Source organism: Dermacentor albipictus, unplaced genomic scaffold, assembly GCF_038994185.2.
Source record: "Dermacentor albipictus isolate Rhodes 1998 colony unplaced genomic scaffold, USDA_Dalb.pri_finalv2 scaffold_68, whole genome shotgun sequence".
Lineage (NCBI taxonomy): Eukaryota > Metazoa > Arthropoda > Arachnida > Ixodida > Ixodidae > Dermacentor > Dermacentor albipictus.
In genome coordinates, this window is record NW_027225622.1 from 335,075 (window position 1) to 405,326 (window position 70,252).

Here is a 70,252-nt window from a genome sequence, read left to right on the forward strand (position 1 = left end):
AAAGAATTAACAGATTATTCAGGAGGTTAGTCAAACAATTTGTCAGCCCTAATATAGCGTCTTTTAAAGGCACAGCAGCAAATATCAGGAACTCAGCTGTCGAAATATGAGGTGTCCAAAAGGTTTGCAGCTATGCCAGTAGTCATGACCATACACATGAGGTGCTGTGGAACAGCCTTGTAGAAATACTTTGAAATGCTTTTTCATGCATATACCGAGACTTTGCAGAAAAGGTTTGCAACTGTGGTGCAAAAGGCTTTGCATCCTAGTCATTGATCACTCCATTTCTATATCAGTCTGCTTACGTTCACTGGTCACTTGTGCAAACTATGGCATGCTTTACTTACCCATTTGTCTTAAGAGTTATAGCACAATGTTCAGGTACAACTGCTCTGTCTAACGTGATGGTGGCATTTTGATCACTGCATCCAGTGGCCTTAAATGTTTAAAAAAAATTTACTACTGTTACAGACACTGAAATTTCTATGCATACATGCGGGAAGTCACAAAAGCAAATCTGTTATCTGAACACACTTATTGGGCTCTATCTATGCCTGTCGACTTATGCAGTAATCTCCACGATGCCACAAACATAATTTTGGCAAATAAGTTCTGCATTCATCCGCAAAGTGGAGGAATTGTATCTCGAAAGAAGGGATGTGTGAATATTCGAAACTTCAAAATACTACAAATCGACCAGTCCTTGCTATTGTGAAAACTATGGCATGCTTATTGCACATTTAGCTTCAGATTTATAGGACTTCCAATTCTATTCAATATACAGGGTTAACAATGGTTAATGGAGTCTACGGGAAGCAAGACAGATGCAGGTGGCAAGTGTCTTGAACAATTCTGCTACAGGAGCACCGTGGTTGTTGCATGGAGGCACCAGTTTGATGCATGGAGGAACTCCATGAAGGAGCTCATCAATTTTCAGCCATTCATGCCCTTCCTTTTGGCAGGTTGACAAATTCTGTTTCATGGACATAGGCAAAGCAATTTATTATGTGGACAATCTCTCAGTGGGTTACACTGCTGAGCACAGGAATGTGGGTGTCTGGAGGTACCTAAAGGAAAACTTGAGGTGTTTTGAGCACACGCATCCCATTGTGCACAAAAATTGTAGGACGTTTAAGCTTCGCCTTCAAGAGTGGAACGCGAGAGCGTTCCCGTCGACCCGCCAAGGGGTGTAAGACAATGCGCTACAGCGCAGCGATCACTTATGAGGTGCCCCGCATCGGACTTTGCACCCACCAATCACGCGGTGAGCGCCGAGCAACGCAGAGTTCGGCATGGCAACGAAATGTGTGTCTGAGCAAGCGGAACGAACCAAAGAACTCGGTGTCTCGGAGGGTGAAACGATCTACGCGAGCCAAACGCCGCGATCAGCACGGACAGCCGGGCCGCAACGCGCCATGAAGGCCGACGCGATCATGGGGCTGACGCCTTGGTGGGATCATTGTCTATCTCACTTGGGAGCACCACGCAGACGCATGACTCCTCGGAAGCAGCTCGGCACACATCGCAGGGGACGCCTTCCCACCAGAGGCGCTACGGCATCACTAAGAGGCGTCCCGCATGGAACGCTGCACATAGGAATCGTGCTGTAAGCGGAAGGAGGAGCCGCGTCGCCTAAACAGAGGGTTCGAGTGACGCACGCTGGAAGTTGAAAGGGGAGAGAGCGAGAAAACTTATTAAACGCAAGGGTGGTGGGGCATCCTCGCACCGATCCCCGCACGGCCCAAAGGGGAGAAGCGGGCGAGTGGCGCGCCACGTGTTGGGGCAGTGCCGCGCATACCGAGGAGGGGGTCTTTTGTGTTTGCCGCAAGATGGCTCTGCGTGTGCGCAGAACAAATGTAGCGGATACGTACTTTGCTACTCGTGTAACTGCGACTTCTGCAAGTTACACGCTCATAATTACCGATATACACCGCAGTATAACTTTCTACGACACGTTTCTAAGGCAACAACGCATTCACTTGAGGCGCTTTTGTACCGCTTTGAACCATCGAACTCGTGGTTGAGTGGTAGCGTCTCCGTGTCGCACTCCGGAGACCCTGGTTCGATTCCCACCCAGCCTATCTTTCAAGTTGTTTTTTATTTATGAAGTGCCTCCCGGGATTTATCGCTCACGGCCAACGCCGCCGACACCAGGTTTTCTGCAACACGAGCTCCTTAACGCTGTCGCATTAAAATCTGTTTCGTCAAAGACACGGAGTACTATATAAAAGTCACTGCAATGAATGAGCATACAAGCTCGCCTGCGATGCACGTACGCTTGGCTGTCGAGACGTCACAATTGTCACATTCCAAGTATGCAATTGCAGACTCTAGAGAGCTGGCAGTGCTAAGCTGGGGCTAGTTTTTTTTTCTTGCTGTGTAGCTCATTTCTGCAAATTTTGTTACCTCTGAATCTCACGGAAATACCAGTGTTCCTTGTGCTATTGCTGGCTACCTGTACGCTGCAGGTGACGTCGTCTGTGAAGGTAGCGAGGCTGGCTTCCTGAAAAGAAGGGTGCATGGGATTTTCTTCGAATTTTCAGCTGTTCTCAGTTTACAGCTGCATAATACTTTGGTGATGAAGACATCACCATGTGGTCTGAACACCGCACTTGTCTCTTTGCAACATCCATACCTGGTGTGGGGCCCTTTCCAGGGATATATGCAAGCTGAACAACACAGAATGTAACAGACCACCTTTATTGCAGTACAAAATGCGTTCCTAGTCACAATGTAAATGTTTGAAAATACGTCCAGGTAAAATTGAGGTTAAAAGCAGCAACAAATAAAGGTGTGCAAAGGTAAAAATTGTAAAAGATGCAACTAGTGAACAATAAAACGTTGGCACTGGCCAGACAAGATTAAGTGCCCATAAAAAAAGAAAGAAAAATAAATGCCAAACATACTGTGGCTAAATGTTGATAAGCCCAACTCCGTCGGAAGATCCCCTGGACCTGAAAATACGTATCCTACGTTTAAGCCACAACAGCCCTACGATGACAATTGGCATGGCACACATGATGCATATGAAGACGATGATGTAGACAAAGACGGTCCAAGTCTTGGGACCCATTGTCGGGAGCTCCCAGACGCATGAGTGGCCTGGAAAAGATGGAGCAATACATTGTCTATTTGCATGTTCATCATCATCATCACCAGCCTATTTTACGTCCACTGCAGGACGAAGGCCTCTCCCCGCGATCTCCAAGTACCCCTGTCGTGCACCAACCTATTCCAACTAGCACCCGCAAATTTCCTAATTTCGTCGCACCACCTAATCTTCTGTCGTCCTCTAGTGCGCTTCCCTTCTCTTGGTACCCATTCTGTCACTATAATGGTCCAACGGTTATCTACTCTACACATTACATGACGTGCCCAGCGCCATTTCTTTCTCTTCATGTCAATTAGAATGTTGTCGATACCCGTTTGCTCTCCGATTCCAACCGCTCTCTTTCTGTCTCTTAAAGTTATGCCTAGCATTCTTCGTTCCATCACTCTTTGCGCAGTCCTTAACTTGTTCTCAAGCTTCTTTGTCCGTCTCCAAGTCTACCCCATATGTCAGGACCGGTAAAATGCACTGATTGTATACCTTCCTTTTCAATGATAATGGTAAGCTTCCAGTCAGGAGCTCACAATGTCTGCGGTATGCGATACAACTCATTTTTATTCTGTGAATTTCCTTCTCCTGGTCAGGGTTTCCTGTGATTAGTTGACCTAGGTAAACGCACTCCTTCACAGACTCTAGAGGCCGATTGGAAATCCTGAATTCTTGTTCCCTTGCCTGGTTATTCAACATTATCTTTGTCTTCTGCATATTAATCTTCAGCCCTACTCTTACACTCTCGCTTTTAAGGTCCTCAATCATTTGTTGCAACTCATCTGCAGTGTTGCTGAATGGAACAATGTTGTCGGCAAACCGAAGGTTGCTGAGGTATTCGCCATCAATCCTTACTCCTAAACTTTCTCAGTATAATAGCTTGAGTATTTCTTTCAAGCACAGAGTGAATAGCATTTGCGATTGTGTCCCCTTGTCCAACTCCTTTCTTTATAAGTATCTTCCTACTTTTCTTGTGTAGAATTAAGGTGGCTGTGAAATCTCTGTAGATATTTTCCAAGATATTTACGTAAGCAGTCTGTACTCCTTGATTACACAATGCCTCTGTGAGTGCTGGTATCTCTACTGAATCCCGCCTGATGAAGCCCGTTCTCTACTGAATCCCGCCTACTGAATCCCGAATTCTCTACTGAATCCCGCCTAATGAAGCCCGCCTGTTCCCTTGGTTGACTGAAGTCCAGTATTGCCCTTATTCTATTGGAGATAATTTTGGTAAATACTGTATATAACACTGGGAGTAAGCTAATAGGCCTATAAAGCTGTAGTGGTCGCCACATATCAGCTGACCAGTGCTGCCCTCTGGGCACGAGCTGTGGAGCGCGTGAAGAATAAAACACTTGACATTTGGTTGTCAAAGAGGTGTGCTTGTCGTCTCGCATGCTCCACACCTTCGTCGACTGCCAGCACGGCCTGACAGTAACGCCACGTGATATGGAATCAGGAGTGGGATTATTATTATTATTAGCACTGTTGGATTGTTGTCATTGCCCTTACTTCACTACGAAAGTAATTGTGCTGACCTTCTGTTTCTTCTCAAACTCCTTCATGGCATCCTCAACAGCCCTGAACTCCTCAGTTGTATCGTTTCGTACGCCGCGCAAGATCACCTGAGAACATAGACCTTTCCACGTTCCTGCCTGTCGTCACCAACACTCAACCAGCTACAGAATACAGGGCCCTTATAATTCTTATTTTCATGATCTTGATAGTTTTGACAACTCACTGTCACTGGTCTTTTCCGAGCTTTGAGTTATTCTGTCATAGTTTTACATACTTGTCAAATGCCTTTCTCCTCCTTTTTCTTTTATATTGACTTTGTGCCTTCCTTTATGCACATTTTTCAAGAGTGTTCTTTTTACTCATTTTTTTAAATTTATATTCCCCTGCTGTTTATTCCCGCCCCCCTTTTTTAATATATGATTCTCATGGTTGTTCCTGGGCATGGTAAATAAATGATTGATTGATTATTACTATGATTATATGTGCTCCACTTCAAGTGCTTTGCACACATCACAGTCTGGTGAGCCCACGCGTTGGATGCGATGCAAACATTGTCACATTAAACACCGACGCAATGCTGTATACTGAAAATCATACTAACGGTGCTGCTACTTTTAAAATCACAGGATGATAGAGTTTGTATTTACAAATGAGGTAAGCATAGTTGAGCCACAAGTGCAGGCAATGCATGGATTGAAAGTCCAGAAGGGGCGGCCATCCTGAACCGAAAACTGTTTTATTTTCCTTTAAGTTTCACTCCGGAGTGAAATAAATTGAAACGTTCTGGTTTTCACTTCTGGTTCAGTACCCTGTTCTGTAGTGCATAAAAAAAATATATTGACTTTGACAAATGTCTCCTTCGATGTTCAACGCGTCGAACATGCAGTCACCTTTGCGATGTAATTTTTTACAACTTTTTCTTTGGAATTTCTTGCCAGTAGAATTTGTCATCAACATTTCCTTTTTTTTTCCCCTTTTCCAATTCAATCTCTACAACCTGTGTCAGTACTTTTGATTTCATAATTAAAAAGTAAAGTTCCTACAGAATTTTGTTTGTATGCGCTTACTGACAAAGCATGATCCAGCAGGACTGTTCTAAGAAGCTGTAGAGTAACTTTGCTGCCAGGACGTAGAAACCTCAATTTAATGAAATTGCAATTTAACAAAGTTCCTTGTTGTAGGAATCCTACAGTTCTACCCAGATTCAACTGTACTTGGTTTCTTAAACCTATCTGGTGCAATTTTTCTCATTAAAGTAACAATTCTATGTTACATACATCTTAATGATAAAAGCTGCTGGAGTTCTCGGCAATGAATCGAAGTTTTTTTTTTCTTTTTTTGTCATGACCTGCCAAAAACTTGAATTGTGTTGTAAGCAGCACGTGGTTCTTCAAATTTCTCAATTCACAATAGTAATGGTGTGAAATGTCACCAGAGATTACTTGGAGACTCCAAAAACAAAAGACATAGGCCTAACCTTTGCATGATGCAACACATACACTCGTGAAAGTTCAATGAGAGCATATTCATCAGCACAAAGTCGAGAAATTCTGTAAATGGCATTGCTGAATCTTACATTTTTTAAAATAGTTTTGTTTGTTCTTCTCGATGCCAAATATTTCACGCAACACATTACAATTCCTACAGGAATAACTGGACTAGAAAAGAGTTCAAAGATTCATGCATGGCTGATATCTCCGTGGTTCGATTCCTGTTGGGCGTTCATCATCACTCTTTTTATCACAATTATCACTCCCACAAATGTGTGCACAAATCATGCACTTTGCATCGTACAGATTTTAGCGCATTGTGATTAGAAATGTAAAGACTGGGAATAAATAAAGAAAGATTGGGAAAAAAACTTTTTCTTGTTCTTTTTTTTTTTCTTTCTTTAGCACAGAAAAAGTTGAAAAGAAAAAAAACATTCATAATTTTCACATTCCTTTATACTTCCCATTCTCTGCCGTGCAGTCTACAATCCTAAAAGCGACAACAACAATGACAGGAAAACGGCAGCACAGTTTTTGAGCGTCTTCGTTATATGCTTTCGGTTTTGTTTTGAAAACGCAGAACAGCTTTCAAACGTAGCAGAATACAAGACGCCCTCTGGGTTTTCGTCCAGGACTAGCGTCTGGGACTCTGTAAAACGTGCGGAACCATCACCCTAGTGGCAAGGCCCTTGAACTGATCAGCCGCTGATGCCTATTCCTTTAAGGCTGCCGCAGATACCTTCGCCATCTGCCATTTTTGAACGACACTGGTTTTTGTTTGAAAATGTTCACCGAAAGCTTCTCCACAGACTCCCAAGCAAACATGCTTGAAAACTCACCTACGTACTGTTACGTTTCGCCTACGACACGCGGTAAAGCCAGCGCGGATGCAACGTACGCCGGAGCTTCGTTCCAAGCGGCGGACATTTTGGCCCGTTCGGAGCGGCCGCGAGCGCGCCCCGCCGAGCGCGTCCCGGCATGTTCAGTGCCACGTGTCTTTGTGTGTGCGTGTGTGTGTGCCCACGCTTGTCAAAGCGCGGCAGCCGGGGAGAGGAGCTCCCCCAGTGTGAAGCGAGGAGGTCTGTCCGGCGCCGGCCCGGCTGATGCGTCACCTCCTTGTCCCAACGTGTCTATCAGTCCGTCCGTCGCCGCTGTCACGTGGTGTCGTCCCATGACCTTCCCTCTTGCTCTCAACTCCGAGAGTATAAGAGCAGCTGCCCCCGGACGCCAGGAGAGAGGCTCCGATTTCTGCTGTTGAGTAACGTGCTCTCCTGTCTCTCTACTTCGGTCGACCTGACCGCCCGCTCTTTGCGATGCTAGAATAAACAAGTTGTTCTGTTAGCAGTCGCCTCATGCTTTGCTGGGACCTTCGGATGCTTCCAGTGTGCCCCAGGCCGCCAGGCCTACGCTACCCTTGGGGCTTGCGACCCAGTTGCAATAACGGGCGTCAGCACTGAGGTTCCAACAGCCGGTGCCATCGGTGCGGATCAAACATCTGGTTGCCAGCGGTGAGATCGCGACAACGGAGGCCAGCAGCGAAGAAATGCGGTTGACTGTATGCTGAGCAGCACAACGACCATCCGGGAGCAGTGCAACGAGCCCTGTGTGATGACTGGTTGCCTGCAGCGGAACGACTGCGCTGAAATCTTGGCTGCGAGGTTTGGTGAGTGCGGGACTTTCTTCTTCTGAGTTTTGCCAGGCTTTTGTTAGTGTCAGAAACAGAGCTGGTAATTGTGGTTGTCGTTGCTGCCGGGTTAGTTGCGGCAAGACAATAGTAGGCAGTAGAGAAAGCAGCATTCAGAGCAGCCATGGATTTGAAGTCGTTGCGCAAACCGAAATTGTTGGAGCTTGCAAGAGAGTTGGGTCTGGATGTCTCAGACAAACTCAGAAAACCAGAACTGCTAAGGGTTATTCTTGAGTTAGGAGCTGAGGATGACGAGCTGTCGGAATGCCTTGAGACCATTGAGGAGAGGGAGACTGCAAAAAGACAGGAGCGCGTCGCGAACTTAAAGAGCAAAAAGATGAGCTTGAACGTAAAGAACAGAGAGAGAGAGATGAGCTTGAACGAAAAGAACGAAACAAGAAAGAAAAAGAAGAGCGTGACCGTCAACACGCTTTGGAAATGAAGCGTCTCGAGGTGGAGATGGAACGCGCTCGTAATGGAAGTCAGGCACACGGTGCAGGAGAACGAGTATTGTTTAAAATGACTGACCTGATGCGGCCGTTTAAGCTTGGAGAGGACATTGGTTTGTTCCTGGTTAACTTTGAGCGAACGTGCGAGAAGCAGGGGTTCTCTCGGGAAACGTGGCCACAGCGCTTGCTCACTTTGTTACCCGGCGAGGCGGCCGACGTAGTCGCTCGCTTGGAGAGAGAGGAGGCAGAGGATTTCGACAAAGTGAAATCGAGTCTGCTAAAAAAGTACAGGCTGTCCGCGGAGGCGTTCCGACGGAAGTTTCGAGAAAATGAGAAAGGCAAAAGTGAGTCGTATACAGAGTTTGCCTACAGGCTTATGTCAAACATGCAGGAGTGGCTCAAAGAAGAGAAAGCGTTTGGTGACCACGAGAAAGTTCTGCAGTGTTTCGGGCTGGAACAGTTTTATAGTCGGTTACCTGAGAACGTGCGGTACTGGGTCTTGGATAGGCCAGACCTTAGTACGGTGGCTAGAGCCGCTGAGCTAGCCGAAGAGTTTGTGACGCGTCGGGCTCGCGGAGCTAAGGACGGTCAAAAGGGTGAATTTGGCTCTAAGTTCGAGAGGCCGAAGTTCACGCCCATGAGAGCAAAGGGGGACACACGTACTGCGGATGCGAGTGAAAGCAGTCCGACCGAACGTAAGGAGACGGCGGCAGCCGAAGCCGAACGCAGAAAGCGGTTCGAGACGAGGCAAGCGCGCGTGTGTTATACGTGCCAGAAGCCGGGTCACTTTTCGGCGCAGTGTCCGGAAACAAAAGCAAAAGTAGTGTTTTTGTCATTATGCAGCACTGACGAGAACATGAAGCTTCTCGAGCCTTACATGCGAGACCTCCTCGTGAACGGGAAGGAGTGCCGAGTGCTTCGCGATTCCGCAGCTACGATGGATGTAGTTCACCCTTCTTACGTAGAACCCGATATGTTCACGGGCGAGTGCGCATGGATCAAGCAAGCCATGGAAGCTCATAGCGTGTGTCTGCCCGTAGCAAAAGTGCTTATTGAAGGACCTTTCGGAGCACTTGAGACGGAGGCGGCAGTGTCATCTATGCTGCCCCCCCAGTACCCGTACCTATTTTCGAACAGGTCCGATCACCTCCTGCGCGAGAAGGGGCTTTTGTTTGGTGAGGCTAGCGTTCAGGCCTTAACCAGATCGAAGGTTCGGGAGCTCGCTGCAAAGGCGGTAGTTGCGGGGCCGACGTTGTCGAACGATGAGAAAGGGTCAGAGGCGCAGCAAGGTGATATTCAGAGCACGCCCGAACTGAATAAAATTTAGCCTGTAGCGTTAAAGGCACCAGATACTGGAGAGGAAATTCCCGATGCGGGAAAGTTAGAAGAGCTATCTGCAGATTTGCTCATTGCGCCTACGTCAGACGGACTTAATAGGTTGCTAAAAGTCAGCCGGTCGGCTTTGATAGCCGAGCAAAAGAAGGATGGCAGCCTAGAAAACATACGCTGCATTGTCAAGGAAGGTATCGCCAAGAAAAATGCTCGCTTTGTGGAAAGAGGTGGGGTCCTGTACCGGAAGTATGTAGACCGCAGGGGAGTGGAGTTCAATCAGCTGATCGTGCCTCAGTGCTATCGTCAGGATCTGTTGCGCTTGTCGCATGGGGGTTCGTGGTCCGGACACCTAGGAGTTAAGAAAACTAAGGACCGTCTCTTGCAAGAGTACTATTGGCCAGGGTGTTTTCGGGACGCAGACCACTTTGTGAAGACATGCGACACCTGTCAGCGGGTGGGCAAACCAGGGGACAAATCGAGGGCGCCGTTGAAGTTGGTACCTATCATTACGGAGCCTTTTAGACGGCTCGTTATTGATACAGTGGGACCTCTGCCGGTAACAGCCACGGGGTACAGACACATTTTGACTGTGATCTGCCCAGCGACAAAGTTCCCTGAAGCAGTGCCGCTTAAAGAACTCAGCTCAGTTGAGATAGTCAATGCACTACTGTCCATATTTGCGCGAGTTGGTTTTCCTGCGGAAATCCAATCAGATCAGGGCACAGTGTTTACTAGCACTTTGACGACGGCCTTTCTCGAAAGGTGCGGGGTAAAGCTGCTACACAGCTCAGTGCACCACCCCCAGTCGAATTCCGTTGAGAAGCTCCACTCCGTCATGAAGCGCATGTTGAGAGCATTGTGTTTTGAACATCAAACTGACTGGGAGCTGTGTCTGCCCGGGGCAATGTTTGCATTACGGACCGCGCCGCATGCGGCTACGGGGTTTTCGCCAGCTGAGCTGGTGTACGGTCGCTCGCTTCGGTCTCCGCTTCGCATGCTTCGAGAATCGTGGGAAGGCAGGGGCGACGACCCAGTCGTGGTGGAGTACGTGCTTAAGCTCCTCGAACGCTTAAGAAGGGCACAGGAGTTGTCAGGTGAAGCAATGGCAAAGGCCCAGCAGAAGGCCAAAGTTTATTATGATCGGACAGCCCGGGCCCGTCGTTTTGAGGTGGGCGATGAGGTCATGATATTGCGCACATCGCTAAAAAACAAACTCGACGTGCAGTGGGAGGGCCCAGCACAAATTGTTCAAAAACTGTCGGACGTTAACTACGTGGTGAGTCTGCCAGGAAAACGGAAAGCACAGCAAGTTTACCACTGTAATCTGCTCAAACCCTATAAGCAACGGGAAGCAGTAGTGTGTATGATGGTAAACGCTCCCGAAGAGCTTCCGGGACTAGGCTCAGTGACGAACAGGGAAGACACCGATCAAGTCATTAGTGACTTAATCAGTAAAGCACCGCTGTCGCCTGAGCAGAAAACCGAACTGCGCCAGCTCTTACAAGAGTTTCAAGGTCAGTTCTCTGAGAGGCCTGGTAGGACTTCTGTCCTTACCCATGATATAGAACTTACCTCCCCAGAGCCAGTACGATCCAAGGCGTACCGGGAGTCACCCCGCCAGCACGATATTATGGAGGCTGAGGTAAAGAAGATGCTACAGCTCGGTGTTATTGAGGCGGGTGAGAGTGATTATACCTCCCCTTTGATTTTAGTTGAGGTACCGGGCAAGGAACCTCGTCCTTGTGTCGACTACCGCAGGCTAAATTCCATAACTAAAGATCAAATTTATCCGATCCCTAACATCGAGGAGCGCCTTGAGAAAGTTAGTAGCGCTCAGTGTATTTCCACCCTAGATCTTGTCAGGGGTTATTGGCAGGTTCCACTTACAGAAGAGGCTAGTAGGTATGCGGCGTTCATTTCACCAATGGGAACATTCCGTCCTAAAGTGTTGAGTTTTGGTTTGAAGAACGCGCCATACTGTTTTTCAAGCCTCATGGATAAAGTGTTGCGGGGACAGCAAGAATTCGCTTTACCGTATTTAGACGACGTAGTGATATTCTCCGCATCCTGGTCTGAGCATATGGCACACTTGCGGGCAGTGCTAACCCGCCTGCGCGAAGCGGGCTTGACAGTCAAGGCTCCCAAGTGCCAGTTAGCACAGGCCGAGGTTGTCTACCTTGGTCACGTGATTGGTCGGGGTCGTCGCCGCCCGTCTGAAATAAAGGTGGCCGCTGTGTGAGACTTTCCGCAACCGCGCACGAAGACCGATATTCGGTCGTTCTTAGGTGTCGCCGGCTACTATCAGAGGTACATCCCCAGGTACTCTGATATCGCGGCTCCCCTGACGGATGCTCTAAGAAAGACAGAGCCGCAAACAGTCGTCTGGGACGAGACCAAGGAAAGAGCTTTTAACGCCCTAAAGAGCGCCCTAACAAGCCAGCCTGTGCTACGATGGCCCGACTACACCAAAGGGTTCGTTGTTCAGTGCGATGCTAGTGAGCGAGGCATGGGCGTTGTACTGTGCCAACGGGAAAATGGAGAAGTAGAACACCTCATCCTGTATGCTAGTCGTAAGCTGACCAGTCGTGAGCAGGCGTACAGCGCCACCGAGAAAGAGTATGCGGGTCTCGTGTGGCCCGTTCAGAAATTGTCATGCTACCTAGCCGGCTCGAGGTTTATCATTGAGACGGATCACTGCCCTCTCCAATGGCTGCAGACCATCTCTCCCAAAAATGGCCGCCTCCTGCGCTGGAGCCTCGCTTTGCAACAATATTCCTTTGAGGTGCGTTACAAAAAGGGGAGTCTCAACGGTAACGCCGATGGCTTAAGTCGAAGCCCCTAACGTGGGAATCAGCCTCAAAATTGTTTGTTATTGATGTTTTTCTTCCTGAGGCAGGATTTTTAACATATTGCTTTTGTGTAGTGTTTCAAAGTGATGATGTGCTTTCTAGTGCAATTTTCCAATTTGTGGACGCGTTCTGAGTGCTGCTAGACTACTGTAAGGAACTAGGCAGTAGTATTAAAGGGGAAAGAGCCTGGCATGGCTTAGTGAGGGTTGTGCCGTGCTTGCTGACTGAGCGGCTGAGTTTCGGCGTAGTTCTAACGCTTGCTGGGAACGAGAGAAAAATGAGAACTCTCCCGAAGTCACTTTGCAGTGTCCTCTGTGAACCTGAACGTGAGAACGAGGCCTTCTCGGTGCGCTGCGCTCAAGAAACGCCGAGGGACGACCGACTTCGGTTATGAGCATCATCGAGCGACATCCCTCCGGACAGCGGATGCAGTCCCCTGACCATCGGGATCTCCCTCCCCCGGCGGGGCGGTCTGTTATGTTTCGCCTACGACGCGCGGTAAAGCCAGCGCGGATGCAACGTACGCCGGAGCTTCGTTCCAAGCGGCGGACATTTTGGCCCGTTCGGAGCGGCCGCGAGCGCGCCCCGCCGAGCGCGTCCCGGCATGTTCAGTGCCACGTGTCTTTGTGTGTGCGTGTGTGTGTGTGTGCCCACGCTTGTCAAAGCGCGGCAGCCGGGGAGAGGAGCTCCCCCAGTGTGAAGCGAGGAGGTCTGTCCGGCGCCGGCCCGGCTGATGCGTCACCTCCTTGTCCCAACGTGTCTATCAGTCCGTCCGTCGCCGCTGTCACGTGGTGTCGTCCCATGACCTTCCCTCTTGCTCTCAACTCCGAGAGTATAAGAGCAGCTGCCCCCGGACGCCAGGAGAGAGGCTCCGATTTCTGCTGTTGAGTAACGTGCTCTCCCGTCTCTCTACTTCGGTCGACCTGACCGCCCGCTCTTTGCGATGCTAGAATAAACAAGTTGTTCTGTTAGCAGTCGCCTCATGCTTTGCTGGGACCTTCGGATGCTTCCAGTGTGCCCCAGGCCGCCAGGCCTACGCTACCCTTGGGGCTTGCGACCCAGTTGCAATAACGGGCGTCAGCACTGAGGTTCCAACAGCCGGTGCCATCGGTGCGGATCAAACAGTACAATCAAATTTGAATTATGAGTGTGCGAATATTAGAAACTTTCGAATAACAAATCAAATAGTCAGTATTCGTAAGCGTGAATATTTTTCGGATATCTCAAAACGTCAACTGTGCTCCATTAAACATAAAATTGGAACAAAATTACGGTGAATTTTCAGCCGCACAGAATAGACATAAAACATGAGAACTTGCGTAGTGGAGCAGGCTGCGCCGCTTAGGTAGCCATACTTTACAAGCAATCATTTGCACTCTCTGAAGAGTCCTGTGCATGAGAAGGAACTGCATGCGTGCTCCTAATGCTCGATTTGTGCTTTTAATAACAATGCCTTCATAATGTACTATCAGGGTGTCTACCAAGTTGACATTTCCAAATTCCCTGAATGAGTCAGATCTTTGCTTTATGTCAAGACAGGCTGACACCACGTTGCCCGATGCTGTCACTCTCTAGTAAGCATGCTGAAACAAAAAAAAATGACTTAATCCAGTTTGAATAGTAAGGAGTAATATATATTTTATTTAAAAAGAAAACAGAAGGAAGGTGTTAGTAAAATGCACAGCGAAAGAAATGGCAAAGCCCATTCCAAATTGAGTCGAACATTTTCAAATACGAATCAAAAGGAGATGCATACATAAGTAAATATTTTTTTAATATCAGCTATTTCTATCAACTGATAGCAAGCTCATCTGTATGAGGTCCTGAACTTTGTCACAACTAAGGTTCTTTCTCAGCAGCTGGGTAGTCAACCTCAACTGTCCTGACATACTCTCAGCCCGTACACAACATCTCAGTGTTGGGTTTCACAGCATAAACAATTTATTTTGGTTTGGATGAGGGACACCTGTGTCTCAGCATCAGCCATCACTTAGTTTTTTAAGCTCAAGCTCCTTCAAAAAGGTGGCGGCACCCTTCCTTTCCCGTTAATTCCTCAGTGCGTCGGTCCTTTCTGTTCTCATCCTCCTTCTACCACGCTTTCACCACATGGATCATCTGAAGCATCCTCTTGGTCAGTTGTACAGTCAACATTTGATTTCTTGGACTTCCGAGGGGCCGCAAATAAAAAATTGAAAAAAAACGGGCAGTCTGAAAAAAATGAATGCATGTCTTTAACTGCCTTTAAGGGCTAAAATTACCACAGGCACGTCTCAAAAAGCTCTGAAGGCCTGCCAGTACGCGTTTTAGGCATATCAGGGCTTGTACGGTGACAGAAGACGACGTGCACGCATGTGTAATTAAGTAATGTATACTGTGTCCCGCGACAATTGCCCCCTTCCCACGCTTGTTATGCTTCACCGCCTAACACTAGTGTACCGAGGCGAAGCTAACTTTCGCAGACTGGCATTACGCAACGCGCTGTGCTCTGCGAGCTTCCAAGCCAATCGCTAGGATTACAAAGGCGGAGTCGGTGCCATTGGTGATAACGGCGAATTCTTTCAATGAAAAACACGGCACCGCACGGCAAGAAGCTTAATAGCGAACATAGAAGCAGCTAGACCTGACGTTGCCGCGGTGGTGGTTACGGATTTGCGGATTTGCCTGCGAGAGTGCCGGTTCGAGGCGGCGAGATAATCAAAATAGCGGCGGTGGCGGCTTTGATTAATGCCATTTCAGACCTGCAGTCGGGGCAATATACATTGACTATATGGAGTACGTGGTGGTGCCGCAAAACCGTGCAAATTATCGGGCATGTCCGAAAAATCGGGCGTCTAGAAAATCGGTCGTTAACTACTCTGGCAATACATCGTGCCGATGACACGGCGTCAATGACGATTCGTTGCGATTCCTCTGTTACTGCAGCCAGCATTAACACGACTTTCGTTCCCTTTCAATAAAGTTACAGCTAATTTTCCCTGATAGAAGCACAAATTCCCTGAGTTTTCCCTGAGTTTTTCCAGACTGTTCAAATTCCCTGAGAATTCCCGGTTTTCCCGGTTTTCCCGGTTGGTAGACGCCCTGGACATCCACTTGTTATCCACGTTACGTTGTTTGATATGTATTGTTCGGGTAGCACTATCTTTTAAGTTTTTGAACACTTCCACGAGTTTATCACATATGGCAGCAGGAGAGACTATTGCTAAAAAAGATTGCCAGTCATATTGAGCCACCAGATTATCAAATATTTTCGGATCAAGCACTGAAATTAGTTTTTTAGAATATGTGGGCGCTGTCGCAGTATCTGGATAACTCATTGAGGCGCAAACGAAATAGTGGTCAGCAAGCTTAATTTCTACAATAGCGGATTTTATGGCTAGATTTTGAGCACGAACGATAACGTGATCAATGCAGGACACAGTGAGCTTACCAGCCAGAAATTCCTCACGAGTCGCTTCATAAATGACGCATTCCAAGCCCCATTTGGAAAGGCTATCGAGGTAATCTGCGACCAAGCCTACAGTAGGACGCAGAAGGTCAATATTGATATCACCTGTGATACACACGTGTTCCTCGAGCGATAAGGTTGACAATGTGGAATCGAGTTCGGATAAGAAAAGCCGCGCATTAAAACTAGGAGGTCGGTACACCGATAACAGAATCACCGAAAAAACAGGTGTGCTCAAGCGCAGCGATATCACTTCAGCTTGGGAAAAGGAAAACGTAAACTGTGAAGCTGCCCATCTGTTACTTATAAAAACTGCAATGCCTCCTCCTTTTCTGCTTGGACGCGTGTACGAGAAGCCTTGGAAACCCGGCAATGAATACTGTGGAATGCTCTCGGCAGGAATATTAATTTCAGTAAGTACAAAAGCATCGAACGTTAGGCGAGATGATGAAATGATGGCATAAAACTGATTCCAGTGTTTCCGAAGGCTGCGAATGTTTACATGCGCAACTTTGAAACTGCTGGTGGAGGCATCAGAAAAGAAACTATTTACATCCGCAAAATCAGTGTATTTCATACTCTCTATGCCAGCCATGTCTAGGCAATCCTATCCAAATCCGAGAATTTCTCAACTCGAATGAAAGGTGCTCCCTCAGATTTTCTTGCTAGAACTTTTCCGTTCCTCGTCCACACGAACTTATATCCATTTTCCTTTCCTTTTGAGCAGGCCAACCGGGAAAGCTCCCGGTTCAACCACGCCAAGTTTTCGTTGAAGAACAGACGAGGAAACTTCTCCGGCTGAGCAAGATCCGAGAGACACTTCCGAGCACGAAACCATTTTTCTTTCACTGAAGCGTTCTGTACTTGCACAAGGATAGGAGGGCTAGAGCTAGATTTATTCCCGGTCGGTAAACGGTGTATCCTGCAAATTTCATCTTCCTGGAAGTTACTTAGGCGCAGTTGTCCAGCTAAGTCGCACATGAAGGACTTCAAGTCTTCACCAGGCTTCAAAGGGAGGCCATGGATTTTGAAATTGCAATGTCTGCCATATTGATCAAGTTCATTTAATTGCATCGTTGTTTGGTCTAGGATTTCAGCCTGACGGGCGACTGTACCGGAAAGTGACTCCACTTGAGCCCGTAGCTGAGACACTTCGGTTTGATAAGTTGTCACAGTGGAGAGCATAGAATCATACTTTTCAGAAAGGAAAGCGATAGAGGCTTGAATGCCGGTCACCGTATCAGCCATACTTTCACAAGTTGCCTTGAAAGAGAGCAGTTCCTGAACCTTTACCATGAGCGTCTGAACAGTGCTGGTTAATTGGTCAAGTTTGGTATTAATAGACAAAAAGTGGGGGGCGAGTGAGCCATCTCTATTACTGGAACCAGCACCAGAGCTACATGTCTGACACGTCCATGTTTCACATTTAACAGTGGACATTTTGGTGTAAACACTGTCTGTTATCCCGGAACAGTGTTTCCCTAAATGGAAACTTGCTTTGCAACCGGAACATACAGGAAACTTGCCCTCTACCGGCTTGTCGCATACCGAACACACAGAAGACATTGCAGAACACACAGAAGGCAATGCGGTGCAGTCAGCGGCAAAACAGCCAAATGTGTACGTACTAAAGGCAGTTTAAGAAACCTACCTGCCAAGAAACGAAGTAACGTCTTAGTGACACCGGTCGGTTTTGCCGCTGACTGCAGGGAAGCACCGGGGAGGCAGGCCTTATGTACGCTGCAACTGACACCAGGTGGACCGGGTTGAGCTGTCTTGCACCAGGGGATGCTGCGGAGCCGTACACGGATAGGACCGTGAAATGCAGAGGCCGCATGCGCCGCAGAGCGTCCGTCATGCCAGCGACCGACGACAGGGATGATAAGATCCGGGAGGTGCCGCCACGTCCAGCCTGTGAAATCTGCCAAGAAACGAAGTAACTTCTTAGTGACACCGGCCTGTTTTGCCGCTGACTGCCTCATTCATAGCATCATATTATCACAAGAAGTGATAATATGATAACTTTTAGCTTGAAACTACCAAATCTCAGCAAAGAAGAAGTGATAGTTTCAATGTAAACAATGCAGAAATGAAAGATGGCATGTCTTCCTGATGCAGACGTCAAAATCAGTATAATGAAAATAAAACCCAAGGACACTAGTCCAATAAATCTGCCTTGTGTTCATTTTCTTGAGTAATTTTGTTGACAGGCAATTCTATCTGTACAAGTGCAAGGGAGATGAAGCACACCAATACATGTCACTGTAACTTGCAGATACAACTTGCAAAGTATACTGCCTAGCCTCACATGCTTCCTTAAGACCGTCATTACCTGCTTTTTGAGTTTAAGCTGTAAATATGGCAGGGCATAAGAGACAAGGTAATGCCATGCAGGCTTACCTTGGCCAGTCTCGGCTAGAAGGAACTTTTACTGAAAAAAAAAGTTGAGAACTGCCAACTGTAGCACACATTTTACAGAAAGTAGGTCATCTATATTCACCCTTCTTTTAGTGCTAATAGCACATGTTATAAAAAGCAAGGCAATTAAACAAGCTAATAAAGTTTATCTATCGCGATACATAGCTGGGTTCCATGTTAGCTCTGTGGAATACCCACTACCTGCTGTGTTCGAATAATTTATCAATTCCTCAAACATCTCTGTCAGAGTATTACATGACGAGCGGACTTCTGCTCGATAAAGAAAATTTTCTTCCATAGTGGCCTCGAAATGGTAGTTTGATCAGCGGCCGTCTGAACGAAGGATTTCGGGTACAAAGAAGTATGTGCAGGCAGCAGATACAATCAACGACTGAATTTTCGGAAGCCCCAATTTTCAGACATGCCTGATATGTCGAACGTCTTCGCGGCACCGCCACGAACCCCATAAAACCAATGTATAAGGAGATCTGAAGTTTCGGACGCTCGAACCCTCCATCGTCCAGTTTTCTAGACTTTTTGACGCGACGGAAGGTCCTTTAGCTTCTCGCGCAGCGCCCTTGCGAAGGAAGTCGACTTGCAGCCGAAGCATCATCATCATCATCATCATCATCAGCCTGGTTACGCCCACTGCAGAGCAAAGGCCTCTCCCATACTCCTCCAACAACCCCAGTCATGTACTAATTGTGGCCATGCCGTCCCTGCAAACTTCTTAATCTCATCCGCCCACCTAACTTTCTGCCGCCCCCTGCTTCGCTTCCCTTCCCTTGGAATCCAGTCCGTAACCCTTAATGACCATCGGTTATCTTCCCTCCTCATTACATGTCCTGCCCATGCCCATTTCTTTTTCTTGATTTCAACTAAGATGTCATTAACTCGCGTTTGTTCCCTCACCCAATCTGCTCTTTTCTTATCCCTTAAAGTTATACCTATCATTCTTCTTTCCATAGCTCGTTGCGTTGTCCTCAATTTGAGTAGAACCCTTTTCGTAAGCCTCCACGTTTCTGCCCCGTAGGTGAGTACTGGTAAGACACAGCTATTATATACTTTTCTCTTGAGGGATAATGGCAACCTTCTGTTCATGATCTGAGAACACGCCTGCCAAACGCACCCCAGCCCATTCTTATTCTTCCGATTATTTCCGTCTCACGATCCGGATCCGCCGTCACTACCTGCCCTAAGTAGATGTATTCCCTTACGACTTCCAGTGCCTCACTGCCTATTGTAAATTGCTGTTCTCTTCCGAGACTGTTAAACATTACTTTAGTTTTCTGCAGATTAATTTTTAGACCCACTCTTCTGCTTTGCCTCCCCAGGTCAGTGAGCATGCATTGCAATTGGTCCCCTGAGTTACTAAGCAAGGCAATATCATCAGCGAATCGCAAATTACTAAGGTCATCATCATCATCATCATCATCATCATCATCATCAGCCTCGTTACGCCCACTGCAGGGCAAAAGCCTCTCCCATACTTCTCCAACAATTCCATTGATTACTAAGGTATTCTCCATTAACTTTTATCCCCAATTCTTCCCAATCCAGGTCTCTAAATACCTCCTGTAAACACGCTGTGAATAGCATTGGAGAGATTGTATCTCCCTGCCTGACGCCTTTCTTTATAGGGATTTTGTTGCTTGCTTTATGGAGGTCTACGATGCCTGTGGAGCCGCTATAGATATCTTTCAGTATTTTTACATACGGCTCGTCTACACCCTGATTCCGTAATGCCTCCATGACTGCTGAGGCTTCGACAGAATCAAACGCTTTCTCGTAATCAATGAAAGCTATATATAGGGGTTGGTTATATTCCGCACATTTCTCTATCACCTGATTGATAGTGTGAATATGATCTATTGTTGAGTAGCCTTTACAGAATCCTGCCTGGTCCTTTGCTTGACAGAAGTCTAGGGTGTTCCTGATTCTATTTGCGATTACCTTAGTAAATAGTTTGTAGGCAACGGACAGTAAGCTGATCGGTCCATAATTTTTCAAGTCTTTGGCGTCCCCTTTCTTATGGATTAGGATTATGTTAGCGTTCTTCCAAGATTCCGGTACGCTCGAGGTCGTGAGGCATTGCGTATACAGGGTGGCCAGTTTCTCTAGAACGATCTGTCCCCCATCCCTCAGCAAATCTGCTGTTACCTGATCCTCCCCAGCTGCCTTCCCCCTTTGCATATCTCCCAAGGCTTTCTTTACTTCTTCCGGGGTTACCTTTGGGACCCTAGATAGGTAGCGCCAGAATTTTTGTGGTTCATTCGTCATGTAAGAAGGCAGAGTAACAGTGAAAAAAAAATTGGCTGAAGGCTTAGCTTGGTTAAGCCTGGAAGATTGCGAAAGCAATACCCTTGGCTGCGCCTTGGTTCGGCTGATGGTGTGGACATGGTTGCCCTTTGTTAAACTTACGGCTATACATCATCCGACATAGCAGCCAGGCAGCGCTCCGACCACTGCGAGGAGCCGAATTGTAGCCCCATTTATCCTCCTAGCGTGACGTCACACCAGCGAGCGCCCTCTCTCGGTAGCGCCGCAGCAGCGGCGCGCAAGGCTTCGCATCCACCATCGATGTCGCGAGCTGGGGCCCCGTCTCTCGGTGTGGCGTGACGTCACACGGTCACGTGACGCGCAGCTGTGTAAGGAGGCGCCACGACCACCGATGGGCCGAAAGTGCGAGCAGTATTGCTTTCGCAATAAAACGCTCCTTGGCCGTTTGGATGTTTTCTTGTAGCAAGCCTACGAGATCTTGCAGGTCACGTGTGCTAGGGTTTCTTTCTGCGCTTCCTTTTAATGTTTCGTTTTAAATGTATTATTTCGCGCGATACCCAAGGATGTGCTCTGTTCACTGGTTTTTTTCTGGAGGGAATATAGCTTTCTTCACAAAAATTTACAATATTCTCACGTAGTAGTGACGGTGAAGAAGGCAGCCAAACTGTGATTATAGAAACTGGCCTTATATTGAGCGAACCTGTGCCCAGAAATACAGGCTACTCTCAGTGCTCAACGAAAACGGCGAACACAGCCGGCGATCGTTGAAAATGTGATCAGCGGGTCAAGCGCGTCGGCTTTTATACACCAGTCGTCGAATGTTCCAGAGTAATCGCTGGGACCCGCGTGCCTTCCACAAAATTCTACAGCATTCGCGTCGCGCATACATGCATGCAATCCTCCATTCTCGATCGACAACCTCCATCGCTAAAAAGCGCGAAAGCACAAAGTCGACATAGCGACTTGCGCCTCCAAAGGCTATAATCTTCTTGAGCCCAATCACCTGACCATATGGGGTTTACGGATGGTATTACATAAATTGTAAGGCCGTGAAAGTTTCGAGTCACTTTCATACTGTACCTAAAGGTTCTAAAGAACCAGAAAGTCGTTATGCGCTGGAAAGTCGTATGAAGCGGCAAGGAATCTCATGCGCATTTTTCAGAGAATTGTTCGCAATTTCACGAAAAACTTGTCCTGGTACGCGGGCCGAAGCCGGGATCAAAGCCTTTCCGCTGTCATAGCTAACCGAGAGTCTAGCTGTAGATCGCAGGACGATGGCGAATCAATCGGCAACTCGAAGAACATGGAGTCGTGTGGATTTCAGCGTCCATTTTATAAGCATTCCTCCACCTTGCGCGCTTCGGCAGGACTGACTTTCTCTGTTCAGTGTCGATGTGCTCGAGTTGTCGAAGAATTCACCGTTTTGCTGCAATCTGCTTGCTTACTGGTCACCTCAGATTCCGGAAAGACCAGCCTGGAAAGCTGCTGGTGCAGAGGTCGATCTTCCCTGACCAGGGAAGCTTTCTTACTGAGAAGCCTTTAGGGTTGCCTATATAGCTTTGCGCAAAAGTCGGGTGGACGGCAATTTCCTTTCGAAAACACACCTCCACCTTGCCTACTTACGCAAACCCGAGTTTCCATTTCCGAAAAGCTCTGCAAGACCTAATGTTCATACATTACAAATGGGTATTCAGATCGCCGAAAGGATGAGACAAAGCTTTTTATCTCACCGTGCACGATTAGATGAGCTTTTGTTGGAAGTAAGTGGAAGAGTATACGCACTTATCCATGTCCACATATGCTGCAATTGGGCATAGCAAGCCCCTTCTCTTCTTGTACAATTACGTTCTCTAAAGCTGGTTCATCATCATCATCATCAGCCTGGTTACGCCCACTGCAGGGCAAAGGCCTCTCCCATATTTCTCCAACTACCCCGCTCATGTACTAATTGTGGCCATGCCGTCCCTGCAAACTTCTTAATCTCATCCACCCACCTAACTTTCTGCCGCCCCCTGCTTCGCTTCCCTTCCCTTGGAATCCAGTCCGTGACCCTTAATGACCATCGGTTATCTTCCCTCCTCATTACATGTCCTGCCCATGCCCATTTCTTCTTGATTTCAACTAAGATGTCATTAACTCGCGTTTGTTCCCTCACCCAATCTGCTCTTTTCTTATCCCTTAACGTTACACCTATCCTTCTTCTTTCCATAGCTCGTTGCGTCGTCCTCAATTTGAGTAGAACCCTTTTCGTAAGCCTCCAGGTTTCTGCCCCGTAGGTGAGCACTGGTAACACACAGCTATTATACACTTTTCTCTTGAGGGATAATGGCAACCTGCTGTTCATGATCTGAGAATGCCTGCCAAACGTACCCCAGCCCATTCTTATTCGTCTGATTATTTCCGTCTCATGATCCGGATCCGCAGTCACTACCTGCCCTAAGTAGATCTATTCCCTTACGACTTCCAGTGCCTCGCTGCCTATTGTAAATTGCTGTTCTCTTCCGAGACTGTTAAGCATTACTTTAGTTTTCTGCAGATTAATTTTTAGACCCACTCTTCTGCTTTGCCTTTCCAGGTCAGTGAGAATGCTTTGTAGTTGGTCCCCTGAGCTACTAAGCAAGGCAATATCATCAGCGAATCGCAAGTTACTAAGGTATTCTCCATTAACTTTTATCCCCAATTAATCCCAATCCAGGTCTCTGAATACCTCCTGTAAACAAGCTGTGAATAGCATTGGAGAGATCGTATCTCCCTGCCTGACGCCTTTCTTTATTGGGATTTTGTTGCTTTCTTTATGGAGGACTACGGTGGCTGTGGAGCCGCTATAGATATCTTTCAGTATATTTACATACGGCTCGTCTACACCCTGATTCCGCAATGCCTCCATGACTGCTGAGGTTGCGACAGAATCAAACGCTTTCTCGTAATCAATGAAAGCTATATATAAGGGTTGGTTATATTCCGCACATTTCTCTATCACCTGATTGATAGTGTGAATATGGTCTATGGCTGAGTAGCCTTTACGGAATCCTGCCTGGTCCTTTGCTTGACAGAAGTCTAAGTCGTTCCTGATTCTATTTGCGATTACCTTAGTAAATAGTTTGTAGGCAACTGACAGTAAGCTGATCGGTCTATAATTTTTCAAGTCTTTGGCGTCCCGTTTCTTATGGATCAGGATTATGTTAGCGTTCTTCCAAGATTCCGGTACGCTCGAGGTCATGAGGCATTGTGTATACAGGGTGGCCAGTTTCTCTAGAACAATCTGTCCGCCATCCTTCAACAAATCAACTGTTACCTGATCCTCTCCAGCTGCCTTCCCCCTTTGCATATCTCCCAAGGCTTTCTTTACTTCTCCCGGCATTACCTTTGGTATTTCGAATTCCTCTAGACTATTTTCTCTTCCAATATCGTCGTGGGTGCCACTGGTACTGTATAAATCTTTATAGAACTCCTCGGCCACTTCTATCTATCTATCTCATCCATATTAGTAATGATACTGCCGGCTTTGTCTCTTAACGCATACATCTGATTCTTGCCAATTCCTAGTTTCTTCTTCACTGTTTTTAGGCTTCGTCCGTTCCAGAGAGCCTGTTCAATTCTATCCATATTATAGTTCCTGATGTCCGCTGTCTTACGCTTGTTGATTAGCTTAGAAAGTTCTGCCAGTTCTATTCTAGCTGCAGGGTTAGAAGCTTTCAGACATTGACGTTTCTTGATCAGATCTTTCGTCTCCTGCGATAGTTTACGCAGTTACCACCGACTTCCATTGCACACTCCTTAATGATGCCAACAAGATTCTCGTTCATTGCTACAACACTAAGGCCCTCCTCCTGAATTAAAGCCAAATACCAGTTCTGTAGCTTGATCTGGAAATTCCTCTATTTTTCCTTTTACTGCAAACTCATTAATCGGCTTCTTATGTACCAGTTTCTTCCGTTCCCTCCTCAGGACTAGGCTAATTCGAGTTCTTACCATCCTGTGGTCACTGCAGCGCACCTTGTCGAGCACGTCCACATCTTGTATGATGCCAGGGTTAGCGCAGAGTATGAAGTCTATTTCATTTCTAGTCTCGCCGTTCGGGCTCCTCCACGTCCACTTTCGGCTATCCCGCTTGCGGAAGAAAGTATTCATTATCCTCATATTATTCTGTTCCGCAAACTCTACTAATAACTCTCCCCTGCTATTCCTAGTGCCTATGCCATATTCCCCCACTGCCTTGTCTCCAACCTGCTTCTTGCCTACCTTGGCATTAAAGTCGCCCATTAGTATAGGGTATTTAGTTTTCACTCTACCCATCACTGACTCCACGTCTTCATAGAAGCTTTCGACTTCCTGGTCATCATGACTGGATGTAGGGGCGTAGACCTGTACAATCTTCATTTTGTACCTCTTATTAAGTTTCACAACAACACCTGCCACCCTCTCGTTAATGCTATAGAATTCCTGTATGTTACCAGCTATATTCTTATTAATCAGGAATCCGACTCCCAGTTCTCTTTTCTCCGCTAAGCCCCGGTAGCACAGGACGTGTCCGCTTTTTAGCACTGTATATGCTACTTTTGGCCTCCTAACTTCACTGAGCCCTATTATATTCCATTTACTGCTCTCTAATTCCTCCAACAGCACTGCTAGACTCGCCTCACTAGATAACGTTCTAGCGTTAAACATTGCCAGGTTCATATTCCAATTGCGGCCTGTCCGCAGCCGAAGCATAGCACCGCTTTGAACCACAACTAGCCAAATCTAGCCGTCGCACACCGATTTGGTCTGGCCACGCTGGCTATGTTCATTGCCACACTTCCGCCTCCAGCGAGTTTCCGGAGCGGCGCCATTTCGTTTGTTTCCGCAGGCCACGTTTTGGCTAGCGTGGTGTGTGCTTGGGCTATTGTGTCAAGTGTGCTCTGCGACACTAGGCCTAGGTGCTTCGACTCTCGTAAGCGAACTCCACTGTTCGCAACTTGAGGATTTCGCTTGCCTTCGATGGCCCCCACTCCGTCTTCGTCGAGTTTCCATACCCACGGAAATAACTTTTGAACAGTTTGTTGACGCCGACGAGCTCGACTTCTGCGCAGAACTGACTGACAAGGAAATAGTCAGTCAGGTTGTGGGGGCTTCAGAAGACTCCGATGTTGAAAATGAGGAGCCAATGCCTGCGCCGCCTACAAGCACCGAGTTGACGCGAGCACTGTAGACTATTTCATCGCTGTACAGTGCTGACGTGACCTTGCTCAGATCGAGGCGAATATGGTCGCATGCAACCGGAAAGCCGTCCAAACAACAATCAACAAGTTCTTCAAGCCACTGCAGCAATAACACCGGCTGCCTGACGATGCACATGTACATAATAAACCGGCAGTCAGCTGCATACAGAGTTTTTGAACGCATCTTTTTATAGCCACTTCACTGATGCTTTGGCAGGGTTTCGGAAGTCTGGTACTTCGCCCTTTACCCTCTAGATCCAAGAAAAAGAGAAAAAAGGTGAGTTTTTTTGCATGCATTCATTTTTTCAGAATGCCTGAATTTTCGGACATTTTTACGTTCCCTAGAGGGTCTGAAAAATCGGTCGCTGACTGTACATGGTTTTATGCGGGATATGTAATGGCACAGTTGCAATGTACAGGTGATCTTGCAGTTAAGAGAGGAAGAACTCTAAATACGAAAAAATGAACATTTTGTGTCTTATTTTTAAGTCGGGAAAGTTAGCCTGTAAGGACATGCTACAGTAGTAGAAATACTCGTAATAAGCAAATTATCAACACCAACAGCCGGTTTTATACCCGATTACAAATATTTGGAGTGCTTAAAATTCACTTTTCACTAATTGCACTGAACTCTGCTGATTTTGACTACCATACAATCCAAAGCAGATGCACATCTTTTTTTTTTTTTTTTTCAATAGGCTCAGCTCTAATTTATGTGTAGCAGTTTATACCACTCCTAAAGTGTTTTGCCTTGTTGAATGATAATGTCTTTAGTGCTTTTCTAGACTAAGGTTGTGTGGTGTCTTGAAGAGAATTGCTTTGTTACTGAAACATTTTTTCTCCGAATGTATCAAGAAATTACCTTTGAAGAAATCATAGTAGATGTTCAAGCAGTAGCGGACACCAAACAGGTACTCAATAGCCAGATTGAAGCCGATGTTTGGTATTATGAGCTCCCTATCCACAAACACATGGCAGGTGCAATGAAAGATGGACTGACCTGGAAGAAAGCCGACAGTGAGAAACATTTTTATGTTAATACACGTTGAGCAGTATTATTCATTTATTCTCCAGTGGTTAATAAGAAAGGAGTTGACCTGAACCAGGCTATTTCAGTAAAATCTGGCTGTATTATATTACAGGCAAATCAGAAATTAGTCAATCTCGAAGTGGGGGTGTGCAAATAAAAAAAATGCAATACCACTGTTCAGCCAGAAGGGCTCAGAACATTTAAAATCTCTCCAAGTTCCCAGTTATCTGCCCTCATCAACACTGCCACTCAGCTACCGGCCAAGAACGATAACCGTAACAGTCAGTTGAGAAAAGCGCTCATGCCTGTTGTACAGTGCACCACACGAGCCACAGATGAAAGTATGCCTATGGTAGAATGTGCACCACTACTGTCAGTAACAGTGTTCATGAAGATACTGTTTCATTTGTCGCTCTTAAGCAGTGTCCTCATGATGTGATGCTTGGACAGGACTTCTTGTCTGTCCCCTCTGCACTTTTCAACCGTGCGAACGGTGTTCTTCAACTGCAGCTCACGTCTGAACCTAACATCCCCTGAAACACCTGCGCCACATTGATTTCGTTTGCTCACTGTCCCAAGCTGCAACCAAAGTCTCTTTGACGCCTTCTATTCGTGTAACAATATCCTGTTAGTTTGAAGACATTTCACGTTTCCTTTGATAAACGTTTATGGCAGTTGAGTGCTTGAGCAGTGCACCGGCGACATCAGGGCCAAGAAACTAAACGAGAAACCACATTATATCATATCTATAAAGGTTCCATTGTGTGAGGCAAATCCTCAAACTTCATATACTTGTCTCATTCACTCCTTGATTTAACATAAGTGGTTGCATGAAGATTACCAGGGCTTCCACTGAAAAACTAGTTTGGAGAAATCTTTGGTACACAAAACTTTGAATTTTAGAGTACTTTAGAGCAGACACACAAAATGTTTTATTTTTGAGCTAATTGAAGCATTATAGGTTATAATTTTGGGTATGTGTTTTGCTAGATGGTACACATGTATTTTCATTGTATCCAGCGGCCTCACTTGGCTAAGTATGGACAGCTGGGCTAGTTGGTTGTGATTAGCATTATGAAACATCGTTCCAGCGCACAATTGAACACGTATTGCATCTATCCTGATGCTCAGGATAGAGGCAGTAGTATAAGCAACATTCTCGATATTTTTGCTAGTAATGCCTTTGGAATGAAGTTCACGCACGAACTGCCGCAAAATGGTTGCATCCAGTGCCTCGACGTGCGTCTTATTTTTCATGGAGCGCGCATGTGCTGGCAGAACAAGCCACGGTCCAAAAAAATTCTTAATTATCAATTGGCCCACTCCAAGCTCGTAAAAAGAGCTATAGCAAAAAACTGCATCCACTCTGCTCTAGAAAAGTCATGCGAACGTCAAGTCCGTGACAGCGTCGACGCCCAGCTAAGGCGTCTGGAGAAGGCTGTGTTCCTTGGAGAAATCGTGGGCTCGGTGGTAGAGAGCCAGATTTGCAAGGTAAAGGTTGGTGGGAGGCGCAGGCTGACAAAAGACACACGCACGCTAAAGCGCCCTGTCGTAGTGCCCTATTGGCACCAGGTTTCTCACCGCCTCAAGAAGGTTGGCGACAGGTGCGGGGTGCATGTTGTATCTTCAGCACCGGAAAAGCTGGGACGAATGTGTCGCCTTGTAAACAAATCCCAGAAGCCAGCCTGCAAAATAAAACACACCAAAGCCCTCGTTGAATGTGACATCAGTGTTGTGTATAGTATTCCCCTCGCCTGTGGGAAATGCTATATTGGCCAAACTGGGCGCTGTCTGAATGAACGCCTGCAAGAGCATCGCAGGAATGCTACTTCACTAAGTGACGCTGGTCATTAAGCCGACCACATTCGCCGTTGCTTGCACAAGCTAGCATGCAAAGCATTTTTCGAACGAACACATGTGTTGCGCAAATATGGCAATCAGAAAAATCCGGAAATTTTTGAAGCATTTTGTATCTCCAATGAAAACGATTACTGTGTCAGTGCTCCTTCTGTTGTACTCGGGGAAAAAAAGAACTTGATTATCTCAGGGCAAACGGGTGTGTCGAATCAGCTAGGTAGGGCAGGAGATGAGCAAGATTGTACTGAGTGATGTAAAAAAGAGGGGAAGAAAAGAGAGGGAAAGGTTTTATCACCTTTTTTTCACTTTTTGCTTTTATTCCTTCCTTCTTTTGGTTTGACACTTCTGATGACTGTTGCCTGGACCGAGGAAATATTTTTGGGTGGTCCTGTGCACTAGCAGCCCCCCCCCCCCCTCCCCCTGTGTACATAAAGCTGTTTTCTATGAATAAAATTCAGTTGAAGTCCGGTGTTCGTGTTGTCTTTCTCTTCTCGTCCGTGTTCAATTGTGCGCTGGAACGATGTTTCATAACGGACTCACTTGGCTTGCTCATTGACAATGCGAAGTTAAAACAAGGAGGGCATATGGCTGTCCTGGTGTTTGTCCTGAACCCCTTTACGTGATAAACAATGTACAGGTTATTTTGCTAGTCATTGCAAAATGTTTTCATGTACTGAAATTCCGTGCATATATGAATACAATAAAACACTAGCCAAGCCCTGCTGCTCTTTCCATTATTCAGGTCACCTTGTAGTAATCGTGCTTAACTGAAATGACAAAGTTAAATGCTGCATTAAACAACCCCAACATTCAAAGATGCAGTGTTACGTTACAGATCGTTTAAATGATAGGAACAAAGTCTATCATGCAGCTTGTTTTTTGTAACCACGCAGGTGATCACTCAAGTCTCAGCTTTGTCAGGGGTACTTGCGTGTGAGACCCCTGTGCCCTCCACCTTGCTTCAGCATTGATGACGGAGCCAAAAGGCTCTTGGTAAGTCACCGGTGGTGAACAGAGCTGGCAACTCTAGATGAAGATGCTTATCCTATCAACGGTCTCCATTCCAAGTACCAGCATCTGCTGCAGCAATGTCTACATCAAATCAATTTACTACTGGCTGCACATTGTATAATCAGTCACAAATAAGTACCCTCTCAACTCTGATAGAATGGCACCTGAGAAAAGCGACAGCTCGCTATTTGTTTCACCATATTCAGCTGAAACACATACGAGTGTAGCAACAGGTGCTTCAACATCACCAACTGCATGAAGCCTGCTTTGTGGAAACTTATTCGTTTAGGAACATAGCATAAATCAAAGAGTGTGACCGGCAACCCACAAGCATATCTAGCCATTTATGCTGATTGATGTTAATGCAATAAGGTAATCTAGCTTTCTGTAGAAGAAATTCATCACAGTCTCAGGTTTAAAATTTTTTTTCCAGGCGCCATTTTTCTATGCTTTGTTGCAATTACATCTATTTTTAGTTTGGTATCGACAATCGGACTGGTAAGCAGCTTCCAAACAAGTCAACAGTTGTCATTGGGCCATAAAGCAACTACAGCTGTGGCAATAGGCATTAGATAGATTACGATGATTTTGTTAAGTAGCATTTGGTGACATACACCATCTAGCCATTCAGAAACTCCTTAGCGGCCTTTGCAGCTGCTTGCTTTTCTTCATGATGAAGAGTGCATTTCGGACTTTTGGGTATAGGACATATTCTAAAACATTTGTAAATTAAGAAAGGCTCAGAAAGCTCACCAAGTGCAACTATGACTGGGCAAACGGGCAGAGTGTCAAGAAAACTGCCGGTCATCCCTGTTGATGCCCGAAATAAGAAAGAGTGCAACCACAGCTTAAAGTAATCACATAAATTTTAGTGAATGAAACATTTTTGTATATGTGAAATGTAGATTATTTCCAATTAAAACACATTTCCTGTAGATCTGTCCTTAGTGTCAGGACTGGGAAGCCTTCTCAGTGAGGCAAGAAGTCTACTTTTTTTATAATGTAAAAATGCATGTCTTATTTTTACAACCAAGAAGTGCATACGTGAGAAGCAGCTTGCTTATTAGGTCTCTATTTTGTCTTTAGGCCTGTCTGTGTGTGCTAGAAATACAAAACAATTGAGGAACAAAGAAAACATATCATAGCATTTCTTCTGATCGGTTCAAAACAGAGCCGCATGCTCATTATAACTGCACTGCTTTAGGGAACTGATCAGCTTGTGTGCTTAAATTCTTACATTTGTGAGATTGACTAGTTTAGTTTGCCTAACGTTCATGAAAAGGCCCTTTGTGATATTCCTTGGGCATCTGTAGTAAAATATATCCAATCATTTGAGGTTAGAAAGATAATGGTTGAACATGGTAGAACTTTAGACGTCTACACCCTATTGAAAGAATGACATCACAAGTAACCGGTAATAACACCACCTTTCCTGCGTAGTTGAAAATTGAACCTTTTCAATAATGTATAACCTTTAGCCTGACAGTTCCACTGGTTTTACAGCATATTTGCCTGAATGACAGTGCTTGTATCGGGCATCAGCTGCTCATAATGTTAAGAGTGAAAAATCTAATGCGGCAGTGTGGCACAGAGACAGTTAGATTAATATCGCTCAATTACATTTGAAAAGTACTGGGAAAACAAGGGGAATGCGGGAGAAGGAAATTCAAGATGATGGGAAACACAAGAACAAGGTGAAAGCCGGAGCCAACGTTTCAACAAGTGGACTTGTCTTTTTTTCAAGGCGACATATGCTCTTTTCGGCACAGTATATATATATATATATATATATATATATATATATATATATATATATATATATATATATATATATATATATATATATATATATATATATATATATATATATATATATATGTATATATATATATATATATATATATATATAGGTGCGTTTCTTCTAAAGGGGAGAGAGGGTAAGGCGGTTTGGCGAGGCAACTACTGAAGGTATGTTAGTGGCGACGGTGTAGAATTCAGGAGAAAGTTGTGCACTCAACGTCGGTAGAGGAAGCAACGTGTGTGAGCCAATTGACGTGTCATTGCAGGTTCCATTTTTCGTGTCTTTCAGGCACAGCGCCAGGTCTTCCAGCTCTACTCATTCTGTGAATTTCTTAGACTTTGCCAGTGAATTGCTATTTCTTCCTTAACTGTGATGGAGATGGAGTCTCACGCACGTCCGCTGGACTTAGCAGTGCCCGCGGCGGCTGCCTCCAGGAAGCGCAACGGCACCGAGAGCGACACTGACAGCGACGACACCATGCAGTACTATGTCAGCAGTGAAGATTCTTGTGACGACGCCTTCCAGCTGGTGCGGAGTCGTAAAGCAAAGCGAAGATTTCTCAGCGCATCATCGAATTCGAGTGAGTCCGCCATGAGATCTTCGCGGTATACTGAGGAGCTCACCATCCTGTACTCGCCACTGACAACCTGAGACACTTCAACAGGCAAGCCGTGTCTTCACATTTAGAGGCGCTGGTTCCAAACGAAATCAAAGACATCAGAGTGAATACCCGTAAGAACGTGCTAGCGATTGACATAGAACACGCAGCTGCGTTGGATTCTTTGCGCAAGGTCACGGAACTTGGCGGGATGAAAGTCCGCCCTCGTATTGCGCTGGGCAAACACGTCCGTACTGGCGTAATTTACGATGTTAGCGAGACCATTGTCTACTCCGATCTGTCAATCTTAATCAATCCTGCTACGGAAAACACCATCACAAACGCGTTTCGTCTCAGCACGCCACGGTGTGTGAAGATCATATTTAAGGGCGAATCCTTCCCATCGCATGTAAAAGTGGGCCACTTCCGACACACATTTCGCCCCTTTGTACCGAAACCGCTGCAGTGCTGGAAGTGCATGGAGCTTGGCCATGTGAGTAGTGTGTGCAATAACACTACCGTCTGTTCTCGCTGCACTGGGCCCCACACCACAAACACGTGCGAGGCCAGTGTGCTGAAGTACACAAACTGCAGCGGCCCTCACGATGCATCTTCGAAGGAATGCCCTTTGATTCGAAAGGAAATGCAAATATTAAAAAAAATGGTTAGAAACCACTCGTCTCACCGAGAAGCAGCGACATCTATTAAGCGACGACGATCACGTCGCCGACGTCGATCAAGGGCCTCCGAAGCCTCTGCAGAACGCCACACATGATATTACCACCTACTCTTCCGCACAGGCCAAACGCAGTCAGCTCAAAGGACAAAGGTGCATCGAACAGCACGGCTGCTGACGCATGGCCTGCACTCCCGAGGTTACATGCCCCTACTGAGCGAAATGATACTTCTACACCAGGGGACACTTCGTCTGTTCCCGATAAATTGGTGGACCAAGATCAACAAATTGTTGTTATGATCAGCTCTCTGGTGAGTGCTATTCATGTTCTTCTGGACAAGCTACAGACACCAACAGCTCGAAGTGCATTGCAAGTGCTGGATGCCATCAGTCCGGTGCTGGCGAGCCTTCAGAAGTCCAGTGCTTCAGAACTTCTACAGCAGAACCATGGCTCATCGACAACAACAACGATCGTTCCGGGATGATGTCAGAAGTGCCTCCATATTCCAATGGAATGCGAGAGGCCTGAGGTCACGTATTTCAGATTTTCGACAGTTCGTACTTGAAAACCATTTTGCTATACTGGTCATCTGTGAACCGAACTTATCAGCCTCCATAAGACTATCAGGATATGAATCTTTTGTTTCAAACATGTGTGTCCGTAGTAGTAAGGTTCTGGTTTACATTCACAAGGACCTTACGTATTTTTCCCAACACATAGTGCCACACGACGGTAACCAACACGTCTGTGTTACTGTGAAAAAAGAAGAAGCTGTTTTTTACTCTTATTGGGGTCTACCGCTCCCCAACAAGTCAGTTTGATAGAAAAAGACTGGAAGATATTATGGCTGCTACTCCCGGTCCTTGGATAATAACAGAGGACTTCAACGCTCACCACCATATATGGGGAAGCTCCAGGATACATTCGAGGGGCAGGTCACTAATATCCTTTGCATCAGGCCACAACCTGTGTCTTCTAAATGACACAAGCCCGACATTTCTATGAGGAACCACGTACAGCAGCTGCCTTGACTTGACTTTGGTGTCACGTTGCCTGATTGAGCGTGCAGTGATTCACTGATATTGAAACCCATGGAAGTGATCATATTCCGACCTATGTGAGAATCGATGGACTAGACGCCGCATTACCAGTTGTCTCTCGCCAAATCGACTGGTCAGTCTTTCAAGATCGTGTAGAAGACACATGCAAGACACACATCGCACGCAGATTAGAAGACATAATTGCAGACGCTATGCAGGATTGTACACGCTGCTTCACGCATTCATCAAAGTATACAGAGAATGACATTGAATTGGAAAGGCTTCGTGCACTACGTCACCGAGCTGAAAGGAGGTACAGGCGCACGAAGTCAATTCTTGACCTCAGAGAAGCTTGGCGCATGGGAAAGAAGATCAAACGCCGAATGGATAAGCTAGCAGATCAAAGATGGAAATGCTTTTGCGACTGACTGGGCCCCCGCAAGCCATTGTCCCGTGTGTGGCGTACCCTGCGGGGTCTTTGCTCAAGTCCCCAGCAACGACACCCTTTCAACGCCCTCGCTCTCTATCAAAACCGCCGTGAGATAGACGTCGCAGAGGAATTTTCTGCGAAAGTCGCCGGTGGCACAGTTTTGGTCATCGACATGACTTTAGGCAACATCCCCGACCCATGAGATGCAATTATGGAAGCTCCATTCCCTATGGAAGAGCTAGAAGCTGCTATGGCGCTCTGCAGGTGTTCGCCTTCACCAGGGCCCGATGGCATAACACATACTGCTTTGCGCCACCTAGGTCGAGATGCACGAAGAGAACTTCTCAGCCTTTCTAATAGTTCATGGCAAGATGGCGTCGTCCCACAGGAATGGAAATGCAGCTGCCTGGTACCACTTTTAAAAGCAGGAAAGTCGCCACTCGAATCGGCACCGTATCGGCCTATAGCTCTTGCCAGCTGCGCCTGGAAGCTCATGGAACGTATACTCCTCATGCGTCTCAAATGTTGAACACCACAAAATTTACCCTGACTATGGCGAGATTTCGACACGGTCGTTCATCGACTGACCGTGTCATTGATCAATGGATGGATGGAAACAACTTTATTTTGAATCCGGCAAATTTGACGACCCGGGCTCAGGTCTCCCTTGAGGACACTTCGAGGCCTTGCCTTGTCACCGCCTCTCGGGCTTGCTGGACAGCCCACTCTTGTGTCTTGAGGTTGGAGCTGCGCAGAGCGGTGGCCCACTTCGACGCAAGAGCCTCTGCAGCTACTGCCATTGTAGCTGATGTAACATGACACTCCCACAACTTGTGTGACAGCGTCGCTCTAGTTTTCTGACATAATATGCAAAGAGCAGTCGGGTATTACGTGGGAAAAATGTGCTGCAGTCGCACCGGACTGGGGAATGGTTGTGTTTGTAATTGTCGCCAGATGACTGCCTGGCGACGTTTCAGCATGGGGTGAGGTGGGGGCAGCAACCGCCTGCCTAGCTGGTAGTGCTTGGTGATGTCATTGTACCTGACTAGGCGTTCTCGCGTGTTTGAACCCGGAGTTCCGAACTCGAAGAGGCGGTGTGCTACCTCATTCAACTTAGGGGGGCCCTCATCGATGGGGGTGGCGACCTGCGCTGGAAACCACATGATCGCGGTGTTATCGAAGTGCTGTCGACCAGCCTTCCTTAGAATCTGGAGAGCTTCGGAGGAAATGCGCCCCCATGCGTAGTTGCGAAGTGCAGATTGTGAGTCGCTAAAAACTACCTCGCAGAGGCGGTCGGTAAGTGCAAGCGCAATCGCTACCTCTTCCGCTGTTTCAGGGTATTCCGTTGTGACACTAGACGCGTGCGTAAGCCGGGAGATAACGTCTACAACTACCGCCGTGAATCGGTGTTCTCGTGTGTATTCTGCGGCGTCTACAAAGCGTGGAGTCCTCTTTCCACCCAAGGAGCGCAGCAGTGCCTTGGCATGGGCCTGGCATCGGCCCCGATTAAATTCGGGGTGCATGTTTTGAGGGTGACAACCAGCGGGTCGCTGAGGTCGGGTGGAATGACCTGTTTCTGACCGTGTTGAACGTGGTAGTTGAAGCCGAGTTTCTGCAGGATGTGCCGGCCCGTGGCTGTCAGAGACATGTGAGTTGAGAGGTTCTTTGCGCATCCACGATTTTCTAAAGCATGTTGTATACCCCCAGCTGTAGCAGACGAGCAGTGCTTGTGGACTCCGGTAGACCAAGGGCGATCTTGTAAGTCTTGCGTATAAGGGTGTTGATTTTCTCCCTTTCGGTGACATTCCAGTTGTGGAAGGCAGCCACATAAGTGATGTGACTGATTGCGAAAGAGTGTATGAGTCGCATGGATACTGTCCTCCTTCATGCCCGTGCACTTGCTTGTAATGCGTTTGATCAGGCGGGTAGCCGCTGTAACCTTGCCTTCGATTTTGCGAATAGCTTCTATGTTTGACCCGTTGGCTGTTATATGCATGCCTAGGATGTGTATCTTTGGGACTCAGGGAATGCAGGAGCCGTCTTGCGTATAGAGGATTATGTCGTCACATTGGCGTGATTCGGCTGTAGGCTTGGGCCGGCGGCGCGGGCGGTAGACGAGCAGCTTTGATTTGAGTGGAGATAGTCGGAGGTTTCGACTGCAGAGACCGCCGCTTGTAAGGTGAGTGAGGAAACAGTGAGTGTCTCAATCTACGCCGACGACATCTGCATCTGGACATCACCGGTCACTCGCCTGCAGGTTCGCGCATGGCTACAGAAAGCAGCAACATAGGCATCTGACTACCTTCACACACTAGGCCTTACCATCTCAACAGAAAAATGTGCCTTAGTCGCTTTTACGCGAAAAGCGATGACTCGTTATCCAGTATGTATCAATGGTCAGCCTATCTCCTACAAGAGAAATCACCGGTTTTTGGGCGTCATTGTAGACCGGTACCTCACTTGGAGCCCTCAGGTTACCCATTTAAAGAAGAAGCTCACATCTATTGTTCAAGTCTTCAAGTTCATCGCTGGCAAACATGGGGATCGTCAGTGGGCTCCATGCTACAGTTCTATCGAGCACTTTTCATCGGATTCCTACACTATAGCTCTCCCGTGCTTGCTAAAACATGCAAGTCAAATCTTCGAGAACTTCAGAGCGTGCAGGCGCAGGCACTACGTGTTTGCCTAGGCCTTTTGCGGAGCACCTCAACAGCAGGAGCCATTATAATGGCTCAAGACCATACGATCACGACTTACATTAGCACCGAAACGCTTAGAGGCCATATTCGTCATGTTTCACGGATGCAGTCAAGCTCTTTTGCATGCCTGCCAAAACGACGACCGCAGGCGTCCTTCTCCAACAAGGTCAGCATCCATCGTGCCTTCTTACCATCGGGCTTCACACCCTCAGCACGTTCAACCTCAGCTTTGTGGTGTTTAAAACAACCTCAAGTGCGTCTTACGGTTCCAGGGATAAGAAAGAAGACCGACCTGCCTACCTTAGCCTTGAAGCAAGCAGCTCTGGATTGTTTGCACACTTTCTACTTTGATCGAGTCCACATATATACGCATGGTTCTTCCACTCAGAACAGCTCCACCAGCGCAGTGGTTATACCATCACAATCACTAAGCATCCAATACAAGATTTTTGACTTGACAATATCGACTGGTTCAGAGCTTGTTGCCCTCCGAGGTGCCGTTGATTATATTAATAACCAACCGGCTAATCGGTGGTCAATATTCTGCAATTCAAAGGTGGTCTTACAATGTCTTCTGTCATCTCTTCGTCGCGGGTCGTGTGAACAACTCATGTCGGAGATACGAGAAATGCACCATCACATCATCACGAAAGGACACGACGTCGTGTTTCAGTGGCTGCCTGGTCATTGCGGTATCTCCGGGAACGACCTCGCTGACGAAGCTGCTAGGAAAGCACACGAAGGAGCAACCAGTGTATCTATACCTTTATCGCGGACCGACGCAACCCAACACTTAGGCAAGCTAGCGCACTCTTTGACATTGGAGAAGTGCCACACACCTTAATTCACTCAACATCGATTGCATTCTCTCGATCCCTCTATGCAAATGTGGCTGTTACCAGGTCTTCAGCGAAATGAGGAAACAGTGCTGTGCCGCTTACGTTTGGGCGTCGCATTCACCAATGCATATGCATTTTTGATTGGAATGGCTGATAGCGCCGAGTGCAATGCCTGCGGTGTCAAGGAAACCATAGAACACCTACTGTGCTACTGCCCATCTTTTGAAGATTAAAGGCAAGACCTCTGCACAGCTCTCAATCAGCTAGATGGAAAGCCGTTCACTTTGCACAAGATTTCGGGATTATGGCCTCGCATACGGCAGCTACAAAAGGCCACAAAAGCGCTGCTGCGATATTTGAAAGATACCGGATTGAGTCAGCATCTGTGATCTGAACTGAGTGACCCGACTGATATCCCCAGTGGACTTTCTCTCCTTTTAATGTTTCCATCCCCCTTTCCCCATTGTAGGGTAGCCAACCGGGCTCAGTCCTGGTTAACCTCCCTACCTTTCATTTATCATTTTTTCTCTCTCTCTCTCTCTCTCTCGTGGAAGGGGCCTGGACAACAAGGGCGGGTGGGGTACTATATGCTTCACTGGAGGTCAGTGAACTATCCTTTCGCTGAAAGAGAGAATAAAATTAGTGGCAGAAAATGTAGCTCTTGGAAGAAAAAAAGTAATGAATATATAAATGAACGAATGAGGGGAATAAATATAAGTAAAGGATGGAGGGGAGGCTGGAATACTGTTGACAAATATATATATATATATACATATATACACGTATACATAAGTATATTGAAAAAGGGGGGGGGGGTACAGGGCAAACCAGTGTTAAATAAGTGCTGTTGCCCACATACTTTGAAATTTAGCACAGCGAATAAATTCTAAATCTCCCTTTCAAACGTTTATGCATATCGGTTGCAATGTCCTGAATTTATGGATGAGGCATGATTCTCTATTTTCTGTCTCATGCAAAATGGAAATTTGAGTGTAGGATATAGAGGTTAAGTTCATCAGTTATGACCTGGTTGGTGAAAATGTTCGGCGACGCCTTTGGGAAGCTTGTTAGCTGTGTCTGTGCGATGTCTGTTTAACTTGACATTCTTTGATTGTCCCGTTTTACTGATATATTCTTTCTTACAGAAGGAACACTTAAGCATATAATATCGGAACTAGTACAAGTAGAGCTAGTTTTCACTTCGTGTACATAGCCATTTGGGGTGCTTTTAATTGTAAGGTCACTTGGAAGGTGCCTGCAGGTTTTGCACCTGAAGCGAGAGCATGATTTTATTACGGGGGAATGATGTTGGCTGACTTTTGCATGCACTAACATGTCCTTAAAATTTCTGTTGCGGCGATAGGTCACTCTTGGTATCACCGGGAACACTTTTCTCAAACGCTCGTTACTTGATAATATTGGGCGCTATTTTTGTAGGATGTTGTTTATGTTCGGGAGTGCATTAGAATACAGTGGAACCCCGCTGCTACGTTCCTCACTGTTGCGTTTTTCACGGCTGCTGCGCTGTTTTCATCCGGTCGCGGCATAGCTTCCATAGGATCAAATGTATAAGAAAAATTAAATTATGGGGTTTTACGTGCCAAAACCACTTTCTGATTATGAGGCACGCCGTAGTGGAGGACTCCAGAAATTTTAACCACCTGGGGTTCTTTAACGTGCACCTAAATCTAAGTACACGAGTGTTTTCGCATTTCGCCCCCATCGAAGTGCGGCCGCCGTGACCGGGATTCGATCCCGCGACCTCGTGCTCAGCAGCCCAACACCATAGCCACTGAGCAACCATGACGGGTAAATGTATAAGGAACCCCACTGTTACGTAGTAGCTGTGAAAACATTCCCGCATGATGCGTCGCAACCCGAACTCGCCTGGGCTAAAGTAGGCAACGCACTCCAACCGCCATTTTGGCTTTTGACGAGTTTTGACCGGGCTTGGCTATGGAACTGGCTGCAAGAAGCCGCACGCCAGTTCGAGAGGCCGCCATTAGGTGGCCATTCGTGAAAAATGCTCCCACTGTCATCACTGTGATTACGGTCACCGCATGGTTTGTTGGACGGGTTGACTCACGGAGGAAGGAAACTCGGGAGAGGCCCTGACGTCACTCTTTGCGAAGCCATAGCTAAAGGGAAGCTGGAAGTTGGTGTTGCTCATGGCGTTGCTCCGCCTATCGGGCCAGCTCTCCTCTTGTTTACATTTCTCGAGAAACCACGCCGCGCTGCGTGCAACTGGACTGCTCGGATGCGTGCACTGCGCAGGAATACTAAACTATCGTTAGCATGTTGGCATGATTACGCCAAAGAGGGCAAAATTTCCCGCGGATATTCCTCCGTCCGTTGCCATTGCAGTGGCGCGGTGACGAGGAGAAGCACGAGCCGCATGATGCCGGGGAGTTGCCAAATACTAGCGTTGGAAAAGCCGTCGCGGCTCTGGACCTCCGCAGGTACGTCGCACCTCACAGCTACGCTGACAGCAATGCGGCCTTCCAGGCTATTGAGAAACGTGTGGCGATTTCTAGTGAGCGAAAGAAACGCAAGCCACCATTCTAGACATTTTAAAGTTCTAAGCACACTCTGTGGAAATAAATTGTCTATAGTTGAAGCTGCACTTTTCTCATTCATTTTCGGAGCTATCCTCACTGCTGCGTTTTCCCGGCTGTTACGCTTTTTTTTCCTCGGTCCGGTGAAAAACGTATGAACGGGGTTCCACTATATTTTGTAATAAAAGCTGGTGGGCTCTAAGGTTCTGACGTAGGCTCTTTCTTAGCTAATTCTGGCTGCCTGTTCAATCTTGGTGCGACGTCATAAGTCCTGTCGAGAGGAATGTGCGGATAGTTTCTTTCTGCTAGTGTTGCTTTAAAGTCATTTAGATGGTGGATACAATCGTTCTTCGCTAATATTCTTGGTTTTGCTTGTCTGCCAAAAATTTCTCGTTCGCAGTGTCACGGATGATCGACTGCTGTAGTCCAAATACTGCTAGATATCCGTAGGCTTCCAGTAGGGTTGTTCTCAGTTTCCCATTTTCTATGTAGACCGTCGGGTCGAGGAAGTTGATTTGACTAGGAGAGTGGCGAGCTGTAAAGTTAATACTCGGGTGAAAGTGGTTGAAATGGCTACTTATGGTGCACTTTTGCAACGTTCCCATATTATAAATATGTCGTCAATGTAATGCAGATAGGTGTGGGGTTTTAAAGGGTATGATATTTATGAGGCTTGCTTCAAGCTGCCGCATGAAAATGTTGGCATACGTGGGAGCGAATGGTGTTCCCATGCTTGTGCCGAAAGTTTGCAGGTAGCGAGTAGAAACTAATTAGAAGTAGTTTAGTGTGAGAACTAACCTAAGGAGTGACAGGTAAACTTCAGGAGCGTGCGCTTGAGGAGACCGTGAGGGACTTTGATACGGCTTTAATTCCTTCACTCATGGGTATGTTAGTGTAAAGGGCAGAAACATCTAAAGTTACTAGAATAGCACTGTCTGAGAGGATTTGGTTGGCGTTAATGCCCTCGATAATTCGAAGGAAGTGAGGCGTCTTGAACAAAAGATAAGAGGGTGGGCAGGATGTTTGACAAGTGGTGATTTAAGAATTTAGATAGTGACTCGGTGGGTGTGTTGTTATTAGACACTGTAGGCCGTACTGAGATTTCTGCTGCGAATATTTCTTCTACAGGAACCTGATGATATTTTAGGAAGAAGATAAAAGCGGCCTGCTTCTTTGTTCTTGGGCATCATAAAGCTATATTCAGACTGGGTGATCAGTTCCTGGGACAGGAGCTCTGCTATTGTACTTTGGACAAGGTTGGTGCAAACCGAAGTAGGGTTATACCCGTTACACGGGCACTTGCAACGGCCGTTAACGCAAACGGCAGTTGAACGCCGTAACGGCAGTGGGAACGGAACGGTGGTGGCAGCGCTCACACGGCACTTTCCATTCTCAGTCGGTTTACTTCCGTTTCAACTATTGATCACGTGACTCTTGAACTTTTTACCTCGCCAACTCTAAAAAAATTTTGCTGCCATCTTGTCTACTGCACGACAAAACGGACCGGAGCGGCGGCGCAACGGAGACCGGCGAGCTCCATTGATTTCAATCGCTGTTGGATTTCCAACGGCGCTCGCGCTGCCATGTAACTCCGCCTAACGGTCGTTAAGGCCAACTGCCGTTTTCCTTAACGGCCGTTAAAGTGCCCGTGTAACAGGGGTATTAGAGTCAAGTTTTGTGTAATGGGCATGGTTGCGCAGTTTGAAGGCCTCATTTTTGTAGTTTTCTATAGGCCAGATTACAATACTACCACCTTTGTCTGCCGGTTTTATTACAACATCCATTCTTTCGGCAAGTTCTTTCAAGAATTTGGTGTTGAGCGGGGGACAAACTTTTGCTCTAGCGGCAACGCCGCGTTGACACTAGAATTTCCTTTGATATTAGCTTTATGCACAACTCAAAGTAAGGGCACTGTTCGACTTCCAGTGTCCACGTGCTAGGTGGTCTAAGAGTCTTTATCCTGTTTTCCTACGTCTGGCCTATCGAAAAAGAATCCCTTGATGCGCATGCACCTTTAAAACTGTTACATCCTTGTGGAGTTCACATTCATTTACTGCACTGTTCGTGAGACAAAATGTCAGACCACGTTTGAGGAGATCAACTTCATCGAGATTTAAACTCTGTGATATGTCTACTACATTGCTGCAGTGCTCTGAATGCTCGCTCGTAGCACTATCGGTGGAGCTATGTGCCGCAGAAGTCATAGCAGTTTTCTTGGGTGGATCTGTGGTTCCAATACCTTTGTGTTGGTATTTATCTAGTAGGTTTTCCTCCCTAGTTTCTACGAATTGTTCAAGTCCTCTTTTTTCCAGTGCAGATAAATTTATGCTGTCAAGCTGATTACTAATTATCATAAGTAGTTCCCGGCAGTGTTCGAGAATATAATTAAAGAGAGCTACGCATTTTCTATGACAGCGTTCCACTTCAATAATAGTCTGAAGGCAGAAAAGCTGAGGGCACATCTAACCTTAATTCTAAGGTCTTCTGGGATTTTCCTGTGTTTAATGCAGCTAGTGTAAGTTTTTAGGTGAAATCTGTAATTTGTTTGTTTCACAGCGAGTTTGCAGGAGTGGAGGAAAGGGCGAGATTTGTTATTGCGAGTGCTGTATGTTTGGAAACTACTGTAAAAAATAACTACAGGCTGCACATTGTGCTGTACATTCAAGGTACAGCCACATACAAATGTAAAAAAAAAGCAAAGATAATCTTTCACTTATGCAGCAGAAATCAAAGAATGACCATTAACCGATCACTCACTGCCAACATTACACCCCAAGAACTGACTAAACCTTGTGCACATGTGACTTGCATACAATGCATGCATGTTAACACCGGCTCTTACCTCATGTACTTGTACGAGTTGGCTGAGGTCATCTTTGAAGTAGGACACCACAAGGGGTATAAGACCGACTGATGCAGCATCCTTGTCACCCAAACTGGTCTCTGCTTGCGTTATCTTCAAACTCCACTCCAGCACTGCGTCATTCCCCGTGTTCGAGTGCAAGAATGATGTAAGCACCAGCACTACATCTCTGGGTATGTTGCTCAGCCTTCCATCCATTCGCACCCCTCGAAGTCTTAAAGAAAGAGATGCAGAGAATAAAATGCGATTTTGTACCCATATATTTCTTACATATGGACGAATAAAGAGCTGAGCACATTGGTACATCATAGAAATACTTGTAGAGGCATACGCCTGTTATATTTCTTAATCTTTTAGCACATTTGTGTTATCTGCATCAACACATGATTTTGCTGCATTGTGTTCAATCCATGGTTGAAAGTTTAGTTGCAAGTCAGCACATGTGCATATTTTCGTTTCCTACAAAAACCCAAACACTCCCAAACAGTCCAGTCCTGCTACCATGGACCAATTCACAAGCTAGAGGGCACGTTTGCAGACTATGGGTATACATAACCTACATTCTTGCATCATCCAGACCTAAGTGGCTTTCTCTATGCCCCACAGCTTCCAAACTCTATGCTTCAGCATGCTTTAACTGCGCTGCATAAACATTGATATATACGTGGTTTTGCATACACTAATGCAAAGGACAATTTTCATCCTACAACAATAACTGCCTTATTTTACATGCTTCTTTCATTTCAAGTATGCATATGTGCAAAAAATTTCTAATTGATATAAGTTACACAAAACCTGAAATTATTTAGCTTATATGTACTTCAGCCTTTCTGTCTGGATCTGATGATGTTAAAAAGAACCCCAAGTGGTCAAAATTAATCCGCAGCCCTTCACTACGGTGTGCCTCATAATCAGAACTGGTTTTGGCACGTAAAACTCCAGAATCAATCAATCAATCTTGCTGAAGTGCACTTAAATTAACTCTATGGAATATTGTCACCATGTCCAAAGAATGAGGCAAATTCCCCTTTGCTGCTATTTTGTCCATAAAGGTACTCTGAGCTGCTTCCAGCTAAAGCTAAAAGCTCGCCCCAGCTTCAGATGCACTTGCTTCAAATGCTGTTCACAACAAGATATGGACAGTAAGAGTACTATTGTAGTCGACGTTGCTGAAGTCTACTGCAGAGCTATTTTACAGCAGTTATGGCCAGTCACTGCCCCACAAACAGCCTTGACAGAATGCCTCTGCACTACTTCAAAATACCCTGGCTTGAAACCACAAAGGTCACTGTGGGTACTGCTAGTGTGAAGCAAACACAGGAAGAGAGGATGAAAGGCAATTGCACTTCTGCTGGAACCGATGGTGAGATGTTTCTACCTACTTGCTCACTCTGCTCGTCACTTGCACTTTGCTCCTAGAACTCGCATGGAACTCGCAAGAATTGTGTATTCTCAAGCTCAGACTGGACCAATCAGAGAAGAATGGTGAAATCACTCACTGCCAACTTCCTCAATTTTTCTATTTACTTTTGTTCAACTTACGCGACCATTTCAGTTTCTCTTTTCTGCTGCTTATACTACTACAGTTACACAATGTGAATAAAAGTCCCCTAGTAGCTCAATGAAACATATACCTTTGGAAATAGTCGAGAAGATCTTCCTTCTTAAACAGTAATGGCCACATCTCCTTAATTTCATTGGCTGAGTGCACTGGCTCTGAAGAATGTATAAAGGCTTTGATCAAAGGGTAGCATTGTCCCATTGCCTTCCTCTGGAGGGGGATGTCCTCTTCACATGGTGCGTTCGGTGCTTGCCCAGCCAAGACTTTCTTTGATGATTCTAGCTCATCAGGCGTTAATGTGACAGTAGCAGGCTGCCAATCAATGCAGCCATACGAAGAATTCGAGGTTTGTTTTTTTGTCTTCGTGCTACCAGAGGGTGCCTATGCGAGACGCTTACAGCCTCTGCGGGTGTTTTCAATTCTTGTTTCAATCTTGTAGGCTAGGCCCACCGAAGAAACTGAGTTTGAGCTGGAGTTAGGGTCACCAAGTGAATGTGGGAATTTGCCGACAGCATGGTTTGCAATGTTCTCGATTTCTTTCGCAGAAGGTCGGTCCTTTACTTTTCGGCATGCAGCTGCTATCATTCTCACTACTTCCTGTTTATCTGGTGGCCGAAGATACGCACCTTTCTCTAAGGCACCCGGCACATCCTGGCTAAGGTTTTACCAAGAGAGCTCTACCTTAGAAATGAAAGTGCCAGGTCTCTGCTGCTCGATGACCTGACTTCATCGTCGCCTGAAAAGCATGAACCATAGCTTTCAACTTAGACCACAACAGCACCACAACATCACCATAACATCTAGCATACAAAGTGTGCCTGAAATCAGCATGTGCGCCCTTTCAGTAAAAGTAGTGATGTTTGAATAGACTTGCCTGAAATCCATTGCACACAGTGAACGTATGAGTGCCAATCTCAACGGATTCAGCCAAGCAGCTGAAAGCCTCTTCATCAACCTCTGTTCCATCAAGTAGATAGACCTGCAAGCAGCATAGAGTATTTATTACCTTGTACACAGAAATAAAATGCACACAATTTTCAGGCTTTGCCACAGGTGAGTTTTAGCTACATTCAGAAATCTACGAAGGGGCGAGCACATGAACCTCCTTATCCTGCACAAAAAACACCAATCGCACAGCCCTGAGAGCTCAAATGAAATCATTCACGTTTGTAGTCTGCACTTTGTATACCAAACACTAAAGTATAAATAAACGTAACAAAAACTAACACTAACACAAGGCACATTTCTTAGGAGCTTCTAAAGATGAGCAGCAGGCATGTCAGGCCATCCCAAACTTGGCATCATTTAGTACCTTCAGCTCACCCCTTCAGATTGCCACCTAGTACTATAAATTGATGCTAATCCATACCCGGCACAACTCTTCATGTAACATGGCTTCTATTAGATTACAACAAAATTACAGTGCTGCTTATCCAAGCCAGAGCATGAAGATTCAACTAATTGCACTGTGAAATTGCAGCAGCCCACTGCACAATTACCGCTGCACCGCCAAAAACACAAGTGGGCTTACTGTTAATCCACCGCTCAAGAAAAAAAATATCATGAACCACTCCGCTCTGTAAAGGTGGGTGACCAGCGAAGCTGTTTAGCGCACGACACAGAGGTGACATAATTTTTACCAAAGTACGAACATATTTATTGTCCTGATTGGTGGTCATCGTGACGATAGGTACGCACACACATTAGCGTATCACCTCTGTTGTTAAATCTGTTGGTCACGTAAGACAAAGAATGGCTCATATTCCCATACCCCCTATAAACGCGGCCTCCCCATTACGACAACAGAAGTGAAATTCTACTCTGGAATGATGGGAGGCAACGACGCCAGCTGTGGAACAATACAATGCTTGAGCCATTGCTGATGCTGATAGCTTTTTGCACAAAGGAGCCAGCTGCGGAAGAAGACGATGACGAACGCACAAGAATTGGCACGAGTGTATTCGTGCAGTTGCGCTGAGTTGTGCCAGCTGTGGAAGAAGACAACGGCGCTCGAGCTATTGCTGATGACAGTTTCTGCGCCCATCGGACAAACAGATTTTGGTTTTGCCTAACCATATATAGCTTCGCTGTAAAAGCTCTTCTGCTTAGTAGGCATACTACTCCAATTCCTATAGCTGCAATAAGTGTGCATTGATTTTCATTTTCTTAAATGACATCACTTGGGTGTCGAATTTGCAATCAGCCAGCTCAGCATGAAGTCAGCACAGCAGGAAGTTTCAAACTCAATTAAATTGAAATTTTGCAGTGTATGTCACTTTGGCATGGCAGCAAGCAGATGCTCTCCCTAGTGTTCCTGTTACACAATGGTTAAGGCAATAATGTCGAAAGGATTGCACACATGTAATATTGTTAGCCCCTTGTCGGTACTCTACATGAGCAATGGTGGTGCTGCGTCCTTGTTGGTTGAAAACGGGGGTTCATGCTTGTAACCAATCAGCAACATATGTATTTTATCTTCGCAATGAAAAGCTAAGCCCTAATTCAAGCTACACACTTGTTTGACAAACCAGGATGGCTTATTTCATTCTACCGATATCACTGGGAGCTTGTCTTCCCCCAAAAGATATGTCGTCAAAGGATTAGAAAATTAGAAAAGTAACAGCCCCGGAATAATTCTGCATTGCAAAGAGAAGCCTGCTTGGGCCTGCTGACTACGTGGGCTAGGTGATTTATTGATACCCTATCATATTATTGGCTAAAGCTTTATTCACTATTAGATTTGAATCAGGTTAATCGGTGCAAGTCACCCGTGCTTAATGAGTCAAGCATGTCCTCTTAAAATTATACATGTAATTCTTTATACAAGCAAGTTTAATTTCTGTGTTGAAACCACCACCTTTTCGTCACAGCAGGATTTCAAGTGCAGCTATACATATGTATTCTGCTGAAAGCGAGAAGGCAGAGAACTTGTCAGGATGTGCTTGATTTCAAACCACAGTGGTGATGATACAACACTTTGCAGGGTATTAAGCACAATCTCACTCTTTCATACATAGAGCCAGTGCCCAAACAGATGTACAGTCTCGCCCACTCTTAGGGTGTACGCGGCTCACCGTGGCCGCGCTCCGCGGGGCGCCAGTGCGTCCGGTGCGGCGGCGCATTGAAACGAAGCGACGCAGGTGCCCACGGACCCAGGGGAGGCGCTTCGCGTCGTCTGCTACAGCGCTGTAGCGCGCCGCCTCTTGCTTTGCTGTAAACTACACTTCGCCAGACCCAGGTGACTGAGTGGCCGAAACGGGAAGGCGCACTTCACTAGCTGGAGCATTTTCCAGCTGTTTAACAGCCTGCTAAATCAATATACAGAAACAGAAACAAGCTTCTCACCACATAAATCACTTAGCATGTTTTTTATAAGTGATGAGGATAAAAATACAGTCATTTTTCCGCGCTCTTTATTAGGCTGGGGCGTAGAGGCGACGCTTCATAGTCGTGTCAGGGACGCCACGCAGCCTCAGGCTGTTCTTAATTTCTCGAAAGGTGGAGGTCGGGTTCACAGCAGCTGCGGCAACAATGGTCACTCTTTGCCGGGCTTTACGGGGAGCATCCGCAATTCTTCCATCCTTCTTGTAAGCCTCGACGATTCTATTTACGGCTTTCAGTGGCCTTTTGGTCATCTCCGATATAACGCGTTGAGAAGTTTTGTAGGCACGTATCTACATTGCGTCGTCTTTCTTTTTCCAGTACCCGCGACATGGCTAGTTTCCAAAGTGCACCGGGGAAATGAAATTATCCTGCACTGTTACAGCGTTTTTATTGAAGTGCCATGGCAACCAGCAACCGAACAAAATGCAATTCATCATGCAAGTCGACGGAAATGCATTTAACGGGAACACCCCTGGTGCCTTTCGGTTTGGCGAGTCATCCCAGAATCTTTAACTCCTGAGCGGCCGGTCACTCAGTTGAGTAGTCGTTGGCTGCACCGCATCATCATATTAGGCTAGGATGGGGTAGTATGACCTAAGCAAAAAATAAAAAAAATAAATAAAAAACAGCAACAAAAAAACAAGGGCGGGGGGTAGGGGGAGGGCTGGGCGGTTGATCGGGCTGACGCCCATGGTCAGTTAAAAAGTAGACTGGCCCGACCCACAGCAATTTGGCTTGGGCCTGGCTTAGCTTTTACAAATGGCGAGTCCGTTTGCCGACCACCGGCACGCTTTGTGCAGACGACACCAGGCCGGCCTGATGACCGCCAGTTTAAATATCGTGGCCGCGTTCGTCCAACACACAAACCGGCCACTTCCCTACAACGGCAACAGCATCGCTTGTCCGCGGCAAGGGTTCCTGTGCCGTATTTATATTTGGGTTTTACCCACTCAGCCCAGCCCACCCCCGCCTACCCCCTAAAAAAAAAAAAAAAAGAGAAATGAATTGCTCCTAATCTCCAAATTTATCCGGAAGTTCTGAAATGAAATAGAAGCGAATAACGACTTAATTACCCGGCAAGACGTAATTTAGGCTAGAAAGCAGACATGTAGATTATAGATTTTCCACTCCAATTACCTATTGGAAACGGACGGAAACAGCATTCGCATGCAGCATGCATTGACTCCAAGGAGAAAAAACAAACAACCAAAAAAAACGTCGGCGCCACATGTTTTACTTCACCTAACCAACGTAACCAAATAATTGACTGACGATTCCTCTAAATGAGAATGCGACTTCTCGCGTCAGTGACAACAATGAATTTAGTTTCTTAATAGGATGTAGAAAGAGGAAAAGGGGGATTAAAATTGCCGCCAAATCAGTTGCTGTGCCGGGGAGAGCACTTTCCTACATCGCGTAAAGCGCTCCATGCTCTCCTACCAGCGACATTAACGCGTCAATAAGAGAGTGCGAAGCAGCGGATATGACTTCTTAGTTGCTGTCGAAGTAATAGTATTGCCCTCCTTAATGGTAAAATCCATGGCAAACATGATGATGCGTGATTGAACAATCGCTCTCTAACTTTTTGCGAAATTTATAGCAGGTTTTGGTCGTTTTCTTAAGTCAAGCAAATTCGTCCTAGCATCAAGACATGCGCGACACGGAGCGCTAGGCTCATCACATGATGACTCCAACCAAAAAGAGCGCGTCTAATAGATTTCTCGGTATGCACTACACCAAGTGCTGTGAGAGTAAAATAAAAGGGCCCCAGCCTAATAAAGACCGCGAAAAAATGACTGTATTTTAACCCTCATCACTTATAAAAAACATGCTAAGTGATTTATGCGGTGAGAAGCTTGTTTCTGTTTCTGTATATTGATTTAGCAGGCTGTTCACAAGCTGTAGACTGAAACAGCTGGAAAATGCTCCAGCTAGTGAAGTGCGCCTTTCCGCAATGCTGCCTCGGGCACTCAGTCACCTGGGTCTAGCGAAGTGTACTTTACAGCAAAGCAAGAGGCAGTGCGCTCCACCACTGTAGCAGATGACGCGAAGCACCTCCCCCCGGGTCCGTGTGCGCCTGCGCCGCTTCGCTTCGATGCGCCGCCACGCCGCACGCACTGGCGCCCCACGGAGCGCGGCCACGGTGAGCCGTGTTCACCCTAAGAGTGAACGAGACTGTACATTCGAGGAATTTCAACGCATTGCCAACGTTTCTGGTGCAACTCAAATGTGCTCTGGCATATGAAGCTTCTTATAGAAGGAAAATACTAGCAAAATCTGCTACTGCAACTGAACTCCTATTCTGTATTTGTGTGAAATGCATGGTGCATGTCTGTAAGAGCAAAAACAACTATCTAATGCAACGTATAAATGTGGAATAAGCTTTTTTTAGGTTTAGTGCACATCAACAAGACGGACCATTTTGTTGATTAGTGGCTGGCTAATATCCAACATTTTTAATCAATTGATGCTCGGCCCTACTGGCTACACACGAAATGTTAACGGACTAAACATGGTCTTTATTGGCTTGAGACATCAGGCTTGGCTTGTCACTATTCTATGTAGACGGGATTGAGACGAAGACCACCTTCAAACCTTGCAGGCAAACTACATCTAGTTTACACGACATAACTGCAGTATCCAGGGTTGAAAGTTTCTCTGCAGCGAGGAAAAGGGGGCAAATGGATTTGAGGGCATTAAATGTCGGAGCCTTTAGTGGTGCTTAATTGTTCACACCAATGTCCTACAAACAGTTATATTCTTGTTAATTTCTTGTATATATCTACGGCTTAAAATATCAAGTTTGACAGATCAATCCTGTTTTCATATTATCTCTATGAATTAATTTCTTAACATACATGTGTCGAGTAAGGCCCAAAACTCTCGAGATCCCCATGACTTGGTATCACCAAGAAGCAGCATTGCATTTTCACGCCACGCTCTCAATTGCCTTCCAGCTCATAATTTGGTAGCAGAACATAATTATTGGGGAAACCTATAGAAGGGTGGAAGAGAGGTTCAACACAGGGTTTCCCTCTTGACTTTTGTGTTGCAATCATTGTGCCATTTGCCAGACTGCAACCTAGTGCAATAGTACAACATTTTTACTGTATTTTTAGTCTTCTGCAACATCACAAATGTACATACTAAAAATATTCTTACATGCAATGCCACCCATGTCCATTATGTTCACCATCTTCACCAGATGCAGGTCCAAAGGAAATGTTCAAATGTCCTGCCCCCCTTTCCCCTTCCATCCAATGAACTTTCATCATCATCAGCCTGTCTGAGTTCACTGCAGGACGACAACCTATCCTATTCCACTCCCTCCTTCCCTATTCCGCACTATGTGTGGCCATTCTTGCTAATTTTCTAATCACATTCTTCCACCTAATCTTCAGCCTTCGTCGACCTCGTTTCCCTTCCTTCGGAAGACACTCTCTTAATCTGATGGTCTGCCAGCTGTCTGCCATCACATTACCTTCCCAACCAAGTCCATTTCTACCGTTTCACTTCAACTAGAGTATTGTTGACTCTACTTTGTTTCCTGATCCAGAGCATAATCTTTTTGCTTTTAAGGTTGCATCAATCCTTTTCCTTTACATTGCTTGTAGAGCGGCCTTTAGTTTACAATCATGTTTATATTTTTCATGATGTTAACGAAGGTCACCCATGATTTCTATTACCATTCCTGATTAAATTGCTTGCTCCTTAATCTGGAGCTTGCTGTTAATGTGTCTGATAAGATAATGTCTGTGTCGCACAATACCTTAATACAGTATTGCCCCAGTTGCTGCTTTCCTTATATATTTAATTATTAAATTTTAATTTGACATTTATGTTTTGCATATATAGAGACCGTGTGAAAAGTTACTTTTTGAGCGACTCAAGAAACAGCAGGTGCTATGGTTTTTGCATTCAACTGGCGATTCCAAGATCCATTTAAACAAATCTGGAGAAAAGTTTGATAAAGATTGCCACCTACGCTTTTTTACACAATTATCTCATACCTTGATAATCCTCCTACAAATGTGAGGTCTGAAGCCTGATGACAAGGCAACTCTGGAGTTTGTATGGTGCATACGTGTGAATGTCCTTCAGCTGTGTGGCAGGCAAGAGAAGTAGTTCCCCATCCATCTCTATCAACTTGTACAGCCTAAAATGTGGAAGAAAGGTAGATGCAGTTTTCCTCACAAGAAATAATGGAGCTCCTTCGAATCATGGCCACGTTCGACGACTATGTGCAGCACCTTGCCAAAGTTGAGGTTGTACTGGTCTCCACCAAGCGTGAGGTAACAGCCTGGCTTGTAAAGTGTGCCACACTTCTTGAAGGTGCTTGAAGGCCGCATTTCATGCTGCTTTGGATGGTGCTGTGCGAACTTTTGTCCCAAGTGGCAATCTGCGAGGCAGGACTTAGGTCACGGAACAGTACAGAGGGACCATACAATAAAGGCCATCCTTTAGCAAATAGGACTGGAACAGCTGGTGCTTCTGTACTAGTGATTATGTGACGTTAATGAAGTTGTCAGATGCTCTGATGCAATGCTTGAAGTAGCTGTGTTTGCTTTCAAATCGAAGGGACCACACCTACACAAGTGGTCCAAACTGCCTAGTTAGCTCAGGGTAACGAGACAAATAATGGTGCTTTGGGCGGAGTGAAACTGTAAGAAGCAACCTTCTTCTATGGTAAAGATAATCACTGATCAGAAGGCTCAAATATGACAACTGATCATCAGAAATAGCAGTGGCCATTACAAGTGCAACAATTTCCCGGAGGGTCAAAAGGAGGCACCACACTTTATTGCCTGCATCCTGTACCATGTCGCCAACCATTATTGGAAAAAGTAACAGAAGTGTGCAATTTTGCATTGCCTGACCTCCAAGCCTTGTGCCCTTCTAATTCACTGGTGCTGGCTTGTTTTTCTGGTGACACGGATTGTACTTAAATTTTGACTCTATAGTAGTATTAAGGTGGTGGTAGGAAAACCAATTCAATGTCTTCACCAAGTGCTTGATCATTAATGCAAGGTCATAGTCAACAACGCCTTCAAAATAGGTCGTGCCCAAGACATGGTGGAAGATCGGGAAGGCAAACATGAAACTTGGAGAGCTTGTTGAATGGAGAGTCATGCTTCACACCCATAAAGTCAGCTTTATTTTCTTTTGCGTGAGTGAAGGCCTCAGTGTAGGATGAAACAGTTCTGAGCTCTGCTGGCTTGTCATCTTTGAAGTCTTGCATTGTTGTAACGCAGAACCGACAGATGTATGAGGCTCTGCTGAAGTTCTCAACAAAGCCACCAATGCAATGGCTTCCTAGGTTGTCACCGTATATAAAAGCAACAACCCTATGTAATGACGGCCATCAACCATGATGCCCTCTTCAAAGTCTTGCAAGTCACTAATCAGTCGTTCAAAGACCTTGCTGCAACCAAAGTTCTTAAAATCTGCGTCACGGTAAAGTAAGACTAACTGCTGGGAATCAACAACAGTCCTTAAGGAGCACAGTAGGCTTCCAAGCGTTAGGTAGGCAGCCAGCATTTTGATCCACGAGCAGATCCAAGGGGGTTAATTTCAAGTGCATCCTGGTACGGAATAATGTGAACAACATTTTCATTTGAAGTCATACGATTCTGAAAAGCACAGCCATCTGTGAACTCACGATACACCCCGTTTTTGTTTGTCTCCACGATGAAGGATAGCCTCAACATTATGTCAGGGTGAGACAGCAAGGAGCGAAGAGTCTCTTTGACTGGCACATAAGTGTAATGCCGCATGTCATTGCGAGAGTCTAACCCCAGAGGTATTTCGACTGACCTGTTGTGATAAAGCTTCTTGGTATAATACAGGTTCCTCATGTAGCTTGAGCGGAGAGCACCCTCAGAGGACAATGCTGTGGATAGGCTGCTGTTCTTGAAGGAAAGTTCTAGTGCCCTATCCACTTCTTCTGGAGAATTTGAAAGCATTAACTGAGTCTTCAATTCACACTTCAGCTGCTCTTGTGAAATGCTGTGCAGACTCTTCATGCCTTCAACTACATCCTGCACAGCTGAGCTGGGAATCAGGTACTTTGACTCAAGCTTTAGGGTAAACATTGCTAGGCTTTCAAGAAAGGAGTCACGGCTGGAAACACTGGACTAAGAATCTAAAATATCAGAAGGCAGTTCAGTCTCCAGTGTGAACTCTGCAGGAAACTTGGTCTGCCCATCAAAGTTGGTGCTACAACAAGGGGTCGTTTCACATTCCTTTTCAGGCATGTTTGCTGCGTCTGCCTCGTTGCTTTTTTCCCTGTGGTATACAGAAAGATGGTTTTTCAGTGAAGTCCATGTCCTCAGTTTGCTACAGCATCCATCAATTGGGCAACAAACAGCAGTCCTCACGCTCCCTGTCAGGTGTTCCTTAAAGGTGCCGCATTAAAGCTGTTTTACTGCCCATTTTTTTCCCCACAGCCCTCAACAGAGCATGGCTTGGTTGAAGCTTGAAAGTTGATTGGGCCACAGGGTGGCAGTCGAGAATAACACCTTGCGATATGGCTTCGCATTATGTTGTAATTTTTTAATGCAGCCGCACAGCCAGGAACACTGCATTCTACACCTCTTGATGATGCTTCATGGTACAAGGTGTGCTCAAAGAACGCTTCCAATCATTGGAAAATTTTGTTGCACCTCTTGCAGTGGTGTCTCATATATCATAGAGAGGTATTGCACATAGTAAGGTCATTACTACATTATCAATATCCTCATAACCTCACAGTTACAGGTGTTATGGAAACATTTTTTACGTCCAATAATTATTATTATTAGTCCTATCTATTTATTTGTAGTGTAAATCATCAGTTAAACCAGTAATGAAATGTTCATATTTATAAAACATGCAAAGAAAACGAAAAAAAAAAAGCATTTCTATACTTTATGCTAAGACATCTTTTTCCATTGGCACGATAATTTGGGTACATGTTTCAGAGAGTTAACAGTCCTTTTTAAGTAACGACGAACAATATAAGTGACGAGTGCACGCATGCCGTTATAGTGGCTATGCATCCTATGAAACGGGGACAATGTTCAGGCATGTGCTCGCTCACCTCGATCAGGCTAACACTCATGTCTATGTACCTACTCGAGCACTATGAAAGGAAACACCCAACGTAACACTTGAAAGGCTTTATAGCACTTCAATGCACATGCTTCACACAAAATGTTCCATAAGAGTGCATATTTAAATTATTTCTCATCAAATTATTTCAAAGCACAGGGTACAGCTATACCTGCAAATTGCTGGGTGCAATGAAGGAAATTGTATGTCAGTTTTCTCAGTTTTCAGAAAATGATATTGTAGTATATATATTTCTGTGTTTTTCCTAATTAAAGACAAGTTTCATGCTTCTATCATGCTCACAATGCACATTCAGCAGCGTTCACTTTTACTCAGAGAAGTACAAAATTAATTCACAGCCATATCCACTTCTACTTCCGGCTATGCAAACTTGGAAAAATGATATTGACTCGCAGTTATTCAACAAAGGATTACACTGACTCACACTCTCAGAAACAGATACTCATTGACGTACACGTCTGCAGCATCTAACCAGCACTACAAATAGTTTACTCACACTCAATTAGGATACTCAGTAACAGTCACCATCACACTGAACTAGCTCTCGGGAAGTTACACTATCGCTCACACTTGCATTCCCTCAGACACTCAATTCACATTAATCGCGATTCATATTTGAATTCACATGTACTCACGCTCACTGGCGTTCACTCAGGTCGACCCGCTAACCGGCCCTCACTTATGAGAACTCTTTCTCATCATTGCCTCTAGCGCATGCTGGCACGTAAACTCACTGCCACTGGAATTGTGACCCATTATCCACAATTTCTCTGCAGGGCATCTGTAAAATATATTGTCTCACACCGTGGCTTAGGCAGCCCCTCGAGCCTCGCTAGAACGGAGAATTACAGGCCTCAGGTCAAGCGAGCGAGTGGCCAGAGATGCCATACACGTTTCCATACGCGCTGTCTACTGGAGCGCCGTAATCGAGAACATGCGTCGGGCGCGCCGCTGCTCAGGGCGTCTTCGACCAACAAGGCATCTGATCCGTAAGAATGGCGTCTTTGTCGATGTAGCGCAGCCTTATTAGCTAGCGCCTTGTTCGCCGCCAGCGTTGGAAAGTGTGGGCGATGCCTCACCAACATGTAATCATGCTGTGACGACCGAAGCCGACTTGCGAATTTATTTCCAGCGTTATTCGAACGCGTCCTGAGCAGCGGCACTTAATCTAACGCCCGTGTGAGGCGCGGGTGGCATCTCTAGCCGCGCTGGCGCGCGTTATTAGCAGTGGCGAGATATACGCAGGAGATACGAGCACGCCGTCATTAACGACACACTACGTAAATCGCCCCCGCACAGGGCTACAGGTAGTAGTACATCAACTACATACTATCGCTCTCAGTACGAGCTACTACGCTCAAGCGCGTGGCAAAGCCGTCGCGGGTTGTAGCTCGTACAGAGTAGCACTGGCCGGCGATTCGGCGACACATTTTAATTTCCAGGGCGATAGCGCAAGCTAAGCCGTTCAGTTGCATGCCCAGAAAGTATGTCAACGATTGACCGTCACAAAAGCACTCGCACGAGGCCTAGAAAACTAACCTATGGCAAAGAAGCGTGCGATTATTGAAAGGCAGGTGCACGGGCGTCAGTGATTCGCAGATGAACAGCTTTTCGACACAACAAAGATTTCAAGTTCATTCGAACTTACCGTGCAATCCTTTGACAGAGGAGCCGTACAGTCCACACCGCTGGTTGCACCCTACAGCAGCGAAAAACGCTGTAACTGAAAGTTGCCGCCGGGACACAACCGCTCCGGCTCGCAAATCCGAAACCACGATAGAAATCGGGCCTGTGTGCGACTGGCGGTGTTCTTCCACGTCGTGGTGTCGTCGCGCAAGTTCCGAGCAAGAAGTTAGTTCTATTGAAACTTTAATGCTGCATTACCGAAACGGATATAGGATGAGCTTTCTTGCAGTCGCAGGCGATAACGGTACTCACCACATTAGTTGCAATACATTTAACTACTTATCATGCCCCCAGATAAGATTCCTTTGTGAAACGGGTTCGGAGCCGTTGAAGCAGGACGCGGCTACTACGGCTTCGCGCGGCTACGGTCCCGTGAATGTTCCTGTAATTTTACGTGTTTTTTTTTTAACAGTGTATGTGAGCATTCGCGACGCGTGTACACGATTGTTAATGCACGTGTACGTGCGCTTGCGGTGCATGCCTGGCCGCGTGTGAACATGTACGTGTGGCAAAGTGCGTGTTTCAGCATGCACGCGTGCGAACAGGTGCGCGAGTGTGTCTACATGTGCGTGTGTAGTATGTGTGTGTGCGTACGAGGGAGAAAGAGAGAAGGCGTGCGTGTGTCCTGTGAGGGAGAGTGCGCGATTTTGTGCGAGGGAGGCAGACAGCTTGTGATGGATGGATGGATGGATGTTATGAGCGTCCCCTTTGGAACGGGGCGGTGGCTTGCGCCACCAAGCTCTTGCTACTATGCTCTCTAATATCCTACCTAGGTTAACCAACGAAAAAAAAAAAAACACTATGAACTACCACATCCAAATTTTCTGATACCCTATTGTGAACTGTGCTTTTGTACGTCTCCGTCCTTTGTCGTTTCCCTACTTTTCTTCCACCAATCCTCCAATCGCCTCTTACTGATGTCTATTGCGGACCTGTTTGCTTTACCACTGCTCCCGCTGAACCCAAGGGCTTCAAGGAGGCCAGTGGTGCCTAAATCGACCGCTGGATAGATGTCTTCACATTCTAATAAAATATGCTCCGTCGTTTCCCTAGCTTTACCGCAGCAAGCACATGCTTCTTCTTCCTTCTTATATCTCGCTTTATACGTGCGTGTTCTAAGGCATCCCGATCTCGCTTCGAAAAGTAATGAGCTTCCCTTTGAGTTATCATAAATGGTTTCTTTCCTAATTTCGTTTTTTCCCCTTAAGTAGTTACTCATGGCAGGTTTCTTTTCCATTGCCGCCACCCATGAGATTAATTCAGCCTCTCTGACTTTCCGCTTGACCTTCTTTGTTGCTGTGTTGCCCACCCCACAGGCCGCATACTTGCTGGTAAGCTTCCTAGTTCTTTTCCTCCACTGTGAATCAATGTTTTGCCTATACAGATACCTGAACACTCTCCCAGCCCATTTACTTTCCTCCATATTCCTCAGCCGTTCTTCATACTCAATTTTACTGCGAGCTTCCCTCACTTCAAAACTAGTCCAGCCCATATCCCCTTGCACAGCTTCATTTGTAGTCTTCCCGTGAGCGCCCAATGCGAGGCGACCCACTGACCTTTGGTTCCCGTCGAGTCCTGATTGTACCCCTGATTTAAAGCAAACAACCGCATTTGCAAAAGTAAGTCCTGGAACCATTACCCCTTTCCACACACCTCGGAGGACCTCGTACCTATTGTATCCCCATAGCGCTCTGTGCTTCATTATGGCTGCATTTATCATCCCCTTGACTGTAATGGTTTTTTCCTGTGTTTCCATATATCCGTTGCCTTCGTTTATCCATATACCAAGGTATTTATATTCTGTTACCCGAGGTACTTCTTGGCCCTGTATCTCCACTGTCTGTTCACTGTTTTCATTGAATACAATAACACCTGATTTTCTAACACTAAATTTCAAACCTAAATTGTTGCCTTCCTGTCCACAGATATTAGCCAGACGTTGCAAATCACTTTGCTTGTTTGCGAGCAACACAATGTCGTCCGCATAAAATAAACCTGGGAGTTGCTGCTCTATTACTGTACCTGCCTGTTTGTATGAGAGATTAAACCCGATATTACTTCCTTCTAGCGCCCTCTCCATCCTCACCATGTACATCATAAACAGCAGCGGGGATAAAGGGCACCCCTGCCTCAGTCCCTTGTTGATATGAACTTTCTCCGCGCTCCTCATCCCTTCCCATTCAACGCAAACAGTATTTTCTAGGTAAATCTCTCTCAAAAGCTGTATACAATCGTTACCTAAGCCTTCCCCTTCCAGAATATCCCACAAAATGCTGCGGTCTACGTTGTCGTATGCTCCTGTAATGTCCAAAAAGGCCACATACAACGGTCTGCTTTCTGCTTTTGATATTTCAATACACTGAGTAAGAACAAACAAGTTATCATCCAAACGCCTACCTATTCTAAAGCCATTCTGAAGCTCTCCCAAAATGTCATTATTTTCTGCCCATGCTTGAAGCTTTAATTTGATTGCCTGCATTGCTAGCCTGTATATTACCGATGTAATGGTCAACGGTCTATGCGAGTGAATTCTGTCTTTCTCCCCCTTACCTTTATAAATTAAATTCATTCTACTTTGTCGCCAACTGTCTGGTATTCGTCTATCTTTTAAAGTTTTTCAACTGCTTTCACGAGAGCTTCCTTACTTTTTGGTCCCAGTTCATTTATCAGCCTAACGGGAACCTCGTCTAGCCCTGTGGCTGTGCGCTTAGGAATTTTCTCTTCCGCTTTCTTCCAGTTTAAATTTGTAAGCACTAGCTCCTTTCCCCCTTGGGTCTCTTTCATGCTCTTTTTTTCTTCAAATACAACCTCGTCCTTGCCTTGGAAAGATTCGGCTGTTACTTTTTGGATGTAATTTATTGCTGCTTCTCCTTCCAGTCTGTTTTCATCTTCGTCTAGGATATGTTGTTGTATTGTTGTTGATTTCCTGCCTAATAATTTTATGTGATTCCAAAATATTCTAGGTGCGGCCTTCTTTTTCTCACGTATTTCTGACAACCAACTTTCACTTTCACCTTTTAATTTTGCTTGCACCAGTATTTGAACCATAGACTTTTTCTCCCGGTATATTTCCCATTTACCGGTTACTTCATCCTGTGGCAACTGCGCCTTCTTTGCCTGCCTGTGCTCTCGAGATGCTTTCTGTCTTTCGGCGATCGCTTCTCGTATCTCCTTGTTCCACCAGCTTTTCGGTTTCTTTTTTCCTTTCCAATGAACGTGTTGTTTCTCTTTCCGTATTTCTGTCGTTACTACACTTAGAAGCTCACCATATTCCCACCCCTTACTTGGCGACTTGCCAATTTCTTCCTCCACTCTAGTGACTATATTTGCTATTTGTTCAGCGTTCAAATTTGGGCTGGCCATTTTGCTTTCGTTGCTCTCTTTCCCAACTACATATCCCATTTTCAAAATGATGCGTTTATGGTCACTCCCTATGCTGCTAAACCCTTCCTCATCGATGACCATTTCTCTCAACTTATCATGAATTCTTTCTGTCATCAGACAGTAATCAATGGTCGATTGCCGGTTTCCCACTTCCCACGTGATCTGTCCTTCACACTTAGGCCCTGTATTCACGATCACGAGGTTATGTTGCTCGCAAAGGTCTAGCATTGACTTCCCGTTATTGTCGGTATAGCCATCTAAACCCTGTATGTGGGCATTCATGTCACCTAATAGGACTATCTCAGCACCATTCCCGAAACCCCTAATATCAGCGCTTATGCATTCCACTAACTCTTTATTCTTCTCTGTGCAATTTATTCCGGTCCACAAATACGTAACTCCAAGCCAAGTTTCTTTCCCACTCATTGTACCTGATAACCAAAGATGCTCTTGACATTGTGAATTTACTCTTTTCCATTTGGCTCCCTGATGGATGAGCATTCCGACTCCCCCTCCCTTTCTTTCCGACTTAGTTCTGTTGCACCCTTCCCATACATAATTCTCAATAACTGGCGGCTCTTCTGAGTCTCTAAGGTGCGTTTCTGTAACCGCATACACCCCTATTTGTTCTCTATGTAACTGCTCCTCAATCTCTGCCCACTTTTCCTTTCTTCTGCCACCCTGCATGTTCATGTAGCCTATTGCATGGCGAGCTCTTGTTCTTGCTTTCCTCCTTTTTCTCTTATCGACGGCGATGCTCTTCTGCTGTTCCCCTAGGGGACCTTCTTTATTACTACCTACTCTGACCTCCCGAGCGCCCGCGGGCCCCCTAAAAAAGCAACAGCGCGATCCCCAAGTCGCCAGCCCACTTCTCGTGCTAGCCTGTAATTGAAGTGGATCCCATCTCGTTTAAAACCACCACAACTTCTCACTTCCCTGTTTACTTCGACAACCTCGAAGCCTTTCTCTCGGCTCATTTTCCATATTGCCTCATTGGCAGCCATTACGGCTCTTTGTACGTGACTGTCACGCACAGGCACCTCCGGCACCGTGCACACCACGATCTGCACCTGAGGGGATAGCTCGCGCAAGTCGTCCACCCCCTTCGCCAAGCGCTGGGCTAGTCCTGGCCCTTTCCTGTTCAGGACGTCATTTAGCCCACCTGCTACTACGACAAGGTTGCGCACGTGGGCATTTTCCGTGAGCTTTTCTTTTGCTCGCTCCATGACAGAACCCAGTGTCTGCCCTGGAAATGTCCCTACCGCCACTCTTTTGTCGCCTTTCACCCTCTCCACAATTGCTTTTGAGCACCCAGCCATGTTTGAGTCGCCAGCGATAATCACCCTTTCACTCTCTCCTACCTCTCCCTGCTTCCCGGCTTCCTGTGGCTGCAGCGTCGCCTCCCGCGGGGCGTGTTGCGCTGCTTCGCTATAACTACGCCGATTCACCGGCGGCGAGCCGACTACTGCTTGCCCTGCCACCCTGCCCCCGACTTCGCATGTAGGGTCTACCTTACTTTCTGTGCTTTTGCCCCCGGCTTGGTGTCCCGACCCATCATTCTCCGCTGCGCGCGTCTCAAGCGCATCGAGACGCCTATGCAGTTCTGCTCTCCTTTCCTTCTCTTCTCCAAGCTCGGCCACGGTTCTTACTAATTGCGCGGCCTGCACCGCTTCCACCTTGACCAACTCGGCGACTTTCGCCTGCAAAGCTAACCGCCTCTCCCGCTCCTCCTTCAGGTCTGCTTTCAGCTCCTCGAACTTGGCTGTCCAATTTCCTTCCAGTTTTTGGACTGCTTCCCTGACCTTTTCGCACAGCCTGCACGTAAAGCTAGACTCTTCCGCGTCTGCTAAGCTCTGGAAACTGGTCTCGTCGAGGGAGCACCAGCGCAGGCACTCGTCGCACTGCACTTGCTCCGCATCCCCCGCGGCCTTCCCTTTGTTTGGTTTCATCGCTAGGCCTACTTCCTCAGGCTCAACGAGCACGTCCGCCAAATCACTTCGAAGAGCTAGCTGAGATAGTTACATAGGCCTATCAAACAGGTCCCGCCTAGCACCCAGGCCCAACGAGGGAAACCGCCAGACCCAGACAAAGCCGGCACGTTTACCACGCTTACCACGAATTCAAAATTTGCGCCCCCGCTCCATGCAAAACAAAACTCTTCAAAAACATCAGCCAACAAGAAGCAAGAAAGACCACCTAGCCACGAACGAAGTCGCTGAAGCCTCGACACAGGAGCGTCCGCACGCCCAATTACTATTTAAATACAAAAAAACAGCTAATAAAAACAGAAGCAAGCTCAAAGCATGCACAAAAACTTATGATTTCGTCGTCGCCACGGAGCCCCGAAACGCACGTCCATCCGCCACAAATCCAAACGTCAGTTTTCGCACGCCCTTGTGAGGGCGTGCGAGAGAGCGCCCTCACAAGGGCGTGCGTGCGAGAGAGCGTCGAGTGCCTGTGTGAGGCCGAGAGAGTGGGTGTGCGCGCGAGAGAGCAAGAGAGCGTGTATGAGGGAGAGAAAGTGTGTGTGTGTGTGTTTATGTGTGCGTGCGTGCGTGCGATGGAGGGAGAAAGTGTACGCGTGCGAGTACCTGCGTGTTTGCATTTGCAGGAGCGCGAATGCCTGTTTCCATCATCATCATCATAAAAACTTTATTGTGAGACTGAGGAGTTTGGAGCACGCAGGCCCCTGGGCCCCCCCGCACGACCCCACTGCACTCAAGCGTTTATGTTGCTTCGCTCCATAACGCTGGCAGCCCGATCAGTAGCCATGGTCACCTCCGGGTCTCCAGAGCGCAGCAGGGTCTCCCAGTCCTCCCAGGTCTTCAGGTGCTCGAGGCCCCGCGGGGGAGGATCCGCCGGGCAATGAGAAAGGAGGTGGAGAGCAGAAGCGCGAGGTTCGGGACAGAGTTTACAGGCTGATGTGAGGAAAAGAGGGTGATAGTGAGAAAGAGTCAGAGGAGATGGGAGAGTGTGAGTTTGTAAACGGCGCCAAAGGGTTGCTTGTCGATTGCTAAGGGATTTGTGCGGTGCGGGGTACAGCTGACGCGCCGCCTTGGAGGCATTCGTCAGCTCGTTGAAAGTGTGCGCGCGCTCCTTCGTGAATCCCGGATCGGAGGCCGCAAGAGCCCGGTTTAAAGAACCTCGGGCTAAGAGGTTGGCGGCCTCGTTACCAGGATTCCCGCAGTGCGCGGGCACCCAAATCAGCTCCACATGACGGGGCGGGGGTGCAACGGGCGAGTCCAGTATGCAAAAAGCAGGGACGTGGACTCGGCCTCGTGCGAAATTTAGGATTGCAGTTTTGGAGTCTGATAAAACATACCGTGCTTCTGTGTTGATAATAGCTAGGGCAATGGCGGCTTCCTCTGCAGCTTCGGGAGAGGTGTCTGGGGGGAGTGTGTGCGTTCCAATCGGAGAGAGAGTGTGATCCACCACGACAGCGACCGCTTCATCACCCTTGCAGGCTGCGTCTACCCATACGGCGTCCGGTTCCGAGCCGTAGTAACGGTGCAGCGCTGTAGCTCGAGCTCTGCGGCGCTTATCGTGGTGGTCGGGGTGCATGTTACGGGGGAGTGGCTTAATGAGCAGTTCGCAGTGTAAGGGTTTTGGTATGGGGCGTAATGTCGGATCGTTGGCTGGTATCCGGATTCCAAGGGAGTGCAGTATGTACCGACCAGTGTTGGTTTGTGTGAGACGAAGGTATTGTGCTTGGCGGTGCGCGTCTACAAGTTCCCCGATTGAGTTGTGGAGGCCTAATTGTAAGAGTCGGTCGGTAGGTGTATTTATGGGAAGGTGGAGGGCGACTTTGTATGCCCGGCGAATAAGAGCGTCCATGGCGTCAGTTTCACGGCGAGACAGCTTGAGATAGGGGGTGGAGTAGAGTACACGGCTGAGTACAAAGGCGTGAACAAGTCGGCATAGATCACGCTCCCTCATGCCTCTGTGGTGGCCCGAGACCCGGCGGATAAGGTGCGAGATCGCCCCTACTACCCGCCTGAGTCTCCGGAGTGTAGTCGTGTGCTTCCCATCACTCTGGATATGCATACCAAGTATCCTGAGGGTTTCGACCTCTGGTATCGGTCTACCGTCCAGCTCGATGACGATGGGGGAGCAGGGCAAGTTGCGGTTTTTGGGACGAATACACAGCAGCTCTGACTTCTCTGGGGAACAAGAAAGTCCTACGCTAACTGCATAGTTTTGGGTCAGATTGGCGGCTGCTTGGATGGTGTCCTGTATGGCGCCATCACTGCCATGGGTAGTCCATAGCGTAATGTCGTCCGCGTAGAGAGTGTGTTTCAGGTGAGGAACGGTTGCCACTTGTCGTGCTAGGGGGATGAGTGTGATATTAAATAAGAAAGGTGAGAGGACGGAGCCTTGCGGGGTGCCTACGCTTTTTAGTGAGTATGTGGGGTAGGTGAGCGGGCCGAAATGGAGCTCGGCCGTGCGTGCTGTGAGGAATGCCTGAATGTAGGTGTACGTACGTGCGCCCACATTCAGTGGGGAAAGTGCAGTCATGATCGCGTGATGTTCGACGCGATCAAAGGCTTTGGATAAATCCAAAGCCAGGACTGCCTTGGTGTGGCTTGGAATGAGCGGATCGAAGATGTCATGGGTGATTTGCAACATGGCGTCTTGTGTGGACAAATGGGGGCGGAATCCCACCATGCTGTGAGGGTATAAGTCATGGTCTGTCATGTGCTGTGCGAGCCTCGCTGATACCACATGCTCGAAAAGCTTTCCGAGACACGAGGTGAGCGAGATTGGGCGAAGGTTTTGGAGTGTAAGTGGTTTGTTGGGTTTCGGAATAAAGATTACCTTTGCGTGTCGCCAGGACTGGGGGAGAGTGCCCTCTCTCCAGCACTGGTTGAAGTACTCCGTGATGCGAGTAATCGATTGATTGTCCAGATTACGAAGCGTTGTGTTGGTGACCTGGTCGGGGCCGGGCGCGGAATTGGTGCGGAGAGTCATAAGGGCTGCTCTGACCTCCGCCTCTGTTATGTCGGTGTCGAGTTCGGGGTTCGGCTGTCCTGTGTATGAGGGGAGAGGAGATGGTATGCCAGGTGAAGTGTATGTGTCGCGGAGTGTACCCAAGAGAGCATCGGGGTTGTCCATGTGTGTGTGTATGAGCCGGGTGACGTGGTGCTGGGTGGTGTTTTTTGTTTTCGATGGATCGATGAGGTGTCGAAGGAGGTGCCACGCTCTTTTGGTTGTCAGTTTGCCGGCGATGCCGTCGCATACCTGCCCCCAATTTGAGCGGCAGAGCTCCTCCGAATGTAGTTGAATTTGGGATTGTAAAGCGGCTAAGCGTTTCTTTAGTGTTCTGTTATGTTTACCCCGTTTCCACCTTTCTAGGAGGCTGTGGTAGGCCTCCCAGAGGTGGGCGAGTCGGGTGTCTAGTGTCGGGGTGTCTGTGGTGGTTTCAATCAGCTGCGTGTGGTGTTGGATGTCAGTCTGAAGTGAGTCTACCCAGTCGGTGATGTCGGTGATGGGGTTGTCAGGGAGGGCAGTCCGCGCGGTGCGGAGAGCGTCCCAGTTAATGAGTTTGTGTGTCATGTAGGTGTGGCGGGGTGGTTTGAATGGGACAGTGACTTGTATAATGTAATGATCACTGCCCAGTGTGTGTTGTGTTCTCGTCCAGGTCACATCACGGAGGGAGCGGCTGATAACCAGATCCGGACTAGTGTCCATGCTGACACTGTTGCCGATTCGCGTAGGCATCTGAAAGTTGTTGTGGACGGAAAGTTGGAGGTTCTGCATGAGCAGCCAGAGCCTGCGACCTCTGTGTGTGGTTGTTTTATATCCCCAGTCAGTGTGCTGGCTGTTGAAATCCCCACCGATTAGTACGGGGTGCTTCCCTGCTAGGCGGTACAACTCTCGGAGGAGGGAGTCCAACGAGGCCATCGGTTGGGATGGGGGGTGGTAGATATTGGCAATAAAGATGGATGGGAGTGTATGTGTATGATGGATAATTTCGGTGATCACGCAGGGCGTCTCTGACGTGATGTAATGTGTCTTGTGTGTTAAGTTGCGGTGCACAAGTGTGGACGCCCTGGGTCTGTTTGTGGTGTCAGAGTGTGTGGAGTTGTAACTGGGGAGTGTGGCCTGAGTGGCGGGATCTTGGAGAAGAAGGACTTGTGGTGTCGGGGAAAGTGTAAGAAGTAGAAGCTGCAGGGGCGCGCGCTTGCTCCGGAAGCCGCGGCAGTTCCAGGTTATGATGTGAAGGGAGTTATTGTTGCCCCGTCCCGCCATATTGGAGCTTAGAGGGATGGATAAGAGGGGCTAGTCTCGCGTCTATTGGGATGTGGGGTTCCATGGCAGTTAGTTGTGCTGTGGGGAGAAGGGGGGTAGAGAGCGGGGGGAGCTGCGTGAGGCGTGCTTCGAGGAGGTTGACCATTTGCCGAAGCATAGATTCCATGCAGCGTTCCAAGTGCGTCTCCACTTTCGTAGTGAGGTCAGTGATGAGAGTATTGAATTTGCTTTCGAGGCGAACCTCAATCTCTTTGAGTTTTTTGTCAAATTGGTCGGAGAGGTCTTTCAATTTGGAGTCGACATCGATCGGCTCGGAGGTGAGGGGTGGGGGAGTGATACGTTGTTTTTTTTAGGGGGGTGATTGAGAGGTAGCGGTGTTGGTTTGTGATAGAGTAGGAGGTGAAGTTGGGGGGGAGTGAGAAAGAGTAGGAGAGGGAAGTGAGCTCTGAGTGAGGACTGTGAGGCGTCTTACCTCCTCCCGCAGGGCCCGGAGCTCCCGTTCGTTGTGGTCCGGAGTTTTCTGGGCGGGGGCAGGCGGCGCTTTTCTTGCACGGTCGGCCCAGGTGAGGTCCTGCTGGGGCTTGTGGCTACGGTCACGTGAAAGGGAGCGCGCAGTGCTTGCACTGCGCGATGACTTTCGCGGGGCTGGCTTCTGCTCCCGGGTTCTTGACTGGTGTCCGGTGGTTGGCTGGGTGCGTGGTGGCGGGCGTGCATACCGGTACTTACATTGAATATTCACAGTATGATGCTCGTCCCCACAGACAATGCACTTGGGTGTACAGGTTGGGGGTTCCGTTGGCGTGTGCTTGTCACCGCAATTGTGGCAACATCCGCTAGTTGGGACGGGACAGACATCCTGGCGGTGTCCGATACGGCGGCAGTTGTAGCAAGTCTCCATTTTTGGTCGATGAGGAAAGCAAGTGTGAATACCCGCCCAAAAGCGGACAGCCTTTGGCAGGGGGCCGGTGGCGAAAGTGATAATAATGGATCGCTTTTTCCCGAAGGACCGAGCGTCAATAATTGGTAGTTCAGGATTGAAGGGAACAAGTCCTTTCAGGATTTCACCGTGCGACTCATCATTGTAGGCCATGTGAATGACGCCCCTCACGGCATCATCGGGCGGAGCGAGGTATGCGGTGACATCAGTTGCGCTCGTGCCGATGCGGATTGACGTCATTTGGGTATAAGCTCGAGCTCGAGCCTCCTCTGGAGTGCTGATCGTCAAGGTGTTGTTTGTTGGATGCAGCCGCACCTGGTCCTGAGCGAGCGCTTCCTGCAGGTGGATTTTGGTCGCATCACAGATTGCTGCGAAGAGCGTTCGAGGGGTCTCCTTGGTTATGTCCAAACCGCCGCGTGGTCGGACAACAATCTTGAAGTCTCCCCGCGGGAGCTGCGGGAGAGGCGCGTGTCGCGTACGGAGCGGGCGCTGCGCAGCTGGCGGCGCCGCAGCTCGGGATATCTCGGCGGTTGAACGGCCGTCGCCGCCCTTGGGTTCCGTCTGGGGAGAGTGAGTGGCAGGCGCGGGGCGGTGCTGTTTGCGGAGACGCAGGACGGTCTCCCATTCCCCGTTTAGGGCTTCGGCGGGGTCGATGTCAGTGCCGTTTACTTGGTATTCCATGGCTGGGTGGGCTGTGGTTGTCACGGACGCTAGGCCTAAGACAGGCGTAGCCTCAGCGTGCACCAGGCAGACGGAGAAAAGGCCGATAAATCCGACCCGGGCGGGATAATGACACCCAGGCGGGCTCAAAATGGGCGGCTCACCTTCCCGGATACGATGGTGGCGATGTTGAGAGGCTCAAGGCGAAAATCCCTGTTTCCATACGTGAGCATTCGCGACGTGTTTGCATGCCTGGATTTGCGCGCGCGTCCCCGTGTACGCGCCTGTTAATGCATGTGCGCTTGCGTGCTTAGGGTGCATGCATGGGCGCCTGTGAATGTATACGTGCGCGAGCGTACGTCATCGTGTTTCAGCATGCATGCCTGCGCACAAATGTGTGCGTTTTCGTGTGCGCATAGATATTTGTGCGTGAGTATTGTCTGTGTGTGTGCGTGTACGAGGCAGAGGGTGTGTGTGCGCGCATTCGAGGGAGAGAGAGAGAGTGTGCGCGCGTGTGTGTGTGCGAACATTTTCCTGCTTACACCTGTTCTTGGAAACAAACGGAACGTGGAGATCACCAAAACCTATATTTAAATCCACGAGACAAGAATGAATGACACTGCACTTGCAATTATCTCTTTCTGACAGCGAAACTGAGAAAAAACAGAAAGCGCCTGGGATGTCAGTATTGCCGCCCTGGATCGGCACGGCCGCCTAAGAAGCTGCGGTTCACCTTCGTTATCTTGTTTCCGTCGGTGGCTGCGCAATGTCGTGAGGGCAATGGTGCGCCACATCTGCACCATCTTGAGAGAGAGCGTAAACTTTATTTTCAAATCGATAAGGTTTGAGTCTGGCGTCTTTCTAGTGGGTCTGGGCACCCGCCGCGGACGCGGTTTCGAGACCCTGTCTCGAAGCGGCTTCCTCGGCTCGCTGGACGGCCCAGAGTTGTGCTGTCAGGTTCGAGCTGAGCAGTGCGGTCTTCCAGCGCGGGCGGAGGCTGGCGGTGGAAGAGACGGAGTGGTCGGCACTGCCCGACTTGTTGGTTGTGCTGACATTCCCATGACATGTGATTAGGTGTGGCAACCTCGCCACACGATGTGCATCTGTTTGCAGTGTACGTGTCTGGATACATGGCGTGCATGAGTCTGGGGTTTCTGTAAGAATCTGTTTGTAATTGAATCTTCTATCGTTTCTGTGACGAAGCAAGCTTTCGGCAACACACGTTCACTGCTACATTGATATTTGAACTTTAAATGGCTTGCCTTCGGAAAAACAATGTGAATAAAAATCAAGAGTCGTCTGGCCGAAAGGAACATGCTCACGGAGCCGAATCCACGGTTACAATATCTCAAAAGACCAGAAGCGGTCAGTTCAATGCTATCCAGGATCTTTTTCCGCGTCATTTAGGAAATCAGAGAGCGCCTAATTGCAAAATATTTGTTCTCAGCTCGTACAGGAGCACGTCTAATAAACATATATTTGCTCAGCGACATAATCTTGAAGACGGGCTCCAAACTACTAATTTACTTTAACCATCCACGATCAATTATTTAAAAAACTAATTAACGTAGCTTCATGAATTACGCACACAGCTGCTGAACGTGCCCCGTATCCGGAGGTTACTATCTGAACAATCGAAGGATAACAATAATATCACGAAGATTTACATTGGTCTATTTATTAAATTTTGGTGCCGCTAATAATACCACCTGTGTATTGATGGTGCAGTAGGCTTCTCATAAAGCAGGTGCGAGTGCTTGGATAGCTTTTCTTGATGCAATTCAAGTGGATGAACATAGAACGCATCTGCTAACCACGCACCTCTCTCTTCATAATGTACTGTCCAACATTATACATAAAACAGCTCAGCACCAAAGTGTGCACGAACTGTGTGTGTGCTCCCGATTAGATTTATGAGGGTTCGCGGCAACAGGCTTCGTTTCCTGGCGTCATTAGGATTGAAAGGAGGGCATGCCTAGTGGCCCAAGCAGGTAGACTACTTCGGCCACTCAGTCGGCGTAAGATTAGATAGATAGATAGATAGATAGATAGATAGATAGATAGATAGATAGATAGATAGATAGATAGATAGATAGATAGATAGATAGATAGATAGAT

At 47.1% G+C, this 70,252-nt stretch overlaps 1 protein-coding gene across 10 annotated transcripts; it reads right to left on the bottom strand.

Annotated features, from left to right (window-relative positions):
- Positions 1 to 2,681: 2,681 nt before the first annotated feature.
- On the bottom strand, positions 2,682 to 57,540 carry LOC139053092 (uncharacterized). 10 transcript variants are annotated; one of them, XR_011510212.1, is made up of 9 exons: positions 56,867 to 57,540; positions 52,359 to 52,507; positions 52,119 to 52,264; positions 45,599 to 45,703; positions 43,143 to 43,377; positions 28,375 to 28,478; positions 26,626 to 26,763; positions 17,516 to 17,785; positions 2,968 to 3,102 (listed from the first exon to the last, which is right to left on the bottom strand). XR_011510212.1 is itself a non-coding variant. In XM_070530240.1 (7 exons), exons 2-7 carry the CDS (start codon positions 52,455 to 52,457, stop codon positions 2,976 to 2,978), a joined length of 882 nt encoding a protein of 293 aa, XP_070386341.1. In that variant the 5' UTR covers positions 52,458 to 52,507; positions 56,867 to 57,540; the 3' UTR covers positions 2,682 to 2,975. The 10 variants fall into 10 exon arrangements, 8 of the variants coding, with proteins under 8 accessions (XP_070386341.1, XP_070386338.1, XP_070386340.1 ...); XM_070530240.1 differs by lacking the exons at positions 26,626 to 26,763; positions 28,375 to 28,478 and having other exon boundaries at positions 2,682 to 3,102; positions 17,616 to 17,785; XM_070530237.1 differs by lacking the exons at positions 26,626 to 26,763; positions 28,375 to 28,478.
- Positions 57,541 to 70,252: the final 12,712 nt, after the last annotated feature.

Bases quoted from the DNA above. Each gene is read 5' to 3' on its own strand.
- LOC139053092 (XM_070530237.1), bottom strand. From the start codon at position 52,457: ATGCGGCCTTCAAGCACCTTCAAGAAGTGTGGCACACTTTACAAGCCA. The intron at 43,378-45,598 runs GCAAGTCTATTC...TCTTTCTTTAAG, and splicing joins CTGTGTGCAATGGATTTCAG to ACTTCGAGGGGTGCGAATGG. The intron at 17,786-43,142 runs GTAAGAGCCGGT...GTTTCTTGGCAG, and splicing joins AACTCGTACAAGTACATGAG to ATTTCACAGGCTGGACGTGG.